The sequence below is a fragment of the Rhinolophus sinicus genome, chromosome 17 (assembly GCF_057876585.1).
Source record: "Rhinolophus sinicus isolate RSI-liver-muscle chromosome 17, RSI-T2T, whole genome shotgun sequence".
Lineage (NCBI taxonomy): Eukaryota > Metazoa > Chordata > Mammalia > Chiroptera > Rhinolophidae > Rhinolophus > Rhinolophus sinicus.
The window spans coordinates 112,393,193-112,462,958 of record NC_142517.1 but is presented as its reverse complement, the minus strand read 5'-3'; the positions used below and the strand labels follow the sequence as shown (position 1 = coordinate 112,462,958).

Here is a 69,766-nt window from a genome sequence, read left to right as displayed (position 1 = left end):
ATAGTAAGCCCAGAGGAACAAGTCAAACCAAACCCCAAGGAAACACAATTTAGAATATGGGACATTCTATAAGACAACTGACCTTGTTTATTCAAACAAGCAATATCACACCCCCTAAAAATGTGGGGGATGGGGGGGACTGTTCAAAATGGATGAAAATATCCCAGCAATGAATGCAGTGTGTCAACCTTAATTGAATCCTGTTCCCCAAAAACCCCACACTACAAATATGGCTTTGTAACAACTGGTAAAATTAAATCTAGTTTAATATGGATTGGATATTAAATGATATTAGACATTATTGTTAAGTGTCTTAGATAGTGAAATTTATGAGAATTCCTTATTCTCAGAGGAATGAAGTCTCTAGGAGTGAAGTGTCATGATATCTGCAACGGACTTATATAATGCATTATATGTAATACAAAATATAATACATATTATATTTATTTAGAATTTTTGCCACATATATAATATGTGGCAAAGTATTCTCAAGTGTTACACTGAGGTGATGGTTGCTTGAGTGTTTGTCGTCTTATTCTTTCCATTTTTCTTTATGTTTGAAATTTTCCAATAGGAAAAGTTAGAAAAAAACAACAACAATAAAATCAAAATAACAACACAAATTTAATGTGATGAAGGATACTGTTTTACTAAAAATAAATCATACTTTGCAGGGTGACCAGCTGGATGCCAGCTCTTGCAGCTGCTTTAATTTTCAGGTGCAGCATGTCCATAGAACTCAATGTCATGAGGAGACTCAATTTTCCAACCACTTTCTCTATCCAAACTATTGTCAAACTATTTTCTAATGCTAACATTCTGTCTATATTTCCTGCTAAAAAGATGGTATAAATTTTTTATATGGCATAATGAAGTTATGTGGCCATCTCTTGGCTTGATGCCAATATTGACATATAAAATCTGCCTGTTCTTTTATATTTACCATGGGACAGAGTAATTTACTTGGTGCCTGTATAATCCTAAATGGGAACATAAATTCCACCCTGATGTGGCTGATAGCACTGTCATAAAGTGGTCATGTAGATAATCCAGAGTGACGACATTGGTAGTTGCCTTCTATCAAGGTGATGATACTGATGGTTCTGTTCTACCAGCACCCTGATCAGAGCACTGTGCATGCTGTAATACTCACTTTCCCAAATTCCCTTGTTGCTAAGCATGTCATGTGACCCAGGACTGGCCAATGAGATGAAGGCGTAAGTCATTCAGTGGATGAGGCTTCTGGATAAATTTGGTACAAAGGATATACTTGGAAAGCATGTAGCTTCAGTCCTTTACTCTTTGTCCCTCCCTTTCTCCCTGACTAAAACTGGAGGTGCAACAGCCATCTTGCAGCTGTGAAGATAAACATCCCATAAATTATTACTAAAGTAACAGAGTAGGAAATGGAAGGAAACTGTCCTTAATGACCTCCTTGAAAAGCTACAGCTGCCATAGACTGCATTTCTCCAGGCTTCTTATTACATAAGAAAAATAAACTCATGTGTTTAAACCAGTGTTCATTGATTTAACTTGCAAGAAAATACATCCCTGAATGATTGATTCAGAATATACTCATGTTAGATGTTTAGATTATCATATGTGGCATGAATGGAGATGCAAAAATTCTTAACAAAAATATCAGCAAATACAATTCAGCAATGTATAAAAATAATTATACACCATGACCAAGTGGGATTTATTCCAGGGAAACAGGGCTGATTCAATATTCAAAAATCAATCAAGGTAATCCATATTAACAGTCTAAATAAGAAAAAATATATGATCACATCAATCGATGCAGAAAAAACCATTTGGCAAAATTCTGAGACCTTCATGATAAAAAGTCTCAGAACACTAGGAATAGAGGAAACCTCCTCAGTTTGGTAAAGAACATCTAAAATAACCTACAGCTAACATCATGCTTAATGGTGAAAGATTGAATGCTTTCCCTCTAACACTGGAAACAAGGCTACAACGTCCACTCTTATCACTGCTGTTCAACATAGTACTGGAAGATCTAGCCAGAGCAGTAAGTCAAGAAAAGGAAAGTGAAGATGAGGAAGGTAGAAATAAAACAACTAACCCTATTTGCAAGTGAAGTCATTTTCTACGTAGAAAATCCTGATGAAAGAAAGCAAAGGAAGATCCAAATAAATGGAAAGACACATAGTGTTCATGGGTTAGAAGGCTCAGCAAGGAAAAGGTATCGGTTCTTTCCAAATTTATATACAATATAATCCTATCAAAATTCTAGCAAAACATTTTATAGACATAAACAAGATTACCCTAAAATTTATATGAAAGGCAAAGGAACTAAGGTAGCTATTTCATTTCTACCCCAACTATTCTGGCAGTACAATTCTGACACTAACCACCTGGAGTTAGCACAGACCCCACAAATTAAAGGTCACGGTCCCCTATAAGACTACTTTTACTTCAGATACCAGCTGCAAGTGGGATCCCAGGACACTTGCACTTCTGACCAACTGGCTACAAATCTGGGGGTTCCCATGACCTCCTCATGTTTGGTGATTCACTAGAATAACTCACAGAATTTAGGAAAATTCTATACTAACGATTACAGTTTTAGTATAAAGCATGAAAAGAGCCAAGTGAAGAGACGTATAGGACAAGGATTGGGAAGGAATTGGGAGCTTCTGTGCCCTCTTCCCGTGGACTCGGGCATACCACTCGGCATACCACCCTTCGGCACATCGATGTGCTCCCCAACCAGGAAGCTCCACTGGGCATCAGTGTCCACAATTTTTATGGGAGTTTCATTGGCCATGTGATTGAACTCAATCTTTAGTCCTCCCCACCCTCACCCCCAGATTCCTCTGAGGTCAGATGACGGGCCGATAACATGTGGCTCAAAGTCCCAAATTTCTAATCACATGGTTGGTCTTTCTGGTGACCAGCCCTCATCCTGAGTCATTTCATCACTTACCATAAACTCAGGTGAAATCCGGGAGCTCATGAATAGCAGATACTCCTATTACTCAGGAAATTTCAAGGATTTCATCTCTCTTCCAGGAATCAGGGACAAACATCAGTCAAATTATTTATTATATAATAATAGCTAAAACAATTTTGAAAAAGAATAGAGTGGGAGGAACCACTTTGTTTTTAAGACTTATTATAAAGCTAGTGTTATTAAGATTATGTGGTATTGGCAAAGGAATAAACATGCATATCACAGGAACAAAATAGAGAACCCCAAAATAAACCCACACAACTATGGCCAGCTGATCTTTTTTGAAACTTTTAGAAAAATAACAGGCAAATAGGGAAAAATCTTCGGGACATAGGGTTTGATGAAAAGATATGCCCCAAAAGTGAAATCCCTAAAAGAAAAAAATGAATAAACTGGACTTCAAATTGAAAAGACTTTGCACTGCAAAAGACCCTATTAAATGGGTGAAAAGACAAGCTACAGACTGTGAGGAAATATTTGCAAACCACATTTCCAACAAAGGAGTATTATCTGCAATATATAAAGAGCTCTCGAAATTCAACAATGAAAACAAAGCAATCCAATTACAAAATAGGTAGAAGATATGAAGAGATATCTCACTGAAGAGGATATACAGATGGCAGATAAGCACAGGAAAGATGTTCAACATCAGTAGCCATTACGGAAGTGCAAATGAAGACCATAATGAGATACAACTATACACCTATCAGAAAGGCTGAAATGAAAAATAATGACAACATCAAATGCTGGCAAGGATGCAGAAAGCCTGGGTCTCTCATTCTTTGCTGGTGGGAATGTAAAATGGTACAGACACTCTGGAGAACAGTTTTACAGGTTCTTAAAAAACAAAACATGTACTTATCACATTACCTGGCATTTATACTTCAAGGTATTTATTCCAGAGAAATCAAAACTTATGTTCACAAAAAAAGTGTATACTATTGCTCATAGCAGCTTTATTTGTAATAGTCAAAAACTAGAGTCAACCAAAATACTCCTGAATAGGTGAATGGTTAAGTGAAGTGTGGGACATCCATCTTGCCATGGACTACTGCTCAGTAATACCAAGGAATGAACTATTGATTGATGCACCAGCTGGGGTGGATTTCAAGGGCATTATACTGAGGGAAAAAACCAATCTCAAAACATCACATACTCTACGATTCCATGTATATGACATTCTTGAAATGACAGAATTATATAAATGAACAGGTTCATTGTTGCCAGGATCGAAGGATGGTGAGGGGTGGGATGATGTCACTATGAAGTAGTAGTAGCAGGGAGGTCTTTGTGAGACTGCAGTAGTTCTATATCTTGACCATGGTGGTAGTTAATACGAATCTACATGTGTGATAAAATGACAAGGAGTGATATATATATATATTGTACCAATATAAAATTCCTGATTTGGTATTGTATTGTAGTTATGCAAGATGTTACCATGGGGAAAAACTGAGTGGAGGGTACAGGATCTCTCCACATTACCTTGCAACTTCCTGTGAATTTGCCATTATTTCAAAATTAAAAATAAAGAATGATGGTGGCAAAATAAAGACTCCTTCAGCAAAAAGAAAATTACAATAAAGTGTATGGACCTCCTTGCATACCCCATACATCTTGTGCACCTCTGGGGCCCACAACCCCAATATGAAAATCACGGAGGCAGGTGGTGGTGAGGGCTGGGATTATGTCCGGTTTTGTGTAGACACTGTGTGTTTGAGGGACTGATGAAGTCAGTAGTGCTTGCTGCAGATGAGGGCTCCATCTAGTAAAAAAAGGACAAGTAATATAACATTCCTTGCTCTCTTTCTCCCAAGCATTTGAGACAGTGTGCATCAGATGTTGTTGGGCATGGAGGATGCAGTAATGAATACAGTGGGGCCCTCTCCTTGGAGGGACAGATAATAATGTAGAGCAAGTGCTGTGGGGTTTCAGCTGGAAGACCTGGGGAGGCTTCCTGGAGGGCAGGGATTCGGACGGGGTCTAGAAAGATGAGCTAGAAGCAGTTAGGCGAAGAAGGGAATACTAGTCAGGCAGAAGGAATGGCTTGTGCCCAGGCCCAGAGTGGAAGGCTTGCAGGAAGGGTTGGGCCTGGGTTGAGCCTGGGAGTGCAGGGAGAGGAAATTACAGAGGAAGGTGGGAGCTGGACCACCAGGGTACTGTGTATTAATCTAAGGTATTTGGGATTTGTTCTAAAATCTGGGAGGCAGTGAAAGGCAGGAGTGTGGCGTGGTCAAAATAACAGTGGGGAGGGCAGGTTGGAGGGGAAGGGCAGGAAGCCTGAAGGAGGGCAGACTATGGGCACAGGGAAGAAGGTTCAGCGGGAAGCAGTCTTGGGGAGCAGAGTTAACCAGGGCTGTGTAGAAACAACACAGCTATAATGGTTTCAGGGACCAAGCCAGGCCCCTCCAGGAATTCCTGGAACATACATCCTTCTGGCTGCCAAACGGGACCCCTGGGCAGGGTGGGCCCAGCCCTGGGCTACAGCACAGCATTCTCTAAGCTGGTGGACCAAGAGCTGTCCCACTGCTGGGGAATGTCTTATTTCTGCAGATGACTTGCATGAGGGTCAGGCTTTTCAAATGGGTATGTCAGGAGATTCCTGCAGGGACCTTCCCACCCACTAGGGAGCTGCAGCTGCAGTTGAGAAAGGTCTTAGAAGAACGCTCAACCTCACTAACCATCAGAGAAATGCAAATAAAAACCACAATGAGATACCACCTCACCCCATTCACAGTGGCTATCATCAATAAATCAACAAACAACAAGTACTGGGGAGGATGTGGACAAAAGGGAATCCCTGTGCACTGTTGGTGGGATTGCAGATTGGTGCTGCCATTAGGGAAAACAGTATGGAGGTATCTCAAAAGTCTGAAAATGGAACTACTTTATGAGCCAGCAATTCCACTCCTAGGTATCTATCCAGAGAAATCCAAAACTCCAATTCGAAAAAATTTATGCACCCCTATGTTTATTGCAGCACTATACACAATAGCCAAGACATGGAAACAATCGATATGCCCATCGGTAGACGACTGGATTAAGAAACTATGGTACATTTATACAATGGAGTATTACACAGCCATAAAGAAGAATGAAATCTTACCATTTGCAACAATATGAATGGACCTAAGTGAAATAAGTCAGACAGAGAAAGACAAATACCATATGATCTCACTTACATGTGGAATCTAAAGAAAAGAATAAATGAATGAACTAATCACAAATAGTCTCAGAGACATAGAGGAAAAACTGAGGGTTGCTAGATGGGGGGAGGGGATAAGGGGGAAGGTGAGGGGATTAGAAAACAGTCAGTAACCACAAGATGGCCACGGGGATACGAAAGTCAATTTGCGGAATGTAATCAATAATGTTGTAAAGATTTTGTAGGTATCCGATGGACACTTGTCTCATTAGGGAGACCACCTCAGAGATGATGTAGATGCCTGATCACTGCACTGTACACCTGAAGCTGAAGCTGAACAATAATGATTGTCAACTGCCATTACATATATATATGTAGTTACAAGAAGCAGAGTACAGCATAAGGAATAGAGACAGTGGAAATTTAATGGCTGTATGTGATGTCAGAGGGGTAGTAGGTGGGGGAGGGGAGTTACCACTGTGTGAGGGATATAAATGATAAATGTCTAACTATTACATTGTTTTGTACACCTGAAACTAATAAAAAAATGTTAAAAAAAAGAAAGGTCTTAGGCATAGGTCCCACAGCTATATGTATGAGGCAGTTGCTTTCCTCCAAAGGTGTCTACATTTGCATGTCTGTCATTCAAAGTCAATTCAAAATGCCTATCATTGTTCAGGTTTCTCTCCCATTTGTAGAAGTTTTGGCAACAGGAAACACTTTATTATGGTACAGGTGATCATCTACTATGGGTAGTTCATTCAGTATTGTCTGTCTCTTTCTAGAATGAGGGCTCCTGTGGCCAGGGACCTGCTGCATTCTCCCCTGGATGTCCCCAGTGTCCAAGGCTGGCCAGCTTAGGGCCCAGTGCACACTGATGCTGGCTTTCATTGCCTGGCCAGCAGAATCCTTTCAGCAGCCTCTGTTTCTGCTCTAACAGTCTGGCTGTGCTGGGGCCTTGTTAGACAGTACAAAATACCTCCTTGCTTCATGTTTACAGTGGAGTTTGCATAAGGTATGTAAACTCTGTATGTGATATACACAGGATGATATTTGGAATTTTAACCATGGCTTCTCCCCTTGGCATTTTCTGTTACCCCTACCCTTCCTGATTCAAACAGATGAACTCTCTACTTTCATTGCCTCAAGGAGTGGATCAAATTCTTGACTTTTGACTTTGAAAGCGTGGATGTGTTTACTAAGCCAGTAGACTAACCTGGGGTTAATCTAGAGCAAGGCTTCCTCTTATCAGATCAGAATTGGTGGGACTGTGGAGCATTAGAGACGTGGAAAATGTAGACATTTCTAGGTTCTTGAGAGAGGCTGTGGCCCTGCCACTGGGACCAATCCCCAGGGCTAGAGAGAGGGAGAGAAACCTCAGCCAGTTTGGGAGAATCTGACAGCAGAGTACAGTCATCGTACAGAAGGCAGGAGAAACTGCCATCCTGTGTCCTGTGTGGGTGGAGGGCCTAAGGAAGCCTCAGAAGGTTACGCCCATGGCCCCAACATGGAGAAGCAAAATGATTCCTTATGTCTGTCCACCGGCCCGAGAGGCCACCAAAGTTGGATGTCTCAAAACCCAGTCGTGAAGGATGTGGGATGTGTCTCCTCTGCCCTGGAACAGACCTGTGACACATTGTGTGGGTGATGCATGGACCCCGAGTGGAGAGAAAGAGAGAAGAGTGTGCTGTGGTGGACGAAAGTGGCCAGAAGACAGATGTGAGGACCAGAGCCTGTGAAGGAGTGGGAGCCAAAGGCCGCTGTGACCTGCCAGTGAAGTGAGGGTTTGAGAGAAAAGAGTACAGTTACTTCTTGCACCTCCGGGACTGTGGACTGAGGTCTGAGCCACTGCCTACAAGTGCACAGATTTGCATTCATTTTTTCAGTTAAGGAAGAATTGTTGTGTTTTGGGGGCAGAACCCATTGAATTGGACATTGTCAGATGTTTACTTAGAAGGAACAAAAACTATTATTATGTTCTGTGTCCTACCCTGTAAATTACAAAATGCGAGAAGCATGATTTCATTGCAAGAGTGACGCTGGCCACCTGCACTCTGTGAATGTGGATCTCTGTCTGCCCTGTTGCACCCGACACTCAAAGGTCCACCAGCCATGCTCAGCTGTTCCTGTGCTCTCACTAGCTCCTGTGGTCCAGGAACTAGGTTGGGGAGCGCGAGGGGTAGCAGCTGGCTTTAGAAGTAATACAGGTCGTCTGGAAATTAGTGCATTAAGCATGACCAATGACTTACAAAATCATACCATCATACCCATGCTTATTGCAGCAAATGTAAGAGAGAGAGGTGACAAGGGTGGAATATGTGTGAAAAGACAAAAAGGCAGGTGAAGTTGAATGCAGTTTGCCCACTTATGAGACACCAGCTCCAGGCAGGTTTCCCACTCTTGGGTCCTGAGCACCTTCCCTGATCTTGGGTGGACACACCCAGAGTCAAGTTCAGTGGCAACATCCAGCATAATTTGCTGAGTGCCTGATCTGTGCTTGGCCTCATGGAGGGTATGGGAGTCACCCAGACCCACTGCCTGCCACCCAGGAGCTTCAGCTGGAGGTTGTGGTTCTCAAACTGAGCATCATGTCCACACAACGGCAACCACAGTTCTGTGTAGGGGTTATCATTTCTTAAGTTGGAGTCTGAGCAAGAAAGTATTCTTTCTCCCCAAAGGAGCATAACCTCCTCTGCCAAATCCAGTCATGACCAGGCCAGTAGATGCACCCTCACTGTCACTTAGAAATTAGGTCCCAGAGTGCCTTCTACTCCCATTACATAGTAACTTTGGGGGGCTGCTGGTGTTGGGTATATGAGAAAGGCAAGCACAGGATTCCAGGAGTACACAGGAGGGCTACTTGGCCCTGTCCGAGTGAGGTGGGTGGAAGAAGTTTCTCTGAGGAGGTGACGTGAGTGGATCTGAAGACTGAGGAGAGGTGGTCAGGTAGCTAGGTGAAGAAAAGAGAGGAGGAGAACTGGGCATGTGTAGGCCTGTCTTCAGGAAGGACACACTCAAAATGCCAGTATGTCTTTGGGGACTATCTGAGTTGGGCAGCTCTTCTCAGTCCTGGTGTTTGCCTGCAGCCACAAGGACGCTCAGGGGGTGAAACCCTCAGCGGGGCCCACAATTAGACTTCAGGTATATATGATGAACTTGAGTAGAAGATGTAGGAGGAAAAGATAAAGAGAAAAAAAAAATCGTCATGAGGAAAGGAAGAGGAATCTGGTATAAGGATAAGAGTTCCAGTTGCTCCACATCCTCACTAACATTTGACGTCAGTCTTTTTTATTTTAGCCATTTTGGGGAAGTGTATAGTGTTAGCTCATTGTGGTTTTAATTTGCATTTAGCTAAAGGCTAATGAAGTTTAGCATCTTCTCATGCACTATTGCCATCTTCTTTGGTGAAGATTCATCTATTCAAATCATTTTTTTTCAAATAGGTTGTCTTCTTGTTATTAAGTTACAACAAATTTTTATATATTCTGGATATAAGTCCTTTGTTAGATATAAGTATTATGAGTAGTTCTTATCTGAATGAATTAGTCTTTATTTTCATAATGGTATCTTTTGAAGGGCAGACTTTTTAAATTTTGAAGAAGTCCCATTTATCAACTTTTAAGGGTAGCTTAATATTCAAAGGTAGATACACCAAAATTTAGAAATTAACGTATTTAACCAACCCATGCTTGGACATTTGGGCTGTTTCTAGCTTTTCACTATTTTATTTGCTGTGAGAAACATCATTGTACATAAAACTGTGCTCTAAGGATAGTATCAGATATGTCTCAGGCTTTTGGTAAGGCTTTTGCTCCACACCCTTGGAATGGCTTCCCCAAAGGGCACCTGGTAACGTGTCAGTGAAGGCCAATTTCAAAGGAACACACCAGTCCTCTTAGTATTCCCATAGCTTGTTAATTTGTTTATAAACAAATGAAACTTTAGAAAGACTTAAAAACATGCATGTGTAATCTTGTCATTCCACTTTGTTTAGTAAATCACTTTTTTCATCAAGATGATTATAATAAGTCTCCAGCGAGCATATCCAGTAGCTAGAATCTCACTTTTAAAGGAACTCAGCAGTGATGTATTGACGGAGTGCTGGGCAGTTTGCTTTTCTGCATCTCTGTGATGCTGACAAAGGTCAGCCTACTGTGTCACACCAGCAAAGAGGCCACAAACCAGTTCCTGAACTTCAGAAACATAATAATAACTACCATCTCCCCAGGCCACTAGACCTGGTCCAGGGACTACCTGAGCTACCTATAATTTCCAACAACAGCCTTGCCTGGTGGTACTGCTCCATTTAAAAGGAGCAGGCACATTCATTTTATTACCTACATGGTGTCTGTCATACAGATGCACTTTAATTCATTCAAAGGTTTTGTGTGTGTGTGTGTGTGTGTGTGTGCGCGCGCGCACGTGTACACAAATGCTAGACATGCAGAAATAAATATTCTTGTAGTTCTATTACATCTATGACTTTCAGATAGGTTTTCTGAAGTGAAATAAAATTGGAATAAAGCACGTACACAATTAAGTTTGAATAAAATATGACCATATTACCTGAATCTTCTCTCTTACTAACACTATATTGTTCAATCTTTCACTTTACTGTAAATCTACTGAGAAATAAAAAGGTATAATTGTGGTTATTAATTTCCAAAAGAAATAAAAGGAGAAGGCAGTGATGGACCCATGATCACATGATTCATAACAACAGCCTTCTGGTTTGAGGCCTATGTTGTCATCTTCTCAGTCCCCTACATTTCAGCCACACCGGAGACTACACACAGGTTACCAAAGAAAGTCAATCATCTTAATTTTTTTTTTTTTCTCTTGGAGAGACTTTGTTTGCTGGTGGCAAAAGGAGATAACTGGTTTTTGTTGGAAGCCTTAGAAACATCCTGGAGCTAGTTGGTGACCCTGTAATGGCCTATTCCTTAGTCCACTCCCACAGGGCATGATTAAACTGGATCTAAACTGGATGTTTAGACTAGAGGTAAACATCTGGGTCAGCATGTTCGGAAACCAGGAGGTGAAGTCTGGGGACGTGTCTCCTTGCAGAAGGTCCTCTGGAACATCACCCTGCCATCTCTGCAAGGATCCAGTAAGGACAGCTGGACAGGCCCAGGAGAATAAACAGGTGCAGAGGTCAGCACCAGCTTGAACACAGACTGTGAACTGTGTGACCTTAGTCTCCTTTCTCACCTTTACTCTTAACCTCAACCTAGGTGCTCAAATGATCCGATTTGCCGAGGACAGTCATGGTTTACGCCTATTCTCCGGTTGTAACTATTTTTACCCCTTTGCACTCAAAACTGTCCAAGTTTGTACAGTCTATATTAATTTAGATGGACTAGGTAGAGATGCTTGAGACAAATCCTAACATGAAGATCCCATTAGGGGTAGCATTAGGGCTCCATCAGGGTTGTCTCTGAGAAGGACATTTTATGATAACTATATTAGTCATGAGCCTTTTGATTGCAAGTAACCTCAAATTGGTTTTAGCCAAAAAAAAAAAGAAGAGAAAATGTATTGGTTCACGTAGCTGGATAGTTGGAAGTAGGGACTGGGAAAGATTTAGGCATGACTGGACAAGTTCCCAAACAATATTATTATGTCTGTCTCTCTGTCTCTATTTCTCTTTCTGTCCCTATCTCTTCAACTCTCAACTCTTGGTGACTTCATCTTCTTGGCAGGATCTTTCACATGGTGGGCAAGCTGGCCTCTGGAGACCCTAGACTCACATCTTTCCATATTAGCAACTCTAGTGGGAAGAGGAACTCCTGTATCCTACAAGCACACATCCCTGCAAGCCCAAGGACGGCCCTTATTAAGGCTTCGCTTGGGTCATGTGCTCATCTTTGAGCCAATTGTTATGGCTGCAGTGAATGGCTCCCCTGTGATATGTGCACATCATGCGCAAGGGACAACGTTGATTCAAACCACACCAAACAGGGAAGAAATTCCTAAAGAAAGCAGGGCAATTAGCTGAGCAGATCAAACTTATAGTATCTGTCATCCACTATACAGTCCCGATTTAGAGTCACTTCAAATATTCCAGGGGCTTTATACCATATTTCCTCAAAAATAAGAACTAACCAGAAAATAAGCCCTAGCATGATTTTTCAGGATGCTTGTCATATAAGCCCTACCCCCAAAATAAGACCCAGTTAACTCTGTTAGCTAGACGGGTGCATTTAGTACGTCCGTTGCAACACACAACGGACGTATTGAATTATAAAATAATAATATTAATATATAATTAAATATAAATAAATAATACTATTGACATTAATACTAAAATAAATAATAATATAAATTATAATTAAGTATTTGTAAATACCCAAGCGGGAACTTTGCATGAGAGGTAAATACCTATGTAAACAGATGAACTCGAGACTTATTGGCGAATGACCAATCGGAGTCCAGACACAACACACAAATAACATGTGCACTTGATTACAAAGGGACGTGGCTGTGTCTAATGTGAATCTTCATAATTCAATACGTCGTGTATTATAATGGACATACTTAATGCACTCGTGTGAAATAAAGAAATGTTTTCTGAAAATTAATATAAGATGCAGTCTTATTTTTGGGGAAATATGGTATATATTTTTGTGTCTGCAATAATCTAGAGTATATTTTACACTCCCACCCCCCATATTACAGATGAGGCTTGAACAATTTAACTAATGTAGCCAAGGATGGAAAAGTGGTAAATGGAGGAGCTGACTTCTGACTCCTGGCCTCTCTACCCCTCTCACAATATCATAGTGGCATTTTACATGCCAGCGGGAATGAGAATAATTTGAGTCAGAGGGCCCTTCCTGGGCACCATATCACACATATGTTGCCCTGAAATAATGCTTCTGGTTCTGCCTGTGGATTCTCCTGGATCCTCCCTGTCTCTCTCAGAGATGACGCCCCCGAGCCCAGGACGCAGGTGAGAAGTGTTACGCTAGGTGCTAAGCGATCTCAGCGTGTGCCTTCTGGTTGGTTCTCCAAGTCTCCACCTATGATAGAATGGCAAAAAGTCCTACTGCGGTCAAACACAGGATTGTTCTGTCAGTCAAAAGAGTATAAACGAAAAAACCTTGCTCTGTAAGACAGAATGATGACGACGATGACGATGATGGTGACGATGATAGTCATCGTGCTGGCTTAGAACCTCTTATTCAATTCTTGAATGACAGAATGAAAACATAGGTGCTCTTTACTCTTCAAGGGAAAGGAGGACTGCCCTTCGCTTGTCTGTGTTCTGCACGGTTTGAAAACTCCCTTCCGATCTCACAGTCCGGAGGCACAAGTGGGCGGGAGGCACAGTACACGCCTGGCCTCTGTGCTTCCTCCTTCCACTCTGCCACATTGTGGCAGCCCAAGCAATCTCAGGGGACAGTTTCCTTGTTTCAGTAAAAATATTTGTATTTTTAATAGCATTCATTTCTGATTACAAAACGAACAAATTTGGAAAAGAAAAAAAAGAAAAAAACACCTCATGCTGAATTCTTCCACCCAGAGACACCAACCACATTTTGACTGCAGTTGGCCCTATACTATTAAGCAATTTAATGTCCTGTGTTGTTAACAATGCATTATAGGCACTTCCCATAACAAGAAAACTTCACAAGCATTATTAAACATCTGTGTGGCTCTAATGTGGTTCAGTTAACCACCGGGTGGTAGTTGGCTTTTTGTAGACATCTGGGGGTGGGGGTCTTACTGCCAAGAACAGGAGCGGTGCAATGCTGGGAGGCTAGGGTGCTGAAGGGGCACAAGGAAAGGCAGGCCAGTTTCTTCCTGCCTCAACATTTGAGGGCTTTCCTAGGTACCAGGCTCCCTCCTTGTTCTCCTGTCAATGCTGACTTCCCATCTTCAACATTGCTTCTTCAAAGAGGCTCCAACCCCTCCCAGGCCTCCCATCCCCTCCCCATATGGGAAGGTACCCCTTTGGAAAGGGCTTCATTGCACCCACCGCTGTTTCTGCAGAGTGAGCACAGGGCTGGTATGCAGTAGGTGCTCAGAAATGTTTGCAGACAGGGAGTGAGCAAACAAGAATAATAACAGCAATAGTAAATAGCTCACACATTTTCAGTTTTGTAAAAATTATAATGAATGTGATGCACAAACTGTGTGATTAAAGCTTTGCTAAAATTTTGAATTATTTCTTAGACTTGAGATTCTAGGGTTGAACAATATGGATATTTTGATGATTCTTGATACATACTGCAAGATTCTTTTCCAGAAATTTTGTATCAGTTACACTCTCAGAAGTAGTATGTGAGAATGTCTGTTTCTCTGGTTTTAAGTAACATAATTTAAAAAATGATTTGCTGATTTGATGAAACTGGGGTCAGGAATGGTATCTCATTGATTTAATGAACTTTTTTTTTCTGGTAAAACGGAACTTTTAAAGCCTGTTGAATCTCCAATTTTGTGAATCGTCCATTTGTGTTATCTACCCATTTATACAGTGGGATCTTAATGTTTTTCTTATGAATTGTAAGAGTTCTATTTTATTTTCAAAAAATATTTTCCTAGTTTCTTACACTTCAATTTTTTTATGTCAAAAATTTTTTTCAGAATAGAAGTAGCTTTTTCCCCCTCTGGTAGTAAAAACAAAGGGCTACCATGGTTAAAAAAAAAATCAGACCCTATAGAAAATCATCAAGAAGAAAGTAAATTAGGAATAGAGACAGTGGAAATGTAATGGCTCTGTGCGATGTCAGAGGGATAGTGGATGGGGGGAGGGGGGTTCACACAGTGTAAGAGATATAAATGATAAATGTCTAAGTATTGCTTTGTCTTGTGCACCTGAAACTAATAAAATTAACAAAAAGAAAAAGAAGAAGAAAGTAAAAATCTCCTACATTCCTATCCCTTGGACTTGTATTGACATTTGGGAGCATTTCCTTCCAAACTTTTATCCTATGTGTTCATGGTAATTTTTTGAGGTTTAAAAATTTTTAATTTTTATGTATCACCAAACTAGAATTTTTTATTTCATATCTCCCCAATGCTTTTGTGCTTAGAAGTCTTTCCAATCTAGAGATCAAATAAAGAATTACTTTATTTAAAGGTAGAGCTGTTTGTGCTTTTTTATGAAGGCAATATAGAATATTACAGAATATTGAGGAAATTAAGGGGAAAAAATCAGCCACAGTGCCTTGACCTTAGCATATCTATTTCTTTTGTGTCTGGTTCATTCAAGTGTTTGGTCATGAGCATTTATATTTATTTTTATGTGGTTGCAAGAATAGTGCATGCACAATTTCCTATCTTTTCCTTTTCATTTATAATTATACTATAAGCAATATTTTCTCATTGCTACACAAGCTCTGTAATGTTGTTTAAAATGATCCCCTAATAGCCCCTCTGGTTGCTGTGCCATCTAGCTGACCCTCTCCTGCTGATAACCACTTAAGTTGTTTCCAATTTTTTTGTCAAGTGATATTTAGAAATATCAAAGTCCAGCGCAGCAGACTTTCCCACTGTTTCCAGGGACTGACTGTAATAGGATTTGACTTCTGTTCATTTCCTCCTTTCCTCAGAGGAGTGATGGAAGAAATTGCTCTTAGAGAATGGTTAGAAAAATGACAAATATAAAATGAGGAGGAGAGAGACTACGTGGTAAAAGTGTGTTGAGCTTTTGGGAGAAACCTGCCTTAAAACTCAGGTTGCACTATTTAGGTTTTGTTTTTGTAACTCACGAATTAGGCATGAGTTTATAATCATAATTTTGACAAAATGCTTCCCATTCATGCAGTGCTTGGTGCTTTTTCTGGGAAGCACTTCAGTGTATCACTTGAGGGCTTTAGTGCAGGAGGGTCTGGGTCCGGATCCCAGCTTATCCGTTGTGACCTTCAGCAAAGTCTCAGTCTTTCAGCAAAATAGGAATAACAGGCCAGGAGGGAGGGCTGTTTAAGATCCTCACCTATTGGTGTTGAGTAGTAATGGGAAGAAGCAGGAGTAGCTAGAGAGAGCGCAGGGGGCCTACCAGGCAAATGGAAGAGAGAACTGGCTGTGGAACCCAGGCTGAACCTCTTATTCCTAGGTCTGTTTCTCTATTTGTATAGGAGGCTTAGCTTATGGTCTGCCATATCCCTTCCTGCTCCCAGGGACCTCTGCCCTGGCTCCTGTCCATGCACTGGACATGTCTAGGTCTCACTCCCAGCAGAGACTCCAAGACTCTTCTCTCCATTCAACGCAGCCCATAGTCCCTGAGAAACCTTCCAGGGCAGCAAAGAGCTCTGGCATCCTTCACAGCTCTGACATGATTTGCAGGAGGGGTGTAGGTGGAATTAGTAAACTCAATATATATTTATTCATGTTGAATAAGTGTTATTGGTCTGTTGGCAAAGCTGGTTAGCAGTAACCTTCTCTTCTCTTTGAATAATGATCATTAATCATTTTTTTTCCCAGCAAGCAAGAGGAGACACCCAGGGTATAGTGGTTGAGAGCCTGAGATGTAGTCAGAGATCTGGTTCCAGGCCTCTCTGAGCCTCATTTGTGAGATGAAAATAATAATTATATTATTATTAATGGAATAATTAATACAATAATTCTATTAAAATACATTTTAGTAATAGCACCTACCTCATAGGGCTGTCATGGAGACCGAATGCGATAATGCCTATCCAGGAGGCACCTAGCAGGGTGCAAGTACACAGTGAGCGCTCAGTTATATTAGGTTGTTATAATAATTATCAGCAAACTGGAAGACTGAATAATTATCAGCGCCTGGTTGGCATGGGACTAGGCTCCAGGGACAGAGATGTGAACATGTCCCGGAGGCGCCAGGAGAACCCAGGTGAAGACCCGTGAGTTTGCAAGCCGGGAGGTGGCAGAGCTTCGAGCGCAGGGCCAGAGCAGCTTTGGAAGGACAGGGGCTCTCGGATTCCACGTCGGCGCGCCAATCGCCGCACGTTATCTCTGCTTTTCGAAAGCACCCTTCTTCTCCATCTGGCCTCCGACCTTGGGCTGCAGGAGGTGACTACTCCGGAGGAGAACCGGGCCCGCGGCGGTGCGGGACCCAAGACTGTTGAATTAGTCCCCGCCCCGGGGCGGGATCACTAAAGCGTCTCCGGAGGCCGGCTCACCCAAGCCCGTTGCACGTGTGAGCGCCGCTTCCTCCCGGCGCACCGAGAGGTTCCTAAGCCAGAGACGGTCTTTAAAGCGCAGTGTCTAGCCTGACCCGCAGGCCCGGCCCCTCCCCTCCCCCTCCTTCTCCCTGCGTCCGTCCCTCCCTCGGTGCTGGCGTTGCTCTCTCGCTTGCTCGCCCCGCGCACGCTCCGCCTCCGCCAGTCGGCTAGCGTATCTAGTGCGCGGCGTGGAGCCGGACCCGGGGGCGGCCGGGGCTGGGGCAGGGAGCTGGGCGCCAGCCACCGGAGAGGCCCAAGGCACGATGGCAGAGATGGGTAGCAAGGGGGTGACGGCGGGGAAGATCGCCAGCAACGTGCAGAAGAAGCTCACCCGCGCCCAGGAAAAGGTGAGCGAGCCGGAGACCCGGCAGCCGTGTCGTCCCGGACACCTGCCCCCATCCCGCCCCCGGAACTGAACCTCACCCGGTGCCTGGCGCTGTTACCTTCGGACTACTGTTGTGGAGGGCCTTTGGGGGTCCATGCGCCGCGCCCCCCGGAGCTCTGGGCGTCCTCTGCAGTCCGTGTCATGTGTTCCCCCCAAACCCCGCGGCGGGGCCGGAGAGGGCGCAGCTGCACCCCCCTCCCCCGGGGCCAGTTTTTATCTTCGCCGTACGACTACAGCTAACCCCACCCTGGAGGCCAAGGGCCGGGAGAATTGGGACGAAGTGGGCCGTCCAGGCCTCCGCGGGCCCTGCATGCGGGCGGCGCATGAGGACGGGCCTGCCCCTTTTCCCGGAGGCCACCGTGCTTAGGGAATCCCGAGGCTGCCTCTCTGCCCGGGAACCGGCGCGCCCGCTGCAGGCCTCTGGGAGCCGCCAGCGCCCGCCGTGCCCTCCTTCCTCTCGCCTCACCCCTACTGTCCCCGCGGGCAGCCGGAGGATTGGGTTTCCTTTCCCGAGGGGCGCCCCCGGCCTGAAAGCTCCGGGGAGCGGAGGGCTGCGTACCCCTCGGGGGCTTCGTGTTTCCGGCGGCGCGGGAGGGGTGGTGACCAACGCCGCGGTGGGCAGTCGACCGGGTGGAGGGGCGGAGGGCCGCAGGAGCGTGGAAGGCACTGCGGGAAACCTGAGCCCTAGCTCCGGGAGCAGCTGGCCGCGGGCGGGGGATGGAGCCCGGTTTCCCGTGGCGTCCAGACTGTTCAGGAAATGCAGGACTGAGGGTGGGGGTCCGCGCGCTCGGCCTTCTATCCCAAGCCACCTCTGGTTTATTGCATTGGATCACACCAGCTGCTGACGCCACTTCCTCTGCCCGCTCGGATTCTGAAATCTGAGATTACAGAATTTGTGCTGCTGGAGTGGTCCCCAGTCCCTAATTCCCCACCGCGGGTTCTGCACCCTGTCCATGCCCAGTGAGACCCTGGGGACCACCGGCCTGGACCTCCCCTGCTAGGCTTGTGGCTGTTTATAAACAATGACTTTTGCAGCTGGGACCTGCAGGATCCCTAGGGATGCAGTCATGTGACGGAAGGGGTGCATCGTCTAGAGCTTCCCTGTACCTCCCTCAGTCCTGCTGCTCATCCTTGTTGTCCTGGGTTGAGGAAGTGGGTGGCTGTGCATGAAGGTAACGGCCTTCAGCCAAGCTGCAGCTCTGGCCTGCTTCAGCTGTCCTCACTTTCCTCCAGGGCTGGAGGACGGATTAGAGCCCCATAGATAGCCAGCGGGTGCTGGGAAGGCTTCAGTCTTCCAGGTTGGTGGGGGCGGGGAGATGCTGCTGCCCTACCCCCACCTCCTGTGACTGGGTAATCCATCTAGGTGCCTGGAGCCAGCAGTTTGGGGCCTAAGCCTGCTTCCTGTTCCTAAGGGGCCAGGAAGATGAATGGGAAGCCAAGGATTAGCTGAGACCAGTTCCTTGCCCCCACTCCAATGAGGTCCTCCTTCTCCCTGACTCCCCTTTGCTCTTGCTGAGTTCTCTTTGCCCTGGTTGCCTTGTCATTACAGCAGCATCTTTCAGTAAGTCTGGGGGCAATAGACCTGGGCTGTGTCCCCTCCATGTAATTGGCAGTATGTCATCACTGACCTCACTGAGCTGCCACCCCTCCTTCTTCAGCCCCTGTTCTGTGGCCATAGGCAGTTGGCTGACAGCTGGTCAGCTGTGGATGTTGGCCTTGCACCAGGGCTCACCCTACCTGAGCCTGGGCTTCATGGGCCTGGAGCAGCTTAGTGTTACTGGTGCAGCATTGCTTAGGAGCCTTCCTTCTTTCCCTTCCCTTGTTGGCCCAGCTGAGTACTCCCTCCCAGGAAGTCTGATGCCTCAACCCACAGGAACCTCTCCTCTTTTCCTCCTGCAGCTCAGAGTCTGTGTCACAGCTTGGGTGCCTTGACCTGGCTGCATCACAGCACCTTCTGGTGGTGTCAGGACCACTGTCAGTGGTCTCATAGGCACCCTCGCTCCTGCCCCAGGTCAAATCAGTGAGTAATGTGGCACTTCCAATGCTGTCCAGTTACCACAGGACGGCAGTTCCTGAGCTAAGCAGTAGTTCAGTCTGCCAGGACTCAGAGGGCAATAGTGTGGTCAAGGAAAGCTTGCCCTCTGGTGCCTGTGGAGCCAGTCGTCCTGTTCCCAGCTCAGTGTGTCTCTCCATGGGCCCTGGTTGGCAAACTCATTGACCTGCCTGCCTCCATCACTGCTCTGGGTGCTCCCTGAGGGAGGGAGCATATGTCTGGTCCCCATAACTACCGAGTGACTGTTCATGAACAAACAAGGGCTTGGCTTGGGAGCCCTTATACTGGACTGTGGGTGAGCTGGTTTGTGCTGTTGCTCCTTTGCCTTCCCTTTTTCAGCAGATCCTGCCTGGACATGTGTCCTGTGCTCGATCCTGGGCTGAGCCCATGGGTAGTGGGGAGCAGGGTGCACATGGCTCTGGCTGGCGTGTTATGGTTGTAGGGTCCTATGGCCTCTGGGCCTGGTATGGGGAGGACTTGAAAAAATATGGGAAGGGTCACCAGGGTCTGCTACCATGATACCATCTCTGCTCATCTCCCAGCACACAGAGTGCCTGGGGTGCAGAGGGCATGTCTGGAGCTCAGGCTCCGGGCACCATGATGTCATCTCACAATTGTATTTGGCTTCTAAGACCCTGTATAAATGACACTGTCCATTTTTGGGCCTCAGTAGGGTGGCTGGGCAGAGCTAATTTAGAGTGGAGCTGGGTCAGATGACAGAGGATTAGAGGTTGTCAGGCTGGGCCCCTTGGGGGAGGGGATGGTTGGGGAGAAGGGACAGCTGGGGCGGGGGTTGGAATTTTGCCTGCTCCCCTCTGAAGTCCACCACCTAAAAGTCCTCGGAGAGCTTGCCTGAAGGAGGCTGCTCTTGTGCTGGGGGCCTGGGCCCATGGTGAGCACAGGAAGAAGGCCCGAGCAGGGGTGGGAATATGCACTCTCTGTCCCCCTCAGTGGACAGCACAGCCCCAGCTTGTCAGGGCAGTTGCTCACTAGAAGGAAGGTGCAATGGCAGTTATTTATAGAACCCTGACACATGGCCAGAATGGCACCATGCTCATCTGTGGTCAGGAGCTCCTCACGCACCATCCCTTTTGGCCTCAGTAGGAGTCACGCCTTTACAACCCATCCTTCTCCTCACGGCAGGCAGCCTCAACAGCAGGCCCTGGGATCAGGAGCCCAGCAGGTCTGCAGGAGGGTCTCCAAAGCCCTGGCATCCTCCGACCTCCCCTTGCCCAGGCCGCAGTCCAAAGTTACTCCCCTCTACCCATATTCTCCATTTCTTTCCCCTAGATGTCCATTTCCGGGTCCTTGAGTGTCTGAGGACTCTTCCTGCTCATCTGGGGGGGGGGGGGGGAGGGGGCGGGTTTCCATCCGTCCCTCCCTCCCCCACCTCTGTCTGTGTCTCTTTCCTCTGAGCTTGCACAGGCTTTTCTGCACTTCTCCAGTCTCACTCAGATCAGCTCCCTGAGCTCCAGTTATTGATGTACATGGTCCACCTCGCCTGCTGGACAGAAGGATCCTGAGCTGGACATCATCTCTGGGTGGGGTGTTTATAGGGGCTTAGTGGACATTTGGTTGAGGAATGCGGGCCTGGGAAGATTGGAAGCCAGGCGCCCAGCCTTCCCTGAGCCCGAGTGAGCCCTGCGGGCTGAGAGCTGGGATGAGCTGCGTCGCCACTGAGCAGAGTCTGCTGGCTCCTGGCAGAGCTTAAAGCAAGGCAAAGGCCGTGTGGCTCGGGCTCACAGAGGAGGTTAGTACACTGGGCTGCATGGGGTGTGGAAAGGTGTTCTAGGAGGGACAGGTACAGGCCACCTTGGGGCCCGAGAGTGAGGACAGCAAGGTTGCCAGATCACCTGAAGACAAGTGGCATGGTGTGTGGGAATGGTGTGTGGGGAAGGGGGGCAGGCAGTAGATTTGGGCCAGATTTGATCAAATCTTGAATGCAGGGGAGTCTGTGTACCCCGTTGGGTTCTCAGAGAAGCCGAGGCTTAACTCTTCTGCCTTTCTCACTGATGACCCCATTGAGACCCTTTATTACCTTCACTCTCTGGCACATGGACGAGGCCATCTCAGCCCAGCTTGTCCTTTCCACACTGTGTGAGTTGGATAACATGAGGAGAATGCCTCTGTCCCTCTCTTCTGCCTTAATCCAAGCCCAGGACTCACACGGTTCTTTTTCCACAAGGTTGCAGAATCCCTCGTCCTACACTTGGTGTTAGGTCTCTGTGTCAACCAAGGAGAAGACAGAGTGTGTGCACGGGCTTGGCAGGTGGGTGGTTCTGTGTTGCCTGCTAGTCAGGACCCTGGGCAAGTTACAGGACCTTCCTGAGCCCAGTTTCTTTATGTATAAAATGGGCAAAATAATGGTTCCTCTTCACATGTTTATTGTGGAGTCAAGCCTTGGACAAGTGCCCAGTACATAGCAAGTGCCCATTAAATGCCAGCTCTGTGGGCAGAGCAGTGAGAGTGAGCCACAGTGCAGCCTGTGCTCCCTGTGCAGCCCCTCTCCCCAGAGTGGTCATTACGGGTCTTTATAGACAGCTAATCCCTCCTGAGCCCTTGGCTGATCAGGGCTTATGATGTTGCCCCAGTCCCAGGTGGTGTATGTATATGTGTACGTACGTGTGTGAGTGCATGTGTGTGTGTGGGGGGCAGCCCGCAGTGGGCGAGGGAATCAGACAGTTCCTGGATGATCTTGACCTGCCTGCACATAAACTCTGTGGGTTTGTTTCCCCTCTCTGGGTTCCACTTTGGCTATCAGCAAAATGATGATGATGCTTATTCATTCATTTATTCATGAAACAAATATTGAGCACCCCCTAGGTGGTGAGCACTGTTCCAGGGATGGGTACAGGCTGAATAAAACCGAGCCCCACCCTCATGGAGCTGACATTCTAGCTGGAGAGACAAAAGAAACAAACAGGTGTGTTAGCAGGTAGTTACAAGGGCAGTGAGGTGGGGGGTGGCCTTTAGCTTCTCCTCGGTGGAATCTGATAATGGACTTAGCCATTCCTGAACACCCCAGTGCAGATGCCAGGGACCCCGGTGTGGGTATAAATGTGCGTGCAGGGGATTGGGTGGGCACAGGCTTCTGACCTGTAGGTCACAGAGCACCCAGAGAGGAAGGCTTCCTGTGGGATGTCACCCTGCTATATTGTGTTTTTCTAAAGCTGCCTCTTTGGCAAGTCTCTTTTTGGGATTAAAAGTGCAAAGAAAAGGATACCAATGTTAAAACCACTCATCAGGGTGCTGAGAGAGGGCAGGTTTGGGCAACTTGGGAGGGCAGGGGCTCTTGCTCAGGATATAGGATGGAGAAGGGGGAGGGCTGCTGAAGAGGAGGAAGGCAGCAAAGATGGCCCAGCCCCGCAGGGGCAGGGTGGGGGTGGGAGTGAGGGGCGCTTCTGAGATGTTCACACCAAGCAACACTGCAGTGTGGGCAAACCACGCAGGCTCTGGCGCCCTGGCTTTGGATCCTTCCTGTGAATCATCACCCAGGAAAGTCACTTTAACCTCTGTGAGTCTCAGTTTCCTCACCTGAAGTAGGTGTGTGCCACAGAGGATGTTGTACAGGTGAAATGGACACGAGCAAAGGGCAGGGTTCGTGGTTCCCTAAAGTAGCTGTTCTTGTCTGTGGAAGGGTCACGCCTCACGGGAACTGGCTGGTATCTGGGGTGCCTGTTACCCCCTCAGAGTCCATATGGTTTTCTGGACTGGGCAGGAACGCTGGCTCCGTGCCAAGGCTGAAAGGGGTCAGACTAGAGACTTGGAAGAGAAAGGCAGGTTCATCCTGCCCTAGGGCTTCCCCCTGTCAAATATTAACTTTGTAATAATAACTGTGGTTTATTGCATAGCTGCTGAGTGCCAGGTGCTTGGTAAAAATTCTCATTGTCACTGCAACGGTGAGGTTGTTAGGATTCAGTCAGCAGATGAAGAAACTGAGGCTCAGAGCAGTGGTGTGACTTGCCTACGGGTTAACCTGTCTGTGTTGCCACCATTATGGTGCTGAGGGACATGCAAAGAAGATGTGGATCTCCAGCATAGCCTTCCTGAGGAAGGGCTATGCATCAAGGAGCTCATTTGACAGGTTTTGGTCCCCAGACCTCTCCCTCCCCCGTTAAATGAGATCTGGGGCTCTGGTCTCCCCAAGAACCCTAGCAGGCTTCTAGGCTTACACTTTGGGATGTGGCCTCTCTCCTTTTGGGATGTATAGTGGGCTCTGGGGCCAGGGGATGGCCTGGGGTTTCTTCATGCAAGTCTAGGACACGTGTTTCTGCATGCAAATGAGGCCATGTGGTATATGTATGAGTGTTTTCCCAAATATAAAAGCTGCATCCGGTTTATTTAATATAAAGGAATACCCTTTATTCTGAGGTTATTTTCTGTCTACTTTGGTTTATGTTGTTGCAACGTTTCTTTCATGAAATGATGGTAATACTAGTTGTTTTTTAATGTTCTTGAGGAGGAAATAGTCCTGCTGCTGAATACACACACACACACACACACACACACACACACACACACCCACCCACCCCCTGGGAAGATTTTTCTAGATATGGAATCTAAAAGTCTGGGACTCACTACTCTGGGAGCTTGGTGCCCAGCCCTGTGGACTGACCACGTGGATGGGGAGGCAGCCCTCCTGGGTCCAGGTTGGAGGCCCGCCCATGGTGGCCTGGGGCAAGCCCCCTAGAATATTTGCCCCATGAGGGTGGGTCCTGCCTCCTGTAGTCACTGTGGTGTCCCCAGCTGGGTACACAAGTGCTTGGTGCATACTTGTACAGGTGCGTGGATTCTCCAGGCAGCAGGCAGACAGGCGGATGACTGGCAGAGGCCTGGGAGGCTCACTGGTTTCACGGTGCATGGTGGGAGGCATTGGGAGCTGCAGCTGCAAGATTTCAGGCCTTCAAAAAGCAGGGGACAGCGGTGAGACCTCAGGTCTTGGAGTCAGACAGAGGGAGCACATCCCACCCCACCAGTGGCCATCCTGAGGGACCCAAGCATCAGTTCATAGCACCGTTTCCCACCGCAGACCAGCTCAGGGCTGTGGTGCTGTATGCCTGAGCCAGGGGCTGTAGCGCTTGGGCCCAAAACGGGGGTTCCCAGGAATGGGCCGGGGCCCTACTGGGAAGCCCTTCCTGGCTTTAGGCTAGATGCCAAAGAGGGCTTGGCCTGGACCCTCTGCAGGGGTCCTCTTCCAACCTGAGAAAGTTTGTAGGTGACAGAGGTGCTGGGGATCCCTGACCCCTGGTCCATGTGATTGGCTGGACCTGAGGCTTCACTGTTAGGGTTGGTGAGCTGCTGCTCTCACTCCTATTTCTGCTCTTTGCTGGGCCTCTTCCCTCTGCTTCCAGGACTTCACCTTACACCTCAGTTCCTGACCCAGATCCCAGGGCCACCGTACATGGAGTGGGAGCAGGGCCAAAGCATGGGTTGAGGGTGAGGTTTGGAGCTGGTGGTGGGGCAGTGGTCTCATTGGTGCCTCCATGCTGTGCCCACGCCCGGGCAATGCGCTGGGTCCCTGCTGCTGTTCTCGCCCCAGGGAAGTCCAGCGAGCTGCAGACATCTCCACCTCTGCAGTGCGAGGCCGCTGCAGCAGTATCTGGGGCTGAACCCCACTGGTGGCTGCGAGTGAGTGGGTGGCTGCAAGCAGCAGCTACACCACAGGACTGGAGGGAGGAACAGTCACTGTGGGACGGGGCTAGACTCCCAGGCCTTCTGGGTCCCTGCAGGCCTCTATCCTGGAGCCCCCAGGGCACCTTTGTAGGGACATCTCCACTGGCTCATTGTTTTAGATGCCTCATCTTCTTACACCGAATTATCTCCCAGTAGCTGTGATGACCTTGTTTATCACTGTCGTCCTTCTCTCGTTTATGGCCTGCCCACATTGATGTCCTGAGAGGGCTAAGAAGAGAAGAACTTGCCTCTGCCTTCAAGGAGCTCCCAGCCCTATATACAGTGCCCAGCATGGCACTGAACCGAGGAGGGGGGTGGGGATTCAGGTAAGGACACTGGGACACTGAGGAGCTTCCCACCCATCTTGGGCAGACAGGGAATGCTCCTCAAAGAAGGTGGACCCTGAGCTGTGTTTGAAGGGCAAAGGAGTCAGGTTGTGGGGTGGGGAGGGGTATTTCTGGAAGCCTGTTTAGGGTGGCTAGAATGTGTGTGTGAGAGGGGTGAGGTAGGATGAGACTGAATCTGAAAAGACAGCTGAGGGCGATCAGGCCCTGGAGGGCCGAGAGGGATGAGCAGGCTCTGCCCCCAGGCCCCCATTTGCCCCAGCCTTTCTTCCTCAGGTGTGGCCTGAGCCATTTGTCTCCCAGTCTGGGCTCAGTGAGGACCCACTGTCTCACTGTTCTGGGCCTCGGGAGCCCCTAGCTTTCTGAGGAACAGGAGACGGAGTGAGGGGTGAGTCCTGAGTCCCCTGAGGGAATGACCTCGACCTCAGACAGGTTAGAGTGCAACGTGTCCAGGAAGGCCCAAGGGGGTCTGGGGCAGGGCTGCCATCCTAGAGTCCACCCCTTCGGGGCTGGGGTCACAGGAGCTGGATGACACCTGTGCCCTAACCTTGCTGGAAAGGCTGGTATACAACATCCTGTACCTCCCTCCACCCCATTATGTGCATACCTGCTCCCCTGTCTGTTTGGGGGCCCTAAGGTGACATGGGGCAGGGGGTGACAGTACTAGGCTTGGAGAGCTTCACAGCCGACAGGGGCCATCAGTGGATCGGTTCACCTCTCTTCAAGACACCCCTGTGTGCTCTGCCCTTTCAGGCCAGGCCATTGACCAGGTGGCCGGTGGGGGTCCCTTGGCTCCTGGGTCAGAGCTGGGGGCACTTCTCAGACGAGGAAAGTCCTGGTCGTGCCAGCTGGTGGAGATCCCTGACTCTAAGCACAGACTGCCGGGTGGGGAGTGGGCTCGATAGTGGTAATGTGTGGATGGAGGCTCCAGGAGCAGTGGCTGGCTGCTGAGGGTGTTGGGGTTTCCACTCAGACCTGTGGCTTGAGGAGCTTCACAGAGGCTGTGGAGCTGGAAGGCGGATTGTGACAGAACCTTTGTCAGCCTGGCCCCTTTTCCAACAGCTGCTGCTACTTTCTTTGGATCCTTTACTCAGCTCAGCCTCTCCCCAGGACTATGGCCAACATGCCTGAGCCCTGGGCAAGCCTTGGCTGGCCATTAGGCACTAGGGACAGACTTGGTGCAGGGAGACCTGGGCTGGGAGAGACCCCTCTAGGGCACTCTAGCTCCCCCCAACCCGCCTACTGTGCCTCCCTGATTTTTCTGCTCTGAGATGGCATGAATTCTCTCAGAACATGTCCTCCAGCCCATTGATAACCATCTTGGGACCAGATACGCTGACGGGTGCCGGTGGATGAGGTACTAACCCTGGACCCTGGAGCACTGCAGTTGGGGAAGGAGAGGTTGAATGAAGGAAAGGGGAGAAGACAATTAAGAGATGGTGTGGGAGGAAGACAGACCCAAACAGAGGGAGAAAGGAGTGTGGTCCCACTGATGATTGTCCTGTTTAGGGCCTCATTTCCTCCTCTGTAGATGGGAACAGGAGTTCCTGCCCCATGGGCTTGTGGAGAGGGTCCAGGAAGAAGTGAATGTTGTCAGTTCCTGATCTCAGGGTGGGGGGCATCTTGGGGAAGCCCCTGAGAGCCCTCCTGCATGTACCATTCCGGCTTTTGTGTTTGAGCCCTTTGTCTTTGCTTATGACAGGATTCTTGAAATTGAACTGCAATGCATTTTCCCTTTTTTCCTGTATAGGCTGAGAAAGCTAAACTGGGAGGTGGTGGTGTCACTTCCCTGAGGTGGGAAGTCAGAGCCCCCTGAGCCAGAGCCTGACTGAGGGTAGGGGAGGGCAAGTGGTTCCAGGGGGGATTGTGGTTTGAGGGGCCAGATGAGGGACAGGGAGCTGGGTACAGAGGTGAGGGGTCTCCCATCATTCATTCATTCAAGAAGCCTGATGTGTAGCAAAAGAGCTACACGGTGAGACATGGTGAACTCCAGGCCTCTTGTATATGGCAATGGCAAAGCTGAGTTCCTGCTGAGTCCAGTCAGGTCTAGAAGGTTCAGGAGGGGAGGACAATCTTAGTATCTCTACGGCATTCTATAATTTACTAAGAACCCTCACACCCACCATTTTTCATTTGTTTCTCTGTGACCTGGGAGGTAGGCAGGACTGGATTACGGTTCCCTTTGGCAGATGAGAACACTGAGGCTCGGGGAATCCCCGGGATTCCCACCCTCCCAGTCATCAGACTTGGCCCCACGTTGGCCTTTCCTGGGTGCTGCCACCCCATTGCTGAATCCAGATAGTGAGAGGGTGATAATGACAATTCATGTGTAAATGTGAGTGCCTAAGAGTTTTCAAATGAAAATCAGTAGTTGGGGGCTGCCTTGTGGGGCAGATATGTGTGTGTGCGCGCGCCCAGGCACGCACTCCTTGGGGCCCTTGGTTACTGCAGGGAGCTGGCAAACCAGAGACGGTAAACCTGAAGAGCTGTCCCTTCGGTGTGTGGGAGTTCCTGTTGATGATACAAACAGCCAGCCTAAGGGAAAGTTTTTAAGAGTTTATTAGAGCCAAATTGATGACAGTTGCCGAGAAGCAAAATCTCAATGGATTTAGAAAATGCTCTACAAAATGGTGATTTTGCAACTTATACATTAGAGTCAAAGCAGGAGGGTTACATGAAATCCATTGGTGGTAGCTTAAGGGGATAGGAGAAAGCAAAGCAGGGAAATCTCTGAGATTGGATAAAAAGTAAATTGGAGAGACAGGTACTTCTTTTATATGGGTGGGTACAGGATAGTTAATAGCATTTTACAGCACAGAGATAGTAATCAAGGGACCAGAACAACAACAAGGGATTCTGCAGTTTCCTGCTCTAGTATGCTGGGTTGTGCCTTGTGGGTTTTGGAAAAGGGAGTACTCTGACATTCCAAGGGCCTGTTATCTTAGATCCCAAAAGACAATAGGCAGGCTCATTTAATGTAAAGATTGACCTTATCAAGGAAGCTACAGGCCAAGGATGTGACTACCACCAGGATGGCTTTCAGTTAGGAATTTGTATGTTCAGACCGTCCTGTGTGGTTAATTTTGGTCTCTGAGTTTGTAGGGCCTGCCGTGCGGACCTCCCCTGAGTTGCTCAGGTTTAGTATGTGGCCCCTGTTTCACCCACAATCCCCAAATGACTCCATGAGGGAGTCAGAGAGAGCCTAGAACCTAGGTACCCTTAGGAATCAAGGGACCCGACCGGGTCAGGGTCAGATTTGGACAGACCTGGCCTTACTCCACACTCCCGAGGGAGCCTCCAGTTAGAGGGAGAGCTAGGCACAGATATCACAGCTCCTACCTCCCACAAAGAAAGAATTGGGGGGAGAGTGTTGCGGCCAGGGAGACGCAATACCAGTTAATGGCCAGGAGTACAAGCTGAACCTTGATCTAAATCAAGAAAAAGAATCTACAATTAATTGGATGCATTTGCTGAACCTGGGACAGGACCCAAATATTGTTGTTTTCCTGAAATTTAAACTAAGCCAGAAGTTCATTGGTGTCTTCCCTGCCCTTGTCACTGAGCACTCAGTGGAGCAGTCTGTTCTGGAAACAGGCCTGGCGGAGATGGAATGTCACTACCTTCCCCAAGTCCCACCCTCCGGGCCGGATGAACTGTGGCCCTAGAGGAGGCCTCAGCCGGGGCCCTACGTCCATCAGGATGTTGTGGGCAGTGATGCTCTGAATCTGGTGGGCTGGGTGGGGGCCCATCCTGTGGTCCACCCTCCCCTGCTGGCCTGGGCACTCGAGAGCGGACCTGACGGGGATGTGGGGCTTCAGGACCTCGTGGTGGTGGTGGTGGGGGGCTGCATCAGCACTATGGGAAACCCATGGCCCACAGCAGAACAGAATCTGATGCCTGCATTGCAACTTTGTGGCACTGCAATCGCAGGTCACCCTGTCTGCTGTGTGCCCCAGGAGACCAGGGAGGCTGCCCCCTACATTGTGCAGCAAGTGCAGTGCCGCTTCTGAGCAGCGGGTGGAGGGAGAGGCCTGGGCAATGGAGCTCTCAGCATACCAGGAGGCCCAAAGCCAAAACCCCTTCCTCCTCCCTCCACCCGGGCCTTGGGCCTTGGACCAGTGCTTAACCTCTCACTGTGCTTTGCTCCTCCATAAAGTGCAGTGACCATCTCTCTCCAGCACCCTGAGCATTTGAGGGTAGAGGCTGTGACCTTGGCACTGCACATAGTAGGCACTTAATGCCAAGTGAATGAAATTGTGCATAAGGGATGGGAAAGGTTTTGCAAAGCACCTTATGAAGTGTGGCAAGGTGGAAGACCCAGGCTCAAATCCCAGCCATGCTCCTCTCAATCCTTGAACTTGGGCAACTTACATATTTCCTCTGAGCCTCCGTTTTCGTGTTTTTGAGGTTCAAGTGGGAGGACAGTATCTGCATTTCACACCTGAGGACGTAAGTTTGGGGTGGCAGCTCATTAGCCCAGCTGTACTGTGGGGTGGGGGGTGACTGAGATACCTTAGGGACATGTGGGGTGTTCAGCTGTACCCATGCTCTGTGTGTGTGTCCTGTTGGGTCATCCTGCCCAAGCCTCGGCTGCTTTCGCCCACCAGCAGTGGAGGAGTCAAGGTCCAGGCCTGAGGTCTCAGGGGAGGGGATTTACCCAGACAAGGCCTTGTGGAGGCCAAGGGCCAGGTGACAACATGGTCTCCCTGCATTTCTCACCATTTCAGCACTCCCATCCTAACCCTCTCTCCCTGTAGGCAGCAGGAATTCCTTCTAGCTTTTAGATGATGCAGAAGTGTCCAGAGCTGCGTGTGATGGCTAGGAGCTGACCTCTAGGACCTGGGGCTCACCCCCAGTCCCGGCCCCACTCTGCTCTTTCCTGCACTCCTCCTTTGGCTCATTCCCCTGATTTTGTCTTTTTTTAAAAAAGGGATTGGTAACTCTGTGTGGCTGTTCAACGTCCTCTCACCGTTGAACTGTTTCTCCTGGTAAAGAGGGCCCCGGGGGAGGAAGGGGCAGTAGGCATGAGCCCCTCCCCAGCAGGTGTTTGTAAGATTTCTGGCAGCCTCTGCGTTGACTCCTGAGCTAGGGAGGTCTGCAGGCCCATTCTAGGAAGCCCTGCTCTGACCCACTGAGCTGAGCTCCTGCGTCTGCTGGGGTGGGGGAGCGCTGTCCTCCGCTTCAGCAGCCGCCTTGTGCCCCCTATTACTCTTACTCCCCATCCCCAGAACAAGAATAGTGGGGTGCAGGGTTAGCAGGAGGAAGCCCGGAAATGTCCCTCCTGCCTGCTGAGCGTTCATTCTGTCTTTTGGGCTGGGGCAGCCACATGACTCCCCTAGTCTGTTCTTGGTCCCCTCTTGCTTCACTCCCCACCAGCCTTTACCCTTGACCTGTAGGTTAATCAAACACCCTCTCTGCTTCCAGTCCCTTCTGCTCTCCTCCAGCTTGGACTCTAGTGAAATGCAGTGGAGCTGGCCCTGGGCTGGGAGAAGAGCCACCCCACAACCAGCGAGTCCCCCCCTCTTGATTGTCCCCCACAAAATGTGGGGGAATTCCTTTGGTGCTCTGATAGGTACCAGGAACTTGTGGACAGTACAGGGCTGAGGCCAGAAGACATTAGCTCAGATGCTGGACAGAGGAGGGCCTGGGACTGGTGTGAGGAACAGCCCTTGTCGTGTGTGGTGCGTGCTTGGGTGGGTAGGAGCTGTTTAAAGCTGACTCTGGGCATTGACTTCGTTGAATAACAAAAATAACAATAACCACAATAATAGCAATCATGTGTTTGAAAAAATACCGTGTATCTTATGTGCTTGGGGTACTATTTAATAGTTCCAATTGTATAGACATGGAAATGGAGGATTCCAATTGGTAAAATGAATGAACAACCTGGTTGCACATTTAGGTCTAGCTTCTCAGACAAGAACAAACATATGCAAAGGGCTGAGGGCATCTGGAGGGACAAGTGAGTCCCTGTGCCTGGGGTGGGGTCAGGGAAGGCTGCCTGGGGGAGGTGACATGAAAGGCCAGCATACTGCAGACTGGGGGTTTCCGTGGTCCTCCTCCAGTGAGACCTTTACTTGGCCCCAGCGAGGCAGGTGGGTGCAGGCAAGACCTCCAGCCTCCTCTCCCCCTGCCCGATGCTCTGCTGTGGTTTGGGCCCAGGCTCTGCTGCTCCTCCACACAGGCTGTTCACCCACTGAACTCGGGAAGCAGGTGATGAGAGGAGGTGGGTAGGCTGGGGGCAGATTCCACCCCTCTGTTGATGGCCAGCGTCCAGGAGCCTGGGCTGAGAATAGCACTCACACTTGCATGGAGGGGATAGGTGGGTGGATGCTGGCTCTGGGGGTGGTTGTGCTGACATCTCTGAACAGGTGGTGTGGAGGGCTAGGCTGAGGGTGAGGACATAGCCTGTTCTCCTCAAGCCACACCCAGCACGACACAAAGGCCATTGGGTGGCCCTGGCTGCAGGCCCCTCTAAACCTTTCCAGAGAGAGGGCTGCATCTAGGCTGGGCTCTGGAATGCCGAATACTAAGGCCCATCTGGCTGCCCATGTGGATGCTGCTGGTCAGAAGAGGCCAGTACTTTCTGCTGCTGTCTGGTTTCCATGGGACCCTTAGCATTTTACCCTTTTATCAAAGGGGCCAGGGTGTGGGTGGGGCTTGCATGGTCCCTGCAGAGCTGAGGGTTGAGGAGGCTGATGAGGGGAGGTTAGGCCAGGAGAGGGAGGTGGGTGGGCTGGTGTTTGCTATCCAAGAGAAATGTCCTGTGTAAGCCTGAATGAGTCATGGGGAACAGGTGTGCTGGGGAGTGGGCACCAGGCACCAGGAGAGACATGTGGGTTGGGGGTGGGACCAGGGTAGGGGTGTGGAGCAGGGTGGGGACTAGGTGGGAAAGGTTGCAGAGCTTTCTGGCTTGGGTGGGAGGAGTCTCAGGTCAAGATAGGGTAATGAGGCAGAAAGGAAACCAGCCACTTCTCTGTTCTGGGCCCTCTTACCTAGACAACCGCTCATCACCTTTGATGAAGGAGGTATTGGCTCTGTTTTACTGATGAGGCTCAGGGCTCAGAAAGGTAGAGTTCCCTAACAAGGTTGTACAACCTGGGCCTGCCCCCTGCACCTCTGCCCAGAGCCTCTGCCACCAACAGGGGTCCAGAGCAGGAAGTGCTCCCCTTCCACTCCTCCTTCCCTTCTCTTCGCAGCTGTCCAGACCAGACACTCTGCTCACCGCCCTGAGCTGGTCACTGGAGTGGGTGTGACTGAGGGGCAGGTGGGTGGGGAATGGGGAATGGTAGGCTCACCAGAGTCCCATGGTGGGCTCTCTCTTGGCTACCCTAGTGTCCCTGGCCAGTGTGTCCCTTCCTCTTTCCCTGACATCTCTGGGTACCTCAAGTTCACCATGATGCCCAGGTGTCCCTATCTCATATGATGACAGCTCCTTCCTTCTCATGGCTCTGACCCTGGAGTCCCCTTCACTTCTCTTTGTCACCCCTTATTTGACCAGTTCTCACCATTTCCTGTCCTTGCCCCAGCCACCGTTGCCTCTCACCTGGGCTATTGCAGTCACCTTCTAAACCAGTTCTGTGCCACCCTGCTCTGCAGTCTGTCCCCACACAGCAGCCCAAGATCTATTAAAACTGCCAGTCCAAACAACTCTCTATGGTTTCACATTCCATGCTGGAGTTTCAAAGTGTTGACCTGAGAAATGTCCAAACCTGTAGAGAATTTTTGTAAGAGTTTATTTGAGCCAAACTGATTCCATACACCCAGGAGCTAGATCTCAAATACTCCCGAGAATAACAGTTTTGCAGCTTCTTTTATGCACTTGATATTAAAGAGGGACAGTAAGGAAGGTTATGTAAAGATAGGAGAGAGCAAGGCGGGGGTTGGATTACAGGATAGTTAATGAGATTATGTGCTCTCTTGAGGGTTAATGCCCCCTTCGAGGGGCATTACTTCTGGCACTTCAAAGTTGTGTTAACATAGATACACAAGAACAATGGACAGGGCTTGCTTAAAACCTTTCACTAAAGAAGTCATAGGCCTGGGGTATGACTTCCTACCATGACCTGCCCAGTTAGGAATTTATGATAAAATCACCCTATGAGGGCACTTTCATAGAGCCCCTGTTTTTCACCCACGACCCTCTCTTCAGACACACTGGCCTTGCTCTTGCCGTCCCAGGCCTTTGCACTTGCCGTGCCCTCTACCTGTCATGCCCTCCTTCATCAGTTCTTAGATGGCACTTCCGGAGTCCTCCCTAAGAGCAGCTCCCCCTGCCCCACCTGCTCGGTGCCCTGCAGGGTTTTTGTTCATAGGCTTAGAGCACCACGTGCCTCTCCCTCCAAGGTAGGGACCTTGCTTTGATTTCTGCAGAGTAGATCTAGACAGGCTCAGGGAGGGCATCCAAGCCGAGCCCAGCCCTCACAGTCCAGGGGGCCAATGCCCCATGTTTAGAGTGGCCCCTCACTGTGGAAGGGCCATCGGGTCTGAGCTGTGAGGTGAAAGTCAAGTAGGGACCACCAAGGAGGAAGCAGCCTTGGTGAACAGTCCTTTCTTCCACTGGAGTGTGACTGGGTGGGGCGGAGGGCTAGTTGTGGGGGCAGGGGTTCTGTATAGTTACATGGTGCTTGGTTATGGAAGGGGGGCCAGTCTTGGTCTGGTTAGTCTTGGCCCATCCAGAAGCCCTCCTCCCGCCCCTCCCCCCACAACCTGGTTCTGTGAGACTAGTGAGACTAGGAAAGGGCTCAGCCTGGTGTGTGTGTGTGTGTGTGTGTGGGGGGGGGGTCTGTGAGGGGAGGGGCACCCAGCCTGGGCCCTCTAGCCCTCCCATGGGGCTCCTGTGCTACTTTAGCTTGTGCCTCCTCTTGGCGGACCCCCTGCGCCCCTGTGGAAGGTGGCGCCATGGCTGTTAGAACTGTCAGGCTTGGGAGCCAATGGCAGTGTTCGCATTCCAACTCCTCACGTATTTAGCCCTGAGATCAGGCACTTGGAGCCTGTTTCCTCCTTTGTGGAGCACCTCCATGCCCTCACAGGATTTTGGAGGACACTTCCAAGGCTTTTCGATGCCTTCGCATGAGAGGCTGCTGCTGTTTCACGGCCTCCACCTCACCCCGCCAACCCAGCCTGGCCCCTCCAAGCACCCCAACATCTTCCCTATGCTGCTTGCTGCTGTGCTTTCCTGTGCTCTGTTCTGGGCTGGTCCAGTCTCCCCAGCCCACCCTAGCTTCTTCTGTGGTCTGGGTGGCCCTACCTGGTTGCTGGACACAGGCTTATCTGCAGAACAGGATAGAATTTGCGGCACACTGGGAAGGGGGAGGGAGACTTCCAGCTTAGAGTTGCCTCGGAACTGCCTGCCTGGGTGGGAGCCTCCGCTCCCACCTGCAGAGACAGACAGACAGATGATGATGATGAGGAGACCCCCCATCCCTCCATCTTTCTCAGGGGTGGGGTTAGGCTGCCAGCCCTGGGAGGGGGTCACCGTGGAAAGGGCCTGAGCTAGGAGGGCATTGTTGCATTTTGGTGTTTGACCAACCAGTCGCATTCCAAGGCATTGTTGTGGGGCTAGCCAAGTTTTTATGTGTTCAGTTAAGGATGTAAAAAGGAAAACCAAACATTACCTTTTATTCTCGCCAGTATTTCATAAAGGAAAGAGAAAGTCACTTTCTAAACCTAAAAGAGGAAGGAGATAATTTTAGAGGTACAGTCTCCCAAGAAAGGCCAGTTGGCTTCCTCATTCAGTCAGCCGTTCTGACCAGGGGCCCACAGAAAAGTATGATGAGTCTTTTTGGACTGGTGTCTGGGGACAGCGACTTCTAGGACACAAGGACTTAGAAAAAGTCCTTATATTGCTGTGTCGGGGGAAGGCCCTGGAGTTTGGGGTGGGCGTAGCCCAGCTTCAGTTGGCCAGTAGGAACCTGGAAATATTTTTCTACTTTCACATTTCATCGCAAAAATCTTTGCTGACTTTGCATTCTGCTACACTATTTGTGTTGGTTATGTCACAAAAGTGTTGTTTCTTACCTGTTAAATCTTTGGGATGCAGTGGAATATGAATCTTTTTCAGTAAACCCTAGTAATACTGCCTGTTACTTTCAGGTGTCTGTGAACCCCCCCGTTTGAGAATCACAAGTTAAGTTTGGGCTTTGGAATCCATCAGGTTTGGCGTCCTGACTCTGCCATTCATCAGCCAACTGACTTCTCTAAGCCTCTGTTTCTTCATCTGTAAAATGGGACCAACAGTCACCACCTCAGGTTGCCCTGGTGATATGAGCCCACTTGTAAGGATATCGAGGGTGGTGGGCCTCCCTCAAGGTTGGTCCCTGGACCAGGCTATCTGGGGTCCTTTGCTGTGTGATCTCAGTGGAGCTCAGCAGGAGCGGTGGGTTCAGTGCCCACTGCTGGTGTCCTTCGGTTACTCACTGGGCCGGGCTGGGCAGGTATGTGGCTAAGAGCTGGAATCTGACAGTTAGGGGTTCCCTCCTGAGTGTGAGCTGAGCTCGCAGTATTTGCCCTGGGAGGAAAGCAGATGGCAGACAGCCCATCCCAGAGCCAGCCTAGGGAAAGGGCTGGGGGCAGAGGGACAGGGGAGGGGCCTGGGGCCTAGGCCCAGCCTGTGTCTCTGGGCAGCCCTGCATGTATGCACACACACGCACGTGCCCCAGAGTGATCACCCGGGGGGGGGGGCCCTCCTGCCTGGGCCACTGTTGGTTTCCCTTTCTCCAATGTTCTTTCCAGCTCCCCTGCCTCATCCTGGTTCTCCTCCCACAGTTTCTCCTGACCTCTGCTCTGCTTCTTGTCTGGATCTGTGGCCTCCTCATGGTTTCTGCCACCTTTCTGTCATGCCCGGAGGTGCTGAAGTGCCGTGGGCAGCCCTGTCAGGCCATGTGTGTGAGTGTGTGCATAGATAGGTGGTGAGCACCAGCATGTGAACACACAAGTGCTGGGTGCCGCGCTACATGGGTGTGGGACCTGTGCGTGTGCATACGGGCGCTGCTGGGGAGGCCTGACTGCTGAGAGCATTCTAGCCTCCTAGGCATGGAATGCTGTTCTAGGCTCTTGCCCAAAGCCAGTGTTTCAGTATTTCTTTTTCTTAAAAAGTCATGTAGCCTTTGGAAAGTTGTACGGCAAAGCCTCGTGGTGCTATAGGAGGCTGAGGAGTTTTCTTGGCCAGGGCCTGTTGGCCATGATTTCTGGACTTGCTTTCCTAGACCCTAGGCTCTGCTACCGAGTAGGAGCCTGGGCTGCTTCTGCCTTCAGCTGGGCAAGAGCCAGACCAAGGGGCCCATGGTCCTGACACCCTCCCAGGGAGGCCCATCTTTCTAACCCCTCTCTCCATGGTCCCCTCCCAAACCAGGGGTGCAACAGCAGCTTTGGGGCTGACTAGGCCAAACTCATCACTAGGAGATACGTGGGGGTAAGCATGGCCGCTCTGAAGGCAGAGTTGCCTGATTCCTCCTTAGTGAGTTCACTGGGCTCTCTGGAGGAGGGAGAAGCAGAGTTTCCTGGGCTGGATGAGAAGATGAAGCTGCCCCTTTCATGCAGTCACCAGCCCAGGGTCAAGAGACACAGCCCAGGAGAGGCACCCAGTGAAAGGACCCAAGAGACAGGAGACCTGGATCCAGTCCTGGCGAGCCCACAGGTCACCTCAAGCCTCTGTGCCTTGGCCTCCTCTCATTAAATGAGAACGCCACATACCCACTTACAGGAAGGGACCAAGGAAGGTATGCATTGTGCTGGGTGCCTGTGGGAGGAGCCCATCGTCTCTGTGCGATCTCCCACGCTCACTTTTGCCACTCCAGTGTTGAGTCCCTGACAGGCCGGAGTGGCCCCTGCAGCCTCAGTGTGGAGGAGCCCTAGGCCAGCTCTCAGCATCCTCTCCAGCATGGCCATCCCAGTGTGTGTGGGAGGGAGGGCGGACGACATGACCAGAGACACTCACAGGGGGCATGTCCAGGGGGTGGGGGGAGCCAGAAACCCAGGGGTCAGTGGGCAGAAGGTTCCATCCTGCCATGTCTGCCTCGGGGAGGACAGTGCTGACCACCTTTGGCCCAATTCCAGTGGCCCCACCTCACTTTTCCCCCTTGGGGTGTCACCCTCAGAACAGGACCCAGCTGTGGGTGCTGAGTGATCTTTGGGAAACCCTGGCCTTCCACCTGCCTGCCCATCTGTGTGTCTGTCTGCACTGCCTCTGGGAGCCTCTGTCTGAGGGTTCGGAGACGTGCATCCTGTTGCTGTGGTCCCCTGACCACAAGCTCTGCTGGGAGGAAGAAGTGAGGTGGCACCGCCCACTACCTGGGTATGGCTCACTCGGCGACAAAGGCTGACTGAGGCGGCAGCCAGGCAGCCAGGCCGGTGCCAAGAGGAGATGAGGAAGGTGAGGGCCTGATGGGGTTTCAGCAGCTGGGCGGTGGGTCCCTTGGTGGGAGCTGGATGAGACCCGCCCCCATGTATATGAGTGTGTGTGTAGGTGTAGGTTGGGATTCTGGGGACACTCTGGGTGAGGGGTGGATGGCTGTGTGAGATGGCTCCTCCTGTAGCAGCTGTGACAGGTGCCATGGCCTCTGGGGGTGCCCAGCTTTCCTGCCTGGCCCAGAGCCTGGAAGTGGGGCTGACTGAGAATGTGAGCCCTTCCTGCCTCAAGCTGCCCTCTTGGGCCCCTGGGCTCTGCCCTCCGCAGCCTTAGGTTCTAGAAAGTACTTATCCCTACCCTGTGCCATGCCATTCAGATGTGGGTGTGTCTCCACCAGTGCAGGGGGTGTAGCCACTCTGTGGAAGTCAAAGGCCCCAGGACGGGAGGGCCCTGGGGTTCGGGGCTCAGCTTTGAGTCCAAGCAGGACCACCGGGCGTCAGTGCAGCGGGTAAGCCTGCAGACAGGCCCATGACACCGTGTTGTGGTGAGTGCTGTGGGCCAGTGAGGTCTACCAGGTGCCTGGCTTCCAGTTTGGGAGTTTGGGTGCAGCAGAGTGGTTCAGCGCTGACTCCTGACTATAAGTCCTTAGGCTCTGTGTCCTGGTTTATCTATGCTCACCTGCCATTGGCTACATGAAGGTGAAGACACTTACCTGTAAGGAGGGAGTGCTTGGTGTCTGTAAAGTGCCATGTTGGCTGCACAGTGAGTGATAAACTGCTCTTAGTTCAAACAAGACTGGCCTCAAGGGCCCTTCTGCCTCTGCGGGTTTGGTCACTGGGCAGCACAGCTGTGCAGAAGCACCTGTGTGTTGAGGGCCTGCCTGTCCTCAGGTTGTGTGCTAACCGGGAGGAGCAGAGGAGAGAGCAGGATGCCTGTACCAGTGGGGAGTGGGCCAACTGCAGGCTCTGGGGTGTGAGAAAGGTCACAGCTGCAAGGCTGGGGAAGCAGCACCTCTCCTCCATAGCACCCTGGCCACAGGAAGCCCCTACTGAGCGCAGACATCAAGAGTCACTCATTCGGGTCTGGTGAGCCTCCCTCCTGCCCCCAGGGTGGGGCCGCTGGCCTGGTTGATTCACAGCCCAGGGTCAGAGAGCCTGGACTGTGGGAATTGTCAGAAGGAGGTTTCCTCCTGCCACCAGCTCCTCTCTCTGAACTGGCCTGGCCCGGGTTATCACTTCTGAGGCGCTTCAGCTCCACTCGTATCTGGCTGAGCTGAGAATGTGGTGAGAGGAACCACAGTGACACTGGTAAGTCTTCCTGGACTGCTGGTACTTGGCTGCTGAACTCATCCCCACTGCTGCCTTCTGGGTTAGTACCATGTGTGGGGGACCTGTGTGCCTGTCCTCTGTCCCATCATCAAAAAGCCTCCCTTTGTTTATTGCAAAGGGAGACATATTTGATAAGTACATGACAAGTGTGACACAGGAGTGTCTGTGTCACACTTCCATTTTGCATAAGAGAGAAGACTGAGGCTGAGAGATGGGATGTTTTGTTCAAAGTCATGACTGCCCTCAAAGCCCATGGCTCAGATTAGCCAGCAGCCACCAAGAACATATTGTATGTCCACCCTGTGTCCAGCCCTGTGTAAGAGCTGGTGACATAGGGCTGGACACTGTCCCTGACCTCAGGCTGCTCACGTGGCTGGGGCAGGGCCAAAGGCAGACTCTCAGGCACCATCACAGAGCAATGAGGAGAATAGTTCCCAGGCCCTAAGTGGTACAGGGTGGTGTGTGAGAGGGAGAGGGCAGGGGAAGCTTCACAAAGGAGGCATTGGCTGAGGAAGGTTTTGAAGGATGAATAGGAGTTTGCTGTGTGCACATGTATGCCCATGCACATATGAACAGTGAGTATGCACGTGACTTGCCTAGCATCTGGAAATGCCACCTGTCTGGACCAGGCGTGAGGGTTGGTTGGTGTCAGGCCGGGCCCACACTTGTGTGAAGGCTGCTCTGCTGTGAAGGCCCCCTTCTGGGGGCGTCCTGTTACTTGAGTATGTGCTGTGGGCCTGGTACAGAGACATCTTTACAGACATGAGCCTTCAGGTGGGTGCTAACATTCTCTTTATTTTCTAGGTGAGACACTTGAGGCTGATAGAGACAGTAAGAGTCCCTTTCCTCAGCGGGCTTCTCACTGCCTGGCAGATCTCACTGTATCTGGCCTTTCCCCCCTGTGGCCTTGGCTGTCTGGGTGGCACACACACAGCTGTATCTGGCCTTTCCCCCCAGTGGCCTTGGCTGTCTGGGTGGCACACACACGGCTGTATCTGGCCTTTCCCCCCGTGGCCTTGGCTGTCTGGGTGGCACACACACAGCTGTATCTGGCCTTTCCCCCCGGTGGCTTGGCTGTCTGGGTGGCACACACACGGCTGTATCTGGCCTTTCCCCCCGGTGGCCTTGGCTGTCTGGGTGGCACACACACGGCTGTATCTGGCCTTTCCCCCCGTGGCCTTGGCTGTCTGGGTGGCGCACACACGGCTGTATCTGGCCTTTCCCCCCGTGGCCTTGGCTGTCTGGGTGGCGCACACACGGCTGTATCTGGGAATTGGGGCTGGGTGTGCATGTCTGTGTACACAGTCGTAGCCCTGAAGCAGGTCCTGATCTTTGTCGATGGAGTATCTCCTTGGGGAGAAGGCGAGGCGGCGGGTGGACAGAGCCCCTTCCCTGGTTTTCCAGGCTTGAAGAATGGCCCGGCTCTGATGCTGCTCCCTGAGGGCCTCTGGCCTATTCGGTGGCCCTGCTAACTTCTGGACATTCTTTCCTACACAGGGATCCATTTCTCTTTTTGGAGGTGGTGGGGCTGTGTGGTGGGTGTCTGATAGGGGTGAGTCTCCTATGCAAGCTCAGGTACCTCCACAGCCACCCTGGGTCCCTGAGACCAGCTGCAGGTAGCTGCCACAGGAAATAGGGAGTCCATGGGTGTGGCTGTTTGTTTTGCTTTCCTCCTCTTACCTAGTGTCAGCATTTGGTAGCCAACTGCACTTGCCCAGTAGACTGTCCTGACCATGTAGCATAGACTCGTTGGTAGACCAGTCCCCAGTGCCAACCCCTGCTCCTCCTGCCACTCTTATCCTTCCTCACCATCCTCTGCGGCCTCTAGTTGCCCTGAGTGATTCAAAATCCCCTAGTAATGAACCTCACCTTTCTGGTCTCCTTGCCTTTGCTACAAGTTCTTGCTCCATCTGAGCTGCTGCTTCACCCAGGAAATCCTCGATTGCCCAGGTTAGATGGAATCTCCCCTGGGCTCCCATAGGCCCAAGTGGCTCCCTCTCTCTTGGGGCTGGACATGTATCTGGTTGATCTCTGCTGGTCCAGCGGAGCTGTCTGGGACGAGGTATAGAACAGGCGCTTGTTGAGATGGCCAGATGTACTATATGATAAGAGAGGGACCTGAGAACTGACTGGCCTGCTGTGGCCCCTGGGCCAGCAGGAGAAGGAGCAGCAGGGCAGCACAGGCTCTCCCAGGACAGTCAGCAGCAGGAAGGGTCTGGACTGTATTCTAGAACTGGGCAGCCCTCAGTCTGGGACCTGAGCCTGGGTCCTGGATGGGTGGAGCTGGCATTCCAGGCAGTGTGGCCCACTTCAAGGTCTTTGAAGGGAAGACATAGTTGAGGGAGTGGGATGATGAGCTGCTGGTCTCTGACAGCTGCTGGACTGGCCCCCCGATCCTGTGTGGCCCAGCCCCATAGGGTACTCAGCCTCGCCCTGTACCAGCCTTTTCTCCTCCACCTGCCACACCCACTGCCTGCCACCTGTATCCTTCTCGTGCTTGTTGGGTTGTGGCCACTGTCGCTGCTGAACAATCTCAGTGTTGTCCTTTCTGCTGCTTAATAGAGGTGTCTGCCCAGGGCTGTAGATGGCAATCTCTTCTCCATCTTTGTCTCTGCCTCCCTCTCTCCCTGCACACCCTACCCCATCTCTGCCTCAGCATCCCCTTTCTGCACCCCCATCTCGTCTTTCCCTTTCTGTGCTCTCTCCCATTGCCCTCATCCCTCACCTCTTTATTTGGTTCCCCTCTCTCAATCCCCATCACCCCCCACCCCCCATCATAGGGAACTCTGGGAAAACCTGGTGGGCCAGCCCTTCTGGTCAGGGCTTCCTCTTAGTCTCTTCTACTGTCCTTGGGGGTGTCTGTCTGTCTGTCTCTCTCTCTCCCTCTTTTCCCCTCCCTCCCTTCCTCTCTCCTTCCCTCCTGCCCTCCCTCCGTCCCTTTACTCACCCATCTCCACCTCTGCCCTCCACCTCCTCTCCCCAACACAGCTCAAAAGGGGCAGCTGGGACTCAGCAGAGAGGGCAGAGTCAGTTTCTGAGATTTCCTGTTGGGAGCAGGTCATGTGGGTATGCCTGTGAGCCTCTGTGTCCTGTGTGTGCTCCTGTGCACACCAGGGGTGGGCCCAGCATGGCTTGTTGGGCTGTGGAGAAGGGAACGGTGGCTAGAGTGGGTCACATCTGAAAATGGAGTCAGATTGGGAGCTGACTCCTAGTGACACAAAGAGCCTGATCCTTGGCCACCGCTCAGTGCCCTCCCAGCTCAGGGCCTGCTCTACTCCTCCCTCTGGGATTCATGAGCCTTAGGGCCCAGGAGTTATTGGGGAGAACAGAGCGTGGGGAGGCCTCAAGACCTGATGAACGCAGTCCTGCCCTTGGGGATCATAGCAGCTGTGAGACCTGATGGTCCAAGCACCCTGGACTGTTGATATTGGTGGGCCTCCAAGACTCTGCCTGAGGTGGGGGAGGGATCTGTAGTACTGGTGACTGGGTATTCTTGGTTTGGCCAGTCTCTTTCTCAAGGTAACACTCTTCCTTTCTCCATCTGCCTCTGCAGGTCCTCCAGAAACTGGGGAAGGCAGATGAAACAAAGGATGAGCAGTTTGAACAGTGTGTCCAGAATTTCAACAAGCAGCTGGTGAGTGTGGGTGGCCCTTGGCCTTAGGGAGCTTGTGAAAATGGAACAGTGGCTGCCAGGTGAAAATGTCAAAAACTGAATTTGTGGAGTAGGGGAGCTTGGAGAAGGGGATCAGTGTGGGCTGGCAAGGTCACAGAAGACTTCCTAGAGGAAGGGGCACTGGCACTGAGCAGGGAGCATGGGAGACGAGGGGCAGGGGGATACTTTAGGTCTTTGATGAGACATAGAAAGGTTGGTGGGGGAGCAGGCAATACATTGTGGTCAGAGTCTGGAAAACCTTGAATGTCAAAGCAAGTGGGAGCTATAGAAGCTTCTTGTGAGGAGAGCGGCAACTGCTGAATTTGATGTGGGAGCAGAGCAGACTTGATTCGGGTACCTGCTGAGCATCGGCTACGCCTGGCTGTGTGGCCATTTGTATGCGTGGCTTAGGCCAAGCCATTTGTACATGGCTTGTAGATATTTCCCTGTATCATTGTTCCCTTTCTATAGATGGAGCAACCGAGGCTCATAAAAGTTGGGTATTTCGTCCAAGACCATCCAAGTGTTTAGAGTAGATTCAGACCCATACTTATCTGGTTCCAAGGATTGCAAGGAACTTTAAGGGCATTCTTACCAAGTCCCTTTATAGGCTAGTGGCCACTGACAAGAGGGGCTTAATCATGTTGGCAGCCTGGGGGCAGTGGTCAGATACAAGGGAGGACTTCTTGATTGAAGGGCTCTAATAACCTGACTGGGTTGTCCCTGAAACCATTCCCCCAAAGAGATCTGCTAAATCTAGAATAAGCCAGATGCTATGGCTGTGTCTGAGGACAACAGAAGGAGGGGGGTGAGAGGACCCTGGTGATTCCACCCTCCCTGGGGAGGGCCAAGGTAGTAGGAAGGGAAGGAGAGCTGGGCGGTGGCTCTAGGGCTTCTGCAGTCCTGCCCCAGTGAGTGACAGATGGAGAAGGGCGCCAGAAGAGGCCACAGGAATGGGAATGGGCATCGCAAGTGAGGGCAGAGTCTAAGCTCCGCTAGGAAAGGGGCAGATGGGCTCAGACTGGAGGCTGGGAGGGACCAGGTCTCTCTCTACTCCTTGTCCATGTCTGTGGCCTCTGAAAGCACTGAAGGCAGCACCACCATCTCCACGCTGGAATGGAACCCAGGGAAGGGGCCTTTTATGGAGAACTCTGACAGCCTACTGCCAAGGGCTACGGAGCCTGCTGGGGGAGGGCCGGGGAGCCTGCGGGGAGAGGGCCGGGGAGCCTGCTGGGAAAGCCTCCAGGGCCACATCCACCTTCAGGAGCTTAGTCCAGAGCCTCCCATGGCAGGGATAGACACCCCTATGGATCCTGTCTTGTCCCCCAGACCAATAGTGGGAGGTGTTTCAAGGCCCAGGTAGGCACCATGACAGACGCATCTACTGCCTCTGTCGCCCTGGGTGAGTCTCTGCTCCTTGGGCCTCAGTTTTCTCACCTGTGAAATGGAGGCTTGAACAAGAAACCTGAAACCTTTCTTCTGATTCTTCTCCTGTAAGCCCCTGGGGCACGTCTCTTACTGAACTGGTTTCCTTAGTTGTGGGGTGCTGCTCTGGAAGTCTTTCAGGGGCCGTGGGTACTAGAGTCCCTGCTGTGGACCAGGTACTGCTGTGTGTTTCACAGACACAAGCCTGGCATCCCTGAGGTGGATGCTAATATTCTCTTTATTTTCCAGGTGAAGCACTTGAGGCTCAGAGAGATTAAGCAACTCTTCCAAGGCCACACAGCTGGTGTGGGTGTTTGAGGGTTTAAATTCAGAGCTGTCTACTCTTGGGTTCCCACTCTGGAGTTGAGCCCCAGTCCTGAGGGCAACTGGCTGGGCTGCAGGGAAATATTACAGCAGCTCCTGAGTTACAGCCTGGAGTGGGGGTGATGGGGCCACCCCAGAGCAGGCTGATCTGTTTGGTAGAAGGTGAGGAAAGTGCAGATCTGGGAGCTCAGGTTTCCTGTGGTCTGGCCCTACAGGTGTGACCAGAGTGTTTCTCTCCTCATTTGTCCCTCAGAGTCATCCCCTCTGGGCCCCTGGCTCTTGGTAAGGAGTCCCTCACTGATGCTTGGGCAGAGGGGCCAGGCGGTGAGGCCAGTGCTGTGTTGGTTGCTATCTGGGGGCTCCCTGGTTATGCACATGGAGTAGTAACTTAACCTTCAGGTTGGGTGAGATAGCCAGCTATTCAGGGGCCAAAGGTGGTAGCAGGAGGAGGTGAATTTGAGGTCTCATTCAAAGCTTGGGGTAACCCTCCCTTGAGGGTTAAGGTAGCCAGGCATTCTGGATTTGATTGGTGTGTGGGGGTAACTGGACCCTGGGGGGTGGGTATTAGGATTTAGAAAGGTGTGAGGGTCACTGTTTTGGAGGGAGTGAGTTCTGGGAGCTGAAGTGGGCTTGGCCTTGCCACCTGCAGGGATTTTGGGACCTGGAAAAGGTGTGGTGAAGGTTGAGTACGAGAATCCTGGAAGCTGATGATCTCCCTGTGAGCACCAAGCACAGTGGGCCCAGCACTAGTCAGGCAGGTGCTGATAAACTAAGCAGGGAATATGGTCTTCAAGGAAGCAAATTCCTACCCTTTCTTATGGAGGAAAAGGTATGGGTCACCTTGTTGTCACCTCCTCTCACAGCCCCTGGGGGGCCCACTCAGCACTAGTCACAGCACCCTTGCCTTCCTGTCCCTGCACTGAGAAATCCTGGGGGGACCCTCTTGTATGCCCTCTCCCCCTGAGTACTGCAAACCCAGCTCGGGCCCTCCTGAAGCCATCCAGGGTCCTCCAGGTAGGCCGAACTCTTCCTCCGAGGGGCCACCTATAGCCTGTACCCCAGGACTCATGGTTGCGGTTTATCTGTTACTGAGGTACGTCAGGTCTGATTCCTTCTTGTCCCCAGGGCCCACCCAGAGCTCTGCTCCAGGGCTACTGAGTGAAGATCCTTTGACATTGACTACAGAGGGGCAAGAGTCAGCTGGAGCCAGAGGGGATCCATGCAGGAGGGGACGCTCCTGCCCCTTAGACCCACTGGGAAGATGGGGGCTCGGTCTTCAGGCCACCAATGGGAGCTGATGTCAGGGGTGGTGGGGAGCACCTGACCAAGCCGCCTCTCCATCAAGCAGCTCTAGGTGTTGGTCCTGGGAAGGCTGTGGTGCCCTTCCAGACTCCCTAGTCCAGATCCCAGAGAGCAGGCCAAGGGGGCAGTGGGTCCAGAACTTTATCCTCCCCTTAGTTGCTCTGCAAGAGTGTTGGAGCCCCGGGAAGCTCAGAGAGTTGTTTCTCAGACACCCCGTTTGGGGGGCCAAGGGAGCTAGCTTGGAAGTGAACACACCCATTCTGTGCTGGCCGGTCTGGGTGCTGCCCTGCAGGAGGCAGCTCGATGGGGGAGGGCTGTGTCTGGCTCTGGGGACTGACTGTGAAGCTGGCTTAGGGGCCTAGCTGTGGTTGGCTTGAGGGTGGCAGACTCTTGGTGGCCCCTTGTACATCTGTGCCCCGCATGCCTGTTCATACTGTGGCCTTGTTTGGGAGGCACAAGGGGCCCTGGTACGGCCTGATGCTTGGGCAAGTGCAGCACCCCACCCTGTGGGCAACCCCTTCCTTGGGGTGCAGTGTAGACAGGCACTGGAGGCTTGGCAGGAATAGAAGCTGGGTTTGGAAGCGTGATTCCCAGCGGGTCAGGGCCAGCATGATGGGGCTTCACTACCTGGCCCACTCTCCCTCATCAACCTTTTCCTCTTATATCCTCCATCCCCCCTCAGCTGGGCCTGTGTCCTGAGAGACCTGGACATGATCTCCACACTTCTCTGTACCCTGTCTAGGCCCTTCCCCTACCTTTTCCCCACAGGGCCGCCCCTGCCCCTGGCATGGTACAGTGGGAGCCCGCTGGTCTCGGGCACCACCTAAGCTTTTGGAGCAAGGTACCAGGTGGTTACTGAATCCCCTACCCCCACCCCAGCCCATGTTTCTGTGCTCCTTAGTCACCTGGTCCTTGGTTGTCTGAGGGCAGGCCGGTCCCATCATACACATATGCTGTGCTGTGTGTGTGTCATTCAGGCATGCCCGCAGTGTCTTGTGCAGGGCAGAGGGGATTCTGTCTTCCTGTCTTCCTTACAGGGCTGAGAATAGTGCCTGGAAGAGACAGGTGCTGATAAACTCTATGAATGTCCATTTGGGCACAGGGCTCTAGCTCTCCCAGTGCTCTGATGAGGACAGCTGACCCATGGTGGCTATCAGGAAGGCCTCCGTTTGTCAGTGAGGGAGTGCAGGAAGGAGAGGCTCAGGGATGGGGTGTGCCCCCAGGCCCTCACCTTGTCCTTGTCTTTCTCTTTGCAGAATGAGGGCACCCGTCTGCAGAAGGATCTCCGGACCTACCTGGCCTCTGTCAAAGGTAAGAGGCAGACCTGGCCTGGGTGGGCCGGACTTCATGGGACACAGGAAAGGGCCTTCCCCGGGAGAGGCCTTCCCCGTGTGGAGCCAACGGGTAAAGAACTGGGAAGGGCAGCAGGGTGTATGGGGGACGGGCAAGGGCTGTTGTGGAGGACCATATACGTCTTGGGCTTTTGGGAACCCCCTGTCCTAGGCCCCCATGGCCCTGCTTGCAGCATGGCCCTTCTGCCCTACAGCTATGCATGAGGCCTCTAAGAAGCTGAATGAGTGTCTGCAGGAGGTGTATGAACCTGACTGGCCTGGCAGGGATGAAGCAAACAAGATTGCTGAGGTGAGCCATGCCAGGAGGCCCAGCCCTCCCACAGGGCTCTACTGGCCTCAGCCCCCAGCCCATTGTACAGATGAAGAAACTGAGGTTCTGAGAAGCCACCAAGACATGAAGTGATGGGGCAAGAGCTGGCCCCCAGGTTCCGGAGAGGCGAGAGCTAGGGCTGGGGTGGCTGGAGGCCCTGGTGGTGCCCTCACGTGCCCTTGCCTCCTTCAGAACAATGACCTCCTCTGGATGGATTACCACCAGAAGCTAGTGGACCAGGCGCTGCTGACCATGGACACATACCTGGGCCAGTTCCCTGACATCAAGGTGAGAGGCTCTCTGTCGAGCTGGCAGCCTATTCAGAGGAGCTGGAGAGGTAGAGAAGGACTGGGGTGAGGGCAGTCTAGGGCTGGCTCAGGCACTCAGGTGACTCTGTCCTGAAAACAGGCATCCCCTTTGCTGGGTACTTCATCCTTCCAGGGCTGCTCCTGCTGAGCTGGCGTGCCCGCCCCCAGACCTGGGCCTTTCTGAGCCGGGACCTGCGGGCCCTGTACCTCTAGGTCTCCAGGCTATGGGAAGGGACCCTATGGTGCATGTACGTGTATGTGGCCATGCCACTGTGGAGTCTGTAGGACTGTACAAGGGGATGTCCAGCCTGGGCATGTGCCTAAAAGTGCCCTGTGTGTACTTGGAAGGGAATGTGTAGCGTTGTGTGTCACCCCTTATCTGGATGTCTTTGTGTGATTGCGCATGTTCAAAACGCCATCTGCCTCTGCTGGGCCTGGGTATGTGCTGTAAGTTGTCAGTGTGCCAGGGTCTCCACCAAGGCCAGTGGGACCTAGGTGCTTCGGCCATGGATGAAGAGGGGCCCAGGTAGTGACCATCATGCTGGACCTGGTCCACTGAGGGTTACACTCCATGCTGGCCCCCTGGGCCATCCAATGCAGATGTCTCAGGCTCCCAAAAGTGTCTTGTGGGGAGTGAGGAAGGGAGGTTGATGGTGATGGCCCTGGAGAAGAGAAACCTGGGGCCCAGGAGGCATCTTCAATGATCTGAGGGCCTGGTCATGGAAGAGGCTCATCTAACAAAGTAGTGGCTGCTGGGTACTGACAAATAGGTTAATATTGCAAGGAAGTGGTTTGACCTCTGTATATATAAGAAAGGACCACAGAGGGCATAGACTGCTCTGAAGGAGAGAGGTCTGCCACCAGAAATTTTTGAGCAACAGTGTCTCAAGCATGTGTTAGACACACTTTTTGAGCTGGCCTACTGTGTGGGCCCTCTGGCTTCATCTGGGTCCTGTGTCCACGGCCCAGTTTCTCTGGGCCCAGCTGGGTCAGCATCGCAGCAGGCCCTGTGCCAGGCCCATTCAGCTCCCTCCTCTTCCATCTGTTCCCTAGTCACGCATCGCCAAGCGAGGCCGGAAGCTGGTGGACTACGACAGTGCCCGGCACCATTATGAGTCACTCCAAACGGCCAAAAAGAAGGATGACGCCAAAATTGCCAAGGTAAGGGCTGGAGAGTGGCCAGCGCAGTGTTCAGGAAGATAAAGCAGGGAGGGGGTGCCCAGGACCCTGGGACTCACCTGCCCCTTGCACCCTGGCTCTCAACGCTCCTCTGGGGTTGGGAAACCTTGACCCCCCCTTAGGGATGGGTTCCTACCTGTGACTACTACCAGGTCCCAGAGCTAGACTGGGGACGGGGCTGGGCCCAGGACGAATGAGTGGAAGGTCCTTTTGATCCTGTGGGTGAGGGCCCAGCTCCGGTCCGTTTCATGGTGCCTGCCCTGGCCCCTGGCCTCCCCACTCACTCTGAGGCCACCTTCCAGAATAAGGGCAGACTTGGGTCTCACTGGCAAGGCCCTGCCGGCCTGCTGTGCTAAGTGGGATTCCATCACCGAATCCAATGTGCCCCTGTCTCCACTGGGATTAGCCGGGTAGGGTTGGGGTGGGCATGGGGGTTGAGGGGTGAGGAGTGGGGGAGCACAGGACTTGGGCTGGCCACACTCTCCATATAGCCCCAAGGATGAATCCACCCACCCCACCTCAGGGCAGGACCCTGCTTGCTGAGCCCCTCTGCCCCTGCTAACAATTCTCACATTTTGCTTTACAGTTGGAGTTCACCCTTTCTGTGCCCCGTTCGCTTGGGGCTTCCTTAATGCTCGCAGCCTGCTATGGGGGTCTGGCCCCCTGGAGGGGCGGCCAGCTTGTCTGTCACCGCGTTCGGGACGTTTGGACTTGGTGTTTAATATCTATGTCTCTGTTTCTCTCCCCGTCTCCCTCCTGTTTCTCCACTCTCCTTCCCTTTGACCTCCCTACACCCAGCCTGTCTCGCTGCTTGAGAAAGCCGCCCCCCAGTGGTGTCAAGGCAAACTGCAGGCTCATCTGGTAGCTCAAACTAACCTGCTGCGAAATCAGGTGACACTGGCTTCTAACCCTGCACGTGCTGATGCCTTCTCGTCTGCTGTCCTGTTCTGGCACTGGGCACCTGTCAGCCCAGCTGCCCTGGGTGGGGAGGCAGTGCTGGTTTCAAATGTCTGTGCCAGGTCAAACATAGGAAGGGATAGAAGCTGGGGGCTTTGGTTGACTGGGATGCACCTGGGTCTGTTGCTCAGCACCAGGGTCTCTGGTGTCCTGAGAGTCCCTGAAATCCTAGCCTCCAGGAGCCCAGGAAAGCCTTGGAGCCATTTGTCTTCTGGGAGAGCTCCTGCAAGGAGGGATGTGATGTCACTAAGGAGCCCTAGAACTGTCATGTGTTGTCCTTCAAGCCTCATAAGAACTATGTGGTGATCCTGAATTTACTGAGGAGACAAATTTGCAGAGGGGCAAATCTCCTGCCGTGCGTCCCAGAGCTGCTTAGTGGCTACGTTGGGACTCACCTGACTCAAGGCCCTGGTCTGGGGCTCTCTGTGGGTGGTCAGGCCACAGCTGACCAGGCTCATTGAACCCTAGCGACCTATGGGCCCCATGATGCCCCTGGGGAGACCCTGGGAGAGCTCTTCAGTCTGGCTGGGACACTGAGACTTGGGGTTGGCTGTTTGGGAGTTTTATTGGGGCACTCTGCACCACAGTGGTCCCAGAGGGCTTCTTGGTTCAAAACTCCTGAAGAATACGACTCCCCTGACAGAACTTCACTCTTCTCAGTCCTCTGCTCTCGGAATGGACCCAGTGTGGCTGGGGCCATGGGATGCAATGCATTGGGAGAGGTGGCCTGTGGTTTTCTAACCAATGAAACTGGCACGATTCCAGCGTCCTTCATGGTTCTGGGCTGGGGGCAGATGACAGGCCCACCCAGGAGGTGGGGTTTCTCTCTGGGCCACCTTCTGATTTCATCACCTCCACCCACATGTGTGAGTGCCTGTGATGTGGAGCGCTCCAGGCTCAGCATGGGCTCAGGGCCACTTTCTTACCTGATTCGCTGCCTGATTTCTTTTAGGCCAAAGCTGTGGGCTGGATTCAGAGGGCAAAGTGACCCTGGTTCCCCAGGGTCTGGGGGCTGTGGCCTGGGGGTCTTTGATCGGCCTGTTCTCCTCTGCCACAGGAGGTACAGGAGGAGCGAGGGGCTGCGATGGGCCTTTCCTGCTGGAGGGAAAAGGAGGCCACTGACCCAAAGCCAGCGTTCTGCATAATTTTTCTGAAATGGATTTGGTCAAAAAGTATATGTGTAGGAGGCCAGGTGACTTTTTGTTGGGAGACTGTGGGGCCTAGGGTGATGTTGTAGCTACTTTGGGGCTCGTGGGATGGGTGTGGTTGGGGATCCTTGGGGAGCAACAGGAGGCTAAAGCAAGTAATCTCATCTTTGGATGTTGGACTGCAGATGTTTCAACTTTTGGCCAAATTGGCTTTTCCATTTGGATCCAGTTTTTACTTGTGCGTATCCTCCTCCTGCCCCCACCCTGCCTTATGCCTGGCTGGAAATGGGGGAGCCTCAGGGTTCCCATGAGCAGCTGGCTGACTGTGAACTGGGCACTTGGGGCTTGGAGCTGCCCTGCTAGCTGACTTGACTTTGGGGAGACGATACAACCTTGTGGGCTGTGCTCTCTTGAGCTGACCGGCTCAAGGTGCCCCAGCACTAGTTTTGAGCTGTTCTTCACACTTGCTGTAGTCTCCCAAAACTTGTCTGCGGGACCCTGGTGCCCTGCTGCATGGTGAGTGGGCTGATTTTGGGTATGCTGTGCATGCCCGTCTGTCAATGTTAGCAGAGTCCTGGGGCTAAAGGCCTCCGCCACGTGTGCCGCTCTCCCACACTTGCTGCCACCCCAGTGCTTCTGAAAGGTCCAGGATATGAGAATGTGACCCAGAGGGAATAACAGACTCAGGCCCAACCTTCAGGAACTCTAAAACGGAGGCACCCTGTTCTTTGCAGTATTCCTAGGACTTGGGGACAGGGCTTGGCGTACAATGACGAGATGCTGCCATCATTACTGTCATTGTCACAATTGTTTATCAGGCAGTTAGGACCAGCATTGTGGGGTGGAGGCTGAACCCTATGGAGAATCAGTCTGTGCAGGTACAGGAGCTGGGGTGGCAAGATGGTTCCTGGGGGACATGTAACTTGAGTCCAACTCTTGGTAGTGGGGTGGGAGGCATGCATCACAGTGCGAGGCACTCGTGGCTAGACGTGTGGGCATCACTCGTGGATTTTACAGACCGTCGTCAGTAGCTCTCAGGGAGGCACAGGGGTGCCCAGAAGAGTAAGGCAGGCCTGGTCTGGGCCATGGCCTGGAGGGCACAGCAGACCTGATCCACCCAGGAGCAGCCGAGCCATGTGTGTTTAGATTCCCCTATTGTATCTTTAATTTTTTAAAAAAAGTTTTTGTTGGGGACCAGTGTGTTTTTCCAGGACCCATCAGTTGTTGTCCTTCAGTCTAGTTGTGGAGGGTGCAGTTCAGCTCCAAGTCCAGTCGCCGTTTTCAGTCTTTACTTGTAGGGGGCGCAGCCCACCATCCCATGCGGGAATCAAACTGACAACCCTGTTGTTGAGAGCTCACGCTCTAACCAACTGAGCCATCCGGCCAACCAAGTATCTTTAATTTTTAAATTAGGTTTTTAAAAGTTAGGCAAGGAGCTCATGTTCACTTAGGTTCCAAGAACCTGAAGGTAACTATAGTCAGGAGTGATAGTGGCCCCTCCTTCCAGCCCCACTCCCATGTCACCAGGCTCAGTTCTGGGCACAATGGAGACAGGGCAGATCCTGGTGCCTGACGCTGGATGGGACAACCTGGTGGGCTTGCAGAAATCTTGTGCTTTGTGGCAATTTGGCATTTAGCCCCACTGGCCGCCTTTGCCAGAGGCCTGGGAATTTGAGGGTGCTGGCAGGAATTTTTCTCCTAGGTGGGGCCTGCCACATTCCTGGACTGTGACTCAGACCCTGAATCCAAGTCACCCTCCTGAGTCACTGTTTCCAGCAGCACCCTCCAGAATGAGCTAGCAGAGCCCCTTCTTGGCCTGGGGTCTTGTGACTCACCCCTACCCTCTACTGGCCCTCTGCCTTCAGACTGGGGCACCTGCACTGTATTTCCTTAAGTTCCTGGCCCTGCGATGGGGTCTTAGCGCCACCACCTGGTGGATGGAAGCAGATGGAGGGTGAGGACCTTGCCCTGGGGAGGCAGGCCTTGGAGTGGCTTAGGCACCCTGGCCAGCTGCCCAGCCCCCTCCTCTCCTGGCCTGGCCCTGTATCTGGTGTGAACAGGTGATAGAGGAGAGTGGGGTAGGAAAGACTCTGCTGAGGTGAAATGCAGGCTGCTGGCTGAACCTGAATAGAAGGTGGCCTTGAGAGGGGGAAGGAATACTCAGGGGGACAGCAAGGTCCAGAGAGCTGAGCAGTAGGCTGACACCTAGCCTGAGAGGGGTTCACGTGTAAGTGGACACGTCCCCACTTGGCTGGGTCCGGGTCTGCCTCTGCCCTTTCTGTGCCTCCTCAGCTCTGGCCCCACGTCTGCCCCTTTGCGCCCTACACATCCCTTACCTCCCTCCTGGCCCACCTGGGCCAGAGAGAGGGGTTCTCCCTTTGCCTTAGGAGCGCAGTCATCCCTTTCCTGGAGCAGCCCCTGGGGGCCTGAGCCTGAATTGTAGGTGGCCTCCTAGTCAGGGCCCAAGGGACTTCAGGGGAGTCTGCCCAGCATTCACATCCAGTTCTACCTCCGTGTTGGTGGGAGGTTGGGGTGCAGGTCGTGGAGGGTGGGCCTGACCTGGCCTGGGCTGGCTGGGACAGAAGTCCAGCAGATGGAGTGACTAGCCGTCCCCTCAGGCCGAGGAGGAGCTCATCAAAGCCCAGAAGGTGTTTGAGGAGATGAACGTGGACCTGCAGGAGGAGCTGCCATCCCTATGGAACAGGTGAGGGCCGGGCCTTGGCCTCCTCCCCAGGCTGCACGGCTGCCATGTGTGCCCTTGCAGGGCTGTGTCTCTGCTGAGGCAGATGTGTGTCAGTGTGTGTTCCCCCTTGACCTGTGCGTTCATTTTGCCCATCTTCCCTCCCTCCTGCAGCCGTGTAGGTTTCTACGTCAATACATTTCAGAGCATTGCAGGTCTGGAGGAGAACTTCCACAAGGAGATGAGCAAGGTAGGCCCTGCAGACTCCTGTGGGCCTTGGGGCACGCTCCACCCTGCCCAGGGCCAGGGTAGAGGCATGGAACCAGTGGGCCGAGCTCCCTCTTGCCTGCTGAGGTTTTGCACACATTGACAACCGCAGTGTTTCCCCTCTCTAGCCCGTGCTCTCCAGGAGCTCCCCATCCAGAGTGTTCTGCCCAGTGGGAACTGTCGCGTGTGCTGGGGAGGCTGTTCAGCCCTGGCCACCTTCCTGCTCCAAGTCTACTCCTCTTGCCTGGACAGAGACAGCCCCCCTCAAACTATGAACATATTCTCAGGCAACTTTGGTCCAGGGAGCTCAGTGTCAGAAAATGGTGATGGCTTCCCAATTTTTAGGCAAATAATAAGTAAATTGCTAGAATTTTCTCAATTTTTAATGTTCTTTCATATGTTATAAGACGTTGAAACAGATCTGCTTTATCTGCCAGAATCTGGTGTAAGAAAGCGTTTGATTAGCTTAAGTTCCTATGTTATATCATTTTCATTTTAATGTAACTGACAGTTAAACTGCAAAGCTGAGTTGGAGAAACCTAGTATTGGCAGCTTCTTCTCTCTGTGAAGTGGGTGGGTCTGACTCTGTCTCTTTGGCCCAGAGGAGTGAAGTGATGGTAGTGGGTTCCAGGCCCAGGGCAGGAGGAAAAAAAGCAAGCTTGGAGCCTCTCCTGAGTCACCGCCCTGAGTATGATTTCCTGCCTTTTTAGGCCATCCCTTTCCTTCCTTCTTTTCCTTCTTTCCTTCAAAGACTTGAGACAACTTAGGAAAAAATTAAAAACAGACAGAAAGATGATTTGGGGAAGAAAACATGTAAAGTAGGAGGAAAATTCATCTCTGAGTTTCCTGGTAGCCAGAACAAAGAGGGAAATATTCTCAGTAATGAGAATGGGACAAACCCTCTTCTCTTGCCTGTGCTTTTGGTGAGTTCTCTGGAGTTGTAGTGTGGCTGAAAGAATCTTGGCCAAATGATCTTAACAATTAGAATCAACAGTTAGTGCAGAAACAGTTAAAAAAAAGTTTAAAAACAGTGCATGTTCTACGTGGCATTTTAGGAAATCCCTACAAATAGAAAGAAAAGAGAAGATGGTTTTCAGAAACAGTAACTGTTGTTATCAGTACAGCTCATTTCTTCCATATTCCCCTCGGTTTTTCTGGGTTTGGTGAGCTGGTTCCCAGCTACTACTCACGGTGACAGAAGAGCTAGTCTCTAGTAGGGGGCAAAGGTGCAGGGAAGGGGTTAGAGTAGGGGAGAAGCAGGGATGTTATGGGGAGAATGGCTGTTTGGTGGCCCCAGAGGCGCCCCTATCTGCTTGCTGTCCTGTCTGCAGCTCAACCAGAATCTGAACGACGTGCTAGTCAGTCTGGAGAAGCAGCACGGGAGCAACACATTCACGGTCAAGGCCCAGCCCAGGTGTGTGATGCCCACCGCTCTCTAGGCTGCGGGTGGGTGTGGGAAGTGTGGTCTGAGGTGGGCTGCTGCTGCCTGCTGACTCATGCAAGGCTGGGACGAGCTCGTTCTCATGGTCTCATGGGTTTGGCCTTCCTGTGCTCAGAGGAGCCGGTGAAGGCACCCCTACTCCCCTGTTTGCTGCCAGGTCAGCGGGTACCCCTCACGGTCTGCACAGCCCCTGAACCTGGGCCTCACTTCTTCATCTGTGGGGCAGGAGTGGCCAGGGTGCCTGCCCAGCTTTGCGGGGCGAGGGGAGCTAAGTGATTCACAGGCATGGAGCCTTCTGGAAAGTGAGCAGTCCTTTTAGAGCAGGGGGTGGCACCACCTTTTTCCTCTCCTGCTCCCAGGAAGCCCAAGTCTCAGGGTGGCGGCATTCTACACACCCAAGGGTGTCCTTGTTCCTGCCCTCAGCCCAGCACTGGCCCCTCCTGCCTCACTCCCAGGAGATTCCTGTTTCCTTAGGGGAAAGCAGGAGGGAGGAGGGGAAAGGTCTTGCCCTCTGGCTGTGGTTCATGGGAAACAATGGTGATTCTGGGGTTTCCCTTCCTTTCTGGCCATCGCAGCACAATGTGGAGACCACTGGATCCTCACTTTCCTTGTCTATAAAATGGGGTGATTGTACCTGCTTCTTGGGGTGATTGGGCTATTACCTAGGACTAAGAAGGTATTCAATGAATATTATTGCCCCTCTTCTCCCCTGAAAATAAAATATGTGTGACCCTGAGGGGCCAACAGGGTGCCCTGGGCTGAGGAGCAGCAGGGGTAGAATAAAGGCCAAAAGATGATTTTCCAGGTCACTGCAGGGAGGCCCGGCCTCCCCTTGTGCTGCTCTGCCTGGCCTGGAGGTAATGGTGGGAGCGTCCAAGATGGATGTGCAGAGGGCAAGTGGTGGCTGTCCTGGGCAGTGCAGGTTGCTCAGAAGGACATTCAGTGGGAAAGGGGCTGGTCTGATGGGATAGGGAGGGACATGGAGGCTTGTGAGCCTCCTTTAGACCAAAGTGGCCCATTCGGCATCCTGGCTGCCTCCTCCCAGGAACCCATACTGGCCAGATGACCCCGCTCCTTCCTGGCACTCTGGGCCCCTGGAGCTCCTGAGGACCACAGGCAGGGTGATGCCAGCGGTCTCCCCTGCAGCTCGCCAGGCCCTGTTTGGGGCAGTCGCCTCTTTTGCTAGTTTTGTCAGCACCACCCCAAGGCACCTGGTAGCATGGCAAGAGCAGCGGGGGCCTAGATGGGGCCCGAGGGCAGGGTCAGGCCCTCTTCAAGGCCCCTCGGTGTTAGGGGAGGCTTTATCCCCTTGGCCCACCATTTTGTTAGGGGTTGCTGATGAGGGAAGTGGACAGGCCAGCCCCACATCCAGCATTTCCCCCAAATGAAGGCCTCCACGTCCCATCCATCCCTACAGAAAGAAAACTAAACTGTTCTCCCGGCTGCGCAGAAAGAAGAACAGGTACCAGCAGTGAGTGCTGCATTGTGGGGTTGTCAAGGCCAGCACCCTGGCTGGTGGCCCCTGTGCATGTGTCTAGTGCCCTGCTCTGAGGGTGCCACTAACCCCTAACTCACCTTCCTGTGTGTAGTGCTGCCTGGTAGGGCAGAGCAGGGCTGCACTGTGTCGTGTGCGTGCTGCAGGACAGGGCAGGTAGGTTGTTGGATGGGAGTGGTGGGCAGACAGCCTGAGATCAGTTGGCACCTTCTTCTCTGTACCACTGAGTGCCCACTGGCTGTGGCTGGGTTAGGAGCAGTAACAGGTGGAGAATGTCGCCAGAAAGGAGACCTGGGGAGGCTTGGGGAGGGCTGCTGCAGCATGGTGTTGGTTTTAAAATGATGCGTGTGTGTATACTACGTTTATATATATTCTTTAAGGAGGCAAATACATCCCATGAAACACAATTTCAATAAAGATAAGAAGGTACCAGTAATGCCTCTCACATGTCTGGTCCACCATTTAGACTTACCTCCCCTAGGGGATGTGGCTACCAGTTTCTTTTGTATCCTAGACCTACCCTGCCCAACACAGTGGCCACTGGCCTCATGTGGCCGCCAGCACTTTGAATTTGGCCAGTGTGACTGAGGAGTTGAATTTTTAATTTTATTTAAGTATAAATGTAAACAGCCACCTATGGCTGGTGGGCAATCTTGGTTAGCTGTCCTACAGTTTCTTTATGTGAGTACAAATATAGGCGTTTGTTTTCTGACCCCTTTGCACCCCAGTGGAGATTTACGCATACCTTTGCTGGTGTTCGGTACTGAACTGTCTGGCTTAGAGACCTCACCCTTCATCCCCAGCTACTCCCATGTGTTTGTGGAAGGGCCTGTGGGAGCTAAGGCTTGGAGACAGTGATGGCACCTTACAGATGGGGGTGGTGTGTGTGTGGCGGGGGCTGGGCTTGGCGTTTGCATGTGAGTGGGTGTACAGGTAGCGGCAGCCAAGAGGCCTTTGGTGTTCAGGCTGAGGCGGGGCTGCCACGTGGCGTCTGGCTTTCTCCTGCTGGGGAGCTCTGGGCCTTTTGCCAGGGCCAGACCGACGCAGGCCTGTGGCTCTTGGGGGCCTTCCCCTTCCCCTGGGGACCGCAGGCCTCTAGCTCAGAGATGCCCCCTGTGCTGTCACTGTCTCCAAGACAGGCCCCTGCTGCCAGCATGTGTGGTCTCGTTTCCACCCGTTCTCATGCACATGGGCACGCATCCCATTTTCACAGTGAATGTATTAGGTTTGTGCAAAAGTAATTGCAGTTTTTGCAGTTTTTTTTAACCTTTTAAACCGCAGTTACTTTTGCACCAACCTAATATGTGAACACGCGGTACTTCTTAGTTTCATACACTGATCTACATGCTCATGTGCGTGTGCACACATGTCACACATGGACTCCTAGGTGTGTACACATGCACACACCTGTCACACGCACACCTGTGAGTACACATTTTCCCAGATGCCTGGACCTCCCTCCACTGCTCCCTCCTGTATTGCCTCCACAGTGACAACACCCCTGCAAAAGGGAACAAGAGCCCTTCACCTCCACCAGACGGCTCCCCTGCTGCCACGCCTGAGATCAGAGTCAACCATGAACCCGAGCTGGCCAGCGCTGCCACCCCTGGGGCTGCCCTCCCCAAGTCCCCATCTCAGGTAGGCACTGTATCTCGGTGGCCTGTCCCCCACCCCTTCTTGCTCTTCTTTCTGCTTTGCTGTCACTCCCCATGTCTCCTGCCCAGACCTAGACAAGCCTGGAGCCAGAGGCTTTGCCCAGTGGGGACCGAGCCTGGATGTCAGTCTCCCTCATATCCTGCACGGCCCAGTCTCTCCTCAGTGGCCCTGGCCCCTTTCAGGGGCATCTGTAACTGTCTTTTCCTCCTGAAGTGTCTCCCTTTCCTGTTGCAGCGCCCTCCCTTTCTTTCCCCCCTGGCTTTTGGGTGGCTTGACTTCGTCCATCTTCCTTTGCAACTGAGACACAGGCTTGGGCCCTCAGCCCCTGTCTTCACCTTCCCTCTCATGCAGGACTCTTAGAGGGACAGCCAGAGCCAGGGCTCAGTGAGGGGAGTGTGAGGCAGGAAAGGGGATGGGCTCAGGGTTTCCAGGCTGGCCCCTCCTAGAGAAGCATGGCCTCAGCCCTACCAGGTTTCTCTGGGTTTCTGCAGCATCCCCAGGAGCTGGGAGCGGGGAAGAGGCGCGGTCCTCGTCAGCCCTGAGCGAGCCTTGTTAGGCTGCCCTGGCCTTCCTGCTCCTGGCAGCAACTCTGTTGGTTTTAGGCCATCACCCTGTTTGTCAGCTGATTAGGACAAAGATGTTAAGAACAGTGACAAGAGCCCACACTTACTCTGGGCCGGATACTGTGTCAGCACTTCCCATATGTTTATTCATTGACTCCTCACAACAACCCCATGAGGCAGATGCTTTTATCACCCCAGCTTGACAAATGAGGAAATGCAGGCTTCGGAGTGGTTGTGTGACTTGCCTGAGGTCCACCCAAGTGTGCAGGTGTGCGGCCATCTACCCTCGGCCTCCTGGGCTCTGGCTCTGTGCTGGCCTCCACAGGTGACTGTCCCTCCAGGGGGATGTGACGAGGCCTGGGTGTGCAGGGGAGTGGGGGCCGGAGAGGAGGCTGGGTGCTGGCTGTCCTCAGCCTCTCACCACGCGGTGAGCCCTCTTATGGCCGTCCCCTTCTTTCCTCTTCTGTTCTGTTCTCTCACCTCTTTCCCTCCCCCTCTCTCCCCTCTCTTTTTTTCCTTCTCTCTGCACAGCATTTCTGGAGCTCCTGCCTTGGTCCCCTTCCAGGGGTGGCCATGGTTCTGCTGTCTGTGTCTTGGGGAGCAGTGACTCTTTTTGCTTCATCTTCCTCAGTTGCCTGGGTGGGGCGATGGCCTGCGGTGTGACTAACGTGGCTTTGTCTCTGTCTCCCCCAACCCCCACGCTCCACTGTGCCTCCCTGTGTGGCCCCTCACCCGCTGCCGACCCACAGCTCCGGAAAGGCCCACCAGTCCCTCCGCCTCCCAAACACACCCCATCCAAGGAGATCAAGCAGGAACAGATCCTCAGCCTGTTTGATGACACGTTTGTCCCTGAGATCAGCGTGACCACCCCCTCCCAGGTCAGCCGCGGCCACGCGGCCCAACTCTCTCCTCCTCTTGCTCTCTTGGGGCATGCCTTTCCCTCCATCCCACGCCCTGTGCCTCTGCCTCAAGAGTCGGGAATCTGACTGGAGAGATTGGCCCTGAGCCTTCCTCTCACTCATCGGTTCATCCCTTCATCCGTCATCCCTCATCCGTCTCTGATCATGTAATGTGGCCAGACACAGGGACATAGGCTAATGGTTCTAGTGGAGATAGTCAGCTTAGCAACAGCCTCACGTTTGCATGGATGGTATGGCCAAAAGGGGCAGGGAGCATGGAGGACCTGGGCCAGTCAGGGAAGGCTTCCTGGAGCAGGTGACATTTTCCAGGTGGCTACAAGCAGAGATAGTGGCTTGTGTGTATGCCAGGAGGGCCAAGAGACGGGCTTAGGAACTTCTGGAGTTCAGTGTGTTCATAAATGCCCTAAGAAGACATGGAATGCCCATTCACAGAGGGACAAAGGATGGCCAAGCAAGGAAGGTCACTAGTGGCACTGAAATGGGCCGACACTGTTAGATCAACTCGCAGAGGCCACAGTGTGCTGAGTGCTCCAAGCCTGGTTTCTAAGCCTCCTGGCCAGGCCCTTTACACAGAGGGTTTGGCCTCTTGTTGGGGTGGCTAATCCCAGGCCGGGGTGAGCCGGTGTTGGGGTGCAGATATAGGGTTGCCCCACCAGGGGTGTTCTGGGCTCTGACTCCTTAGCACAAGCTGGGGCCTGGATGGAAGGGGCAGGGCCAGAAGGTGTGAGTGTAGAGGGAGAGATGGTTGGGAGGTGAGGACAGTGGTCCCTGCTAAGAAGGACCCACGGGAGGACTTTGGGTCAGCACAGAGTACTAGGTGTGTGAGGGGTGATGCCCTGCCTCGGGGGCCCAGGAAGCATGGGAGCCTGTGTGCAGAGGTGGCTGAGGCTGGCCCGGGGCACTCCTGGAGCACTGGGGAGATGGGTGGTGAGACCTCCAGGACAGCGTGGCCCTGGGATGCTTGTAGTCTGAGGGACCCGAGTGCTAGTGAGCCCTGACCAGGGGCTGGTGCCCGCACTTACCTGCACGCCCTTCAGTTTTCTGTCACCTTCTGCGAAGGGGCTATGCCCGTGGAGCAGGGCAGGAGCCTGTGGGCCTGCCCTGCAGCGAGACCGCCCTCCTTGAGCTGTCCGTCTACATGCTCACCGCATGCTTCCTTTGCTGCCCTCTTCCCTGCCCACTGAAGGAAACCAGGTCTCTGCCTGACAGGAGTGGAGAGTGTTCACTTTGGGTGCTGGGGCCTGGGGCTAGGGTGGGCCGGTCGTCTTCCCGAAGCTGTGCTGACAGGGCTGCTCTGCAGGGCTGTGGTGAGTAGCCTTCATCGCTGTGCCCAGGACAGCCCCAAGCCTGCGTGGTGGGGAGGCTACCTGCTGGAAGAGGGGCTACGGACTACATGGTCAGCCTTTTGGCCTGATGACTGTGTCCCCTTGGAGCATAAAGGGGCAGCTGTCTGGGCCTGGCTGACTTCTGAGAAAGGGAGGGTGATGGAGCTACTTGGGGGAGAGAGGCTACCAGCCAGCGGGTGGGAGGGCTCCTAGAGGCTGTGCACCTAGGGTGCCTAGGCATGTGTTCCCCTAGAGACAGCAGAATTGTCACTGACAGAACACTGACTTCTCCCCCAGGCTCATTGGACAGGGCTTGACCTCAAGAAAAGTTAGTGGATAGGGTGAGTCTGGGGTAGGGGCTTGGGGACCAGGGCTCCTGTCCAGGGAGTGAGTCCATGTGGCCTGGGCTCTTTGAGCTCTGTAGCTTGGCCCCACATAGATGCTTTGTCTCCTAAGCTGTAGGACAGCTGGCATCAAGTGTTCTCAGGACTGAGAGTCTTGGGTCTCTCCTGGTAGGTCTCACCTCAGCTATGCAAGCCCCCTCTGGGGAGCCCCTCCCCACTCTCCGAGGTCTCGGGTCCTTGATGGAGGGCCTTGGGGGGATGAAGGCTGGAGGGCACTTGTTGTAATTGCTGAGTGCCCATCAAGAGCAAGTGGAGCTGGGCTGGCCTGGGCTTCGGGACATTATGGCCCTCTCAGTACTGGGTGACAGTGGGGGAGGAGGACCTGGGCTGAGCCAGCTCCCTCTTCTCTTGGACCTGGGCAAAGTCCTCCTTGGTCCCCAAAGGGAGACTCCACATACCAGATGGAGGCCACAGTTGAGCAAGCCCCTCCTCCCAGGAGGGCAGCATGTCCTCTCGGTACCCGCTGGTGCTGAGCTGGCTCTCTGTAGGTGGCTCTGGGAAATACCCTTTCTCCCACGATTGTGGGGCCAGCTTGCTGTGGGGTTGACTCTCCCAATGTGAGTGGGGCCACCATGTCCCAGTTGCTTCGGGCTGTGCCTGTCACGTGCACGTTCCTGAGCTGCACCCAGACCCACTGAATGGGAATCTCGGAGGTGGCTGGGGTAAGATCTTAGTTTGAACACAGGTGCCACAGGTATTGGGGACCTCACCTTTTCGATTGGGCTCCTAGGCAATGTGGCTGGCTTAGCCCTGTTCTCGCTCCCTGGAGCTGGCTGGTGGATGGGTGTCACCACAGGATGACCTGTCTGTATCGGGTAGTGAGGGGAAGCCAGTGCCTGTCCTAGGAGCCCTCTGGGTCATGTGGACCAGTGTGGTCTTGTCCAGCTCAGTCTGTGGCCTGTGCTGCTTCTAGGGGTTGTGGCAGGGTCTTGGAGTTTGTGGTGCAGGGAGCTGAAAGAAGTACGGTCACCTGGAGGCCTGTGCCAGCCTGTAGGATGGAGACAGACAAGAGATTCTGGGGCTTTGCGTTGCTCTGGCTGGTAGTTGGCCTGTTGCCGATGACTGAGGCAGGTGCTAGCCCTGTGTGGGTGGGAGTACGTGCTCAGGTGTCTGGCGTGGGTGGCACTGCTTTGTGTGTGAGGTGCACGTGTCCCTGAGTGTGAGCACCTGCTATGTGTGCCTGTGTCAAGTGCCCCCTGCCTGTCACTAACTGCCTTCCTCCTTTGCCTCTGCTGCCAAGTTTGAGGCCCCAGGGCCTTTCTCGGAGCAGGCCAGTCTGCTGGACCTGGATTTTGACCCCCTCCCGCCTGTGGTGAGCCCCGTGAAGGTGCCCACGCCCACTGGTCAGGTTGGTCAGAGTCTACCACCCATGGGCCCACTGGCCTCCAGGCCACTGGGCCTTGGGTTCTTGTCTGCCCACTAGCCGTATGAGCCCATGTAGGCCAGGGCCTTTGGGGGTCCTGGGGTCACCAGGCTCTCCTCCCATTCACACTCTGGCCCCCAGCTCTTGTAACCTCCTCTGGTCCTGACCATGGGGGAAAGGAAGAGAGCAAACAGAGGCTGGTGAGAGGATCCTCAGGAGGAGGGTCAGCTGGATACTCACCTAGCCATGTACAGTCTATCCCAGGCCCCTGCCCCTCACCTGGCAGCAGCCCTGTATTTGGGTACTTCCTAGCCTGGGGTTGCAGCCCCTGAGAGGTGTGTATGACTCACCCCTCAGGGACATTAGAGTCTGGACCTGGGCTGCCCTGTGCCTTCTGGGCTCAAGGACCCTAGGTGGGCATGGGGTGGGGTTCACTGGGGACTGCTTGCCTGCCCCGTCTCTAACTTCTGTGCTAACTCTGTCCTTCTCCCTCTGCTGCGCTCAGCCAGTCCCATGGGACTTCTGGGAGGTAAGCCATGTTTGCTCTGTGCCTGTCCCTGGGGTCCTGGGCCCGCCCCCCTGGTTCTGCACTTAGGTATGCACCCGGCCATGCTCACATGCTCAGTGGCTGACCACAGCTGCTTCCCTTCTGTGGGGGCACCGTGCCCCTGGCCAGGCCCTGTGGGAAAGAGCTCCTTGGTTTAGCCTGAGAAGGGAGTCCTCCTCAGTATGGCCTAGTTGTCAGGGTCTGTGAGTGGCCCTAGACAGTGACCAGCTGGTCCCCCAGGATGGACATAGTGTCCTCATGCTAGGCTCTGGCCTACGGGCAGGAGTCGAGGGTCCTTGCCTTTGAGGAGCTTCCTGTTTGCAGGGGCTGCACAGTGGCATCAGGGGACTGTGGGGACAGGAGGAGGGTAAGGAAAGGCAAGCTGAGGCCAAGTACCGTTATATGAGCAGGGCCTGCTGAGGCCGAGAAGTTGTCATCATAACTTAGTAGCTGGGGTATGGAGCTTCAGGGAGGGCATGGGACTTGCCCAATAACTGGTGACAGTTCCTGTAGGAGCAGGGACATGTGTGAAAGTCCTGGGAGCCCGGAAAGCTCCACAGTGTTTCACTCTGGGGGAGGCCTGAGAGTGGGCAGAACCGTTTTGACAAGTGGATTTCAATGGGTGCTGAGCTGTGTGTGGCACACACAGCTTGGTGGTGACAGGAGCGACGAGGTGGGAATAGGTGTCCATTCGGGGTCTGTGTGTGTTCTCCACTGGGCTCTGGCCAGGCTGCTTGCCGCAGGCACCAGTCTCCCCTCTGCCAACACTGGCGGCTCATGCCTGTCTTCTTCTGTCTCGTGCCCTGCTCAACACCTTCTCCCCCTCGCCTCCTGCCCTCCCACCCTGTCCTCCCTGGTGGCTGTCACCAGTCCACAGAGAGTCCAGCGGGCAGCTTACTTTCCAGGGAGCCCAGTGCTGCTGAGGGCACCTTTGCTGTGGCCTGGCCCAGCCAGATGGCTGAGCTGGGGCCTGCCCAAGTAAGTGCCCACCTGCCAGCTCCCCATTGTCCCCCATATATGGGTACATGGCATGGAGGAAGAGCCCAGAGGAGGGTATGGACAGGATGGACAAGGCCACTGTATGCCTGAGGCTGAGGCTGCGGCCATGAGCCAGGAAGCCCCAGGATGGGGCTTACCAGTTGTGCTAGGGGTGGCTGGGGTCAGAGCAGCCCATCTCCCCCTCACCATCCCTGCCCCATCCTCTTAGCTTAGGCCTTCCACAGTGAGAGGGAGAAATGGGTTTATGGTGGGAACTTTCCAGAATTTTCTCGTTTAATCTTTACCTTACACTAGACATTTCCTCCTCTTACAGAGGAAAGGGGAGCTAGGAAGGTTGAGGGACTGTTCCCAGAGCTCGGAACTGGCTGAGTGTCAGTGTGGCCCTAGGGCAGCCTGACTATAGCCAGGTAGCATCCACTGTATCTTGCTCAGGGTCCCATCTCGGTGCCCAGCCTGTGCTTTGTCCTCTTCCGGGAGCAACCTGTGAGGGGCAGGCTGGCCGGGTGGGTTCAGGGAAACTGAGGAGTGAACCTGTGAGAGGGTCAGCAGTGGCGCCCAGGGGCCTGTGCTGGGTTTTTCACTGCATGCCACTCGGCATCCTTGTAGCTGCCAGTACCTTTTCGAGCCACTCCCCATACCCAGGACCTCACCCCTCCTCTAGGGATCCACTCGGTGCTGCCCTGTGTGGCCCCTTTGCTTGTCCTGGTGGCATCGCCCCCACCCTGTGTCTGACCCCATGCCGGCATTTATGTTGCAGCCAACTGACGCCTCGGAGGTGGCAGGTGGGACCCAACCTGCGGCTGGAGCCCTGGAGCCTGGGGAGACGGCAGCAAGTGAAGCAGCCTCTGTAAGACCCAGGGACCAGGCCCCTCTCTTCCCTCCCTGCTGTCTGTCTGTCCATCTGTCTGCCTGCGGCTCCCAGCCCCATGTCTTGCCTGTTGTCCTTGCTCTGTCCAGGTCGCAGTTCCTATTGAGGAGATGGAGGCGGGCTGGGCTGGCATCAGGCTCATACACCCACTTCCCCTGCTTGTACCCTCTGCCCTCCTGGGCCCACCTCCTTCTTATACTGACCTGTGCTCCCTCCCAGAGCTCTCTGCCTGCCGTTGTGGTGGAGACCTTCTCAGCAGCTGTGAACGGCACTGTGGAGGGCAGCAGTGGGGCTGCACGCTTGGACCTGCCCCCAGGGTTCATGTTCAAGGTGAGCCCAGGCTACTGATCCCACCACCTCTAACTGCCACCGCCCAATGGTGCCCTGGGTGTGGGATCACCCCCTTTACAGGTGTGCACGCTGAGCCCCAGTGGCTGCGTGGTTGGTCCAGAGTCGGCCTGCCCCTACATTCCCTGCTACTTGTCGGGCAAGGCAGTGTCTAGGCCTTTTCCTGCTGCTTCCATGCGCTCCTGGTCATCATGTTGCCACATCACACCAAAACCACCCTGAGGCCAGGCACACTTTACAGGGTTGCAGGTGGGACAAAGGGACTTTGAGGGAAGGGGTGTCGAGCTCTCCCCACCCTCTGCAGGTGCAGGCCCAGCATGACTACACGGCCACCGACACAGACGAGCTGCAGCTCAAGGCTGGGGACGTGGTGCTGGTGATCCCCTTCCAGAACCCTGAGGAGCAGGTGAGGCCCAGGTTTGCACCACGGCAGCTGTGTGGAGCCTACCCACTGGGAACCAGCCTGGCTTCTCCCCTGTTCCTCCTTTCTGTCCTTTTCTCTCCTCATCCATTGCTCTCCTCCCTTCCTCCCTTAGTTCTGTCCTTTCCCTCTCTCTTTTCTTCAGCCATTTTCCCCTGTTGTCACATCCTCCCCTCCTCTGTTGCTGTCTCCCTGTCTCTGTCTCCTCTCTCTTCCCTCTCTTTCTTCCTTGAACTCCATGTGCTTCCTTCTTTCAGCTTCCTCCTTTCCTCAGCTCTGTCTGCCTTTCTCTCATTTGTGTATGTTTCTCCATTTCTCCCTTCCCTGCCCCGAAGTATCCCTCCTCCCAGGAGGGGGTCCCTGACCACCCCTCCATGAACCCTCCTGCTCTGCTCACTGCCACTAAGGTGCCCCTTCCAGGCTGTCCCTGCACCTGTCCACACAGGACCCACAGGGACAGTGTGTGGTCTTCCGCAGGACCCCTGAGCTCCGGCTGTTTCTCACCCCAGATGCTCCCAGAATCTTCTCCTGCTATGGCTTCTCCTTGTTCATTAATCTCCTCAGAGTGGCCCCCTCGGGCCTGGGGCTGGTGCAGGATGCATCTTCTAGGTTGGGACAGGCCGCTCTATGCAGGTAGCTGTGACCCCTCAGCAGGAATTTCACTGTGGAGATCGAGTGAGCCTTTGTGAGGTGGGGGTGCCCATGCTGGTGTCCGAGTGATGCCACAGTACATAGGAGTCCTGGTCCGACTCTGACCCATTTACTTAACACATCATGGGGTTTGTCAGGGTGGCTGAGGGTAGGAGGAGGGCTGGGTTTAGGGTGAGGCCAACATGGGTGGGGGTCCTGGGCTGGGAGTGAGGGCACCAGTTACTTCCTGAGGTCACACTGAGCTGGCAGGTTGGAATAACAAGGATTTCCTGGGCCTGGTGCCGAGTCAGCTGATTCTCTTAGACCTTCATAGCTCCACTGATTTCCCTAGGGGCCAGCCCTGGGCTGGGTGGGGTTTTCAGAAGCAGAATCCTGGCCCCCAGCCCATAGCGGGAGTCATCTGGGGTGGGTTGAAGTGGCTTAGTATAGGACATATGAAGGGTCTGTGACAAGGCAGGTAAGGATGCAGAATGAAACAACAAAAACCTAGGTGGGTCCCAGGCTTAGCTCAGCTGCAAGGGCAGCGAAGGCCTCAGCTCTAGGCCAGGTGTATGGCTCCTGCAGGCTCGAGGTCACAATCTGGGGCCGGGGAGGTTGTCATGATTCCTGGGAGGGGTCAGGATTAGGGCAAAGATGCAGCTTGAGTTGGAGGGCTTGGTGGGGCAGCCTCAAGTCACTCTACAAGCTTTTGACTGGTCAACGCTCAGCAGAACTTTCTGGAATAGTTTGTCGAAGTCTGGAAGGACAGGTGATATCCTCTTCAGTGATGTGTCCTCTGTGGGCACTCTTAGGCTGGGATTGAGAGAGTTGTTCAGGCACATACAGACCAGGTGCAGCAGTCAAACTGCTTTTCCAGAGTGAAGAGGACTGGCCAAATGACAAAGAGTTAAATCCACCACCTGCTGAAGGGCAGGTAGCTCCTGGGGCAGTTGGGTTTGGGTCTGGGGAGATTAGCAGGGAATGCTACCTGGAGGGTGTTCTTTGAGGGAGTGTGACAGGCTAGAGGAGATGAATAGGCAGAGGAAGGAACATCCTCTCAGCAGATCCCCAGTGAGGTGCATACCTAGTAGAGTCCAAGTGCCCTCCTTCCCCGTCTCTATTCTACCTGGGTGCTCCCCCCCCTCCCCCTAGGATGAAGGCTGGCTCATGGGCGTGAAGGAGAGTGACTGGAACCAGCACAAGGAGCTGGAGAAATGCCGGGGTGTCTTCCCCGAGAACTTCACTGAGAGGGTTCAGTGAGAGCAGAGGCTGGTGCAGCTTTCCGGGCATGTGAAGAACACCTTTTCCTGAAAAATGTGTGTTGTTTTTTTTCTGTTTTCGTTTTTAAACTTTTGGAAAGCAAAGGGAAATTGAGAGGAGAGACCTAAGCCAAGAGGTGTTCTCCCACAGATTCGGTTGTTTTCCAAAGAGCCTGGTTTGGGCAAGTCTGGTGGAATCACCTATGTTCCTGAAGCTGCTGTGTCCCCTAGTTGAGTTCCTAGCTGCCCCCATCCCTGCCCACACCCTCTGGGTGTCTGCTGCCGCTTGTGTGCCTGGCTGCAGGGCGGGACCTGGGGGCTGCAGAGCCACCGTGCTTGCCTGAAGCTTCGGTTGTGCCATGTGGGCAAGGGTCATCCTTTCCTGGCAGCTGCTGTGGGTGGGGTCCAATCTCTCCATACATCTTGGACCCAGATAACCATCTGGCCTGGCCCTGCCCCGCAGACCGTCTGTGTGCTGTTTGAAAATAAATCTTAGTGTTTAAAACAAAATGAAACAAAAAAGCTGACAAAAGCTCTCAGAAATTGTGTGTTCATTTATTTTTCTCCCTCCATTCCTGTCTGCTGTGCATTGTAACTGATTATCTGTGGCTTTTCTACCAGGACAGTCCACCCCTGCAGGACCTCTGCCCCAGCAAGTGCTGCTGGGCAAGAGGGCAAGAGGCTCGATGCTTGGCAGTGCCCTCATCAGCTGCATGACCACCACTTACTTTTGAGATAAGCTGGGCCCAGAGCCAACAGGGCTTCAGCTCATCCTCTGACATTTTTTACCGGTGGTTGGTTGGGTTGCAGATGATGGGGATAGCAAGGTAAGACAAGGGGCTTGAAGAGCCAGCTCTATGCCAAGAAGTCCGTTAGGTGCTGCTCTAAGTGACATGATTTAATATGTGTGAGAACTTGGGGGTCAGGTGCCAGGACTCCATGTCACTGAGGAAACTGAGGCCCAAGGAGATTTGGTGGCTTGCAGGTGAGTGGTGGGATGGGTCTGAACTTGAGCAATTGGCCCAGACACATGAGGAAGACCTGAGAGTGTGCCAGGAAGCTGCCCAGCTTCTCCCTCTTTGTGCCACTTGCCTCCCTTCCCAACATCAAGTGTCACAGGCTGGGGCTTGTAGGGAACTCCCTGCAGGAGGTGGGAACCGGCCCTGCTGGGACAGCACCCAGAGGCAGGGTGGCTGGGCACAGTAACCCTGCTCAAAGTGAG

General features: G+C 52.7%; 1 protein-coding gene across 25 annotated transcripts; it reads left to right on the top strand.

The window, feature by feature from the left end:
* Positions 1-17,236: 17,236 nt before the first annotated feature.
* On the top strand, positions 17,237-69,087 carry BIN1 (bridging integrator 1). Of its 25 annotated transcripts, none has more exons than XM_019717961.3 (20): positions 17,325-17,616; positions 42,955-43,035; positions 47,361-47,415; positions 47,651-47,745; positions 47,959-48,054; positions 49,128-49,235; positions 50,052-50,144; positions 53,977-54,062; positions 54,213-54,288; positions 55,637-55,719; positions 57,164-57,208; positions 58,732-58,879; positions 60,210-60,338; positions 63,350-63,457; positions 63,978-64,001; positions 64,890-64,997; positions 65,776-65,865; positions 66,106-66,216; positions 66,539-66,640; positions 68,438-69,087. In XM_019717961.3, the coding sequence occupies exons 1-20, from the start codon at positions 17,533-17,535 to the stop codon at positions 68,543-68,545; spliced, it is 1,830 nt and encodes a 609-aa protein (XP_019573520.3). In that variant the 5' UTR covers positions 17,325-17,532; the 3' UTR covers positions 68,546-69,087. The 25 variants fall into 25 exon arrangements, with proteins under 25 accessions (XP_019573522.3, XP_074190450.2, XP_019573530.1 ...); XM_088794464.1 differs by having other exon boundaries at positions 17,391-17,616; positions 63,350-63,421; XM_088794465.1 differs by lacking the exon at positions 17,325-17,616 and adding an exon at positions 38,038-38,097.
* The last annotated feature ends 679 nt before the right edge of the window (positions 69,088-69,766 follow it).

Excerpts from the sequence above, each read along its gene's own strand:
- BIN1 (XM_019717961.3), top strand. The coding sequence starts at position 17,533 with ATGGCAGAGATGGGTAGCAAGGGGGTGACGGCGGGGAAGATCGCCAGC. Across the intron at positions 17,617-42,954 it reads TCACCCGCGCCCAGGAAAAG|GTCCTCCAGAAACTGGGGAA; the intron begins GTGAGCGAGCCG and ends CTGCCTCTGCAG. Across the intron at positions 64,998-65,775 it reads CTGAGCTGGGGCCTGCCCAA|CCAACTGACGCCTCGGAGGT; the intron begins GTAAGTGCCCAC and ends TTTATGTTGCAG.